Raw genomic sequence first — 71,354 nt, forward strand, 5'->3', positions numbered from 1 at the left:
TCCTATGCCTCCTTAGAATCCTTTTACCAAAGGTATATTTTACTTTTCTTATATACCTTGCACATAAACTTTTTTTTTTTCCCGAAAGTTTTACATTCAGGGGCCCAGTTACTTTTAAATTATACAATATTTTTTGTATAAATTCTTTTTTCATAACATTTTTCTCTTTCATGACTTTCGCAGACAATTCTTCGACTTGCCTCAACTCTTTGACTTATTACGAACATTTCTTTCTTTAAACAACCTGTTGTTTCAGGACAAGAATTTACCATATAAGAACCTTTTTACATAAATTCTGCCTCCCTTTTTTTCCCCCTTTTTTTTTTCCGAAGATGAAAACTATTCTTTTCCAAAGCAAACTTATTTTATGTCTGTGGACTAGACTGTCTACGGCCACAAGATTAAATGTTACTGTAATACATGTTACACTGTTAACTTTTAGTAAACTTTACTTTTGTTGAAAACCTTGGGCCGGGCGCGGTGGCTCAAGCCTGTAATCCCAGCACTTTGGGAGGCCGAGACGGGCGGATCACGAGTTCAGGAGATCGAGACCATCCTGGCTAACACGGTGAAACCCCGTCTCTACTAAAATACAAAAAAAATTAGCCGGGCGAGGTGGCGGGCGCCTGTACTCCCAGCTACTCGGAAGGCTGAGGCAGGAGAATGGCGTGAACCCGGGAGGCGGGGCTTGCAGTGAGCTGAGATCCGGCCACTGCACTCCAGCCTGGGCAACAGAGCCAGACTCCGTCTCAAAAAAAAAAAAAAAAAAAAGAAAACCTTGTAAGTTTGGGATTTTAATTATCCTTTGCTATTAATAAGACCTTGTTTTGTCCAAATTAACTTAGAATTGTTATAGATGGCTTTTATTTTTTTTTCTTACTTCAGTTACCTGGAAGGAACCATCTTGAAGGGAGTTCCTCCTAGGTCTGGTCAGACCTTTGTATGGTAATTAAGATTTAGATCCCCTGTTAGGAAACCTGCTGGGTTAAGGGAATTTTCAGTGGTTAGTGTTAAATCATCCTTTTTTTTTTTTTCCTTAGGATACTTCTGAACTGGTGAGGTGTGCTCACAATGAGGTTTCCTCTAAAAGGTTTTTTTTTTTACTTTTTTCTGTTAGCAAAACGGTTGTCACTACAGATTGAATGCATTTGGGCCATCTGCAGGTTACTGGGTTAAGAATTTTTGATAGGAAGGCCTCAGTGCTTTTGGGACATGCTTGTTTACGCTGACAACAAAGTGGTATTGGAGTGTTATAGGGTTACGGAGAATACCTTCAATTATCAATTATATGTTTTAAATTTACCTTGGCTTGTAAAGGAATAGACTACACTTTTTTTTTTCTTAACTACTTGTATATCTCTTTCTTTTTTTCTTTCTTTTCCTCTTTTATTTTCTGTCTCTTTTTCTCTTTGACTTTCCTTTTGCCTTGTCTCTTTTTCTCTCTCTGTCTCTTTCTCTCTTTCTCTCTGTCTCTCTTTCCTTAACTCCCTCTTTGTCTCTCTGTCTCTTCCTCTTTCTCTCTCTGCTGGTCTTTCCTTGCCTCTGCCAGCTGCTTTTGCTGCTGTTCTCTCAACAACTGTGGGGGGCCGGGGGGGGCATCTAAAACCTGCTGTAAACAAGTGTCTATGTATGGGAACTGGTCTGGGTGCCCTGGCTTACAGGTTACCTTGTGCCATACCTTTGAAACAAGGGACCCATCCACCCTTCCTTCTGATGGCCAACCCACCTCTAATGCTGACCAGTCTATCTTACACAGTTTTAAGTTTTCCTGGTGTCATAGTACTCCATAATCTCCCTTAAATCCTTTCTTGAAATTTTTCAACATAGTTCCTAGTGGGGTGGGCTTACTTTGTGCCTGACCCATGCTTCTTCGAGATGAAACACGACGCTCACACCACATGCACACCACAAAACAAAGAACAGGTGAAAAGGGCACACACACACTTTTACAGTTTACACCAAACGAGAATCAAAACCAAAATCAGAGTATCAAGAAATCCAAGCCAGGTCAAAACCAAAACCAAAGTATCAAATAATCCAAGTCAAGTCAAAAACAAAAACCAAAGTGCCAGTACAGGCATGCCGTGGGTGATCAGGCCATGCTTCTACTCAAATGGAGTAGGCAAGTTCCCAAGACCAGTCCACCAAAGTGCCCATAAAGGCATGCCATGGGTGATCAGGCCACACTTCCACCCAAATGGAGTGGGCAAGTTCCAAAGACTAGTCTTACCAAGTTTCAGATGTCCAGACTCCAAGTGCCAGTTCCTTCCAGGTGTTCAGCCACTATGTTGATCCTCCATGGGGGCCTGCCACGTGCTGCTCTGGCGAGGCGTTCCACTGGGGTGGGGCAATTGCCTACCTGGGCTCACTCTCAGGATCCGCATCACTCAAGCTGGCGGGAGTCCCCCACAGGGATGCTCCACAGGGCAGGCCTAAGCTGCCCTAGGCTGCCTTAACTGTCCATAATCACCTCACACTTTGGCCGAGTAGCGGTGGCTCAAGCCTGTAATCCCAACTTTGGGAGGCGAGGCCAGTGGATCACGAGGTCAGGAGATCCCGAGACCATCCTGGCTAACAGTGAAACCCCGTCTCTACTAAAAATATAAGAAAATTAGCAGGCGGTGGTGGGCGCCTGTAGTCCCAGCTACTTGGGAGGTACAGGAGGCAGGAGAATGGCATGAACCGAGCGGAGCTTGCAGTGAGCGGTTAGCCACTGCACTCCAGCCTGGGGCACAGAGCAAGACTCCGTCTCAAAAAAAAAAAAAAAAAAAAAAAAAAAATCACCTCACTTCTTGGTCAGGGAACCAAGAAATGTAGCAGGACAAGCTGCAGACAAGACCCCTCAGACACCAAGTTAAAGAAGGAAGGGCTTTATTCAGCCAGGAGCTTCGGCAAGACTCATGTCTCCAACAACCAAGCTACCCGAGTGAGCAATTCCTGTCCTTTTTAAGGGCTCACAACTCTAAGGGGGTCTGTGCGAGAGGGTCATGATCGATTGAGCAAGCAAGAGGTACGTGACTGGGGGCTGCATGCACCAGTAATTAGAATGGAACAGAACAGGACAGGGATTTTCACAGTGCTTTTCTATGCAATGTCTGTAATCTATAGATAACATAACTAATTAGTCAGGGGTCAGTCTTTATCTACCAGGCCCAGGGTGTGGTGCTGGGCTGTCTGCTTGTGAATTTCATTTCTGCCTTTTAGTTTTTACTTCTTCTTTCTTTGGAGGCAGAAATTGTGCATAAGACAATATGAAGGGTGGTCTCCTCCCTTATCTCCTTGTTTACTTTTGGCTTTATGGAAATAAAGTCACAAAGGGTGTTAATGAAACATGTACCTACATTCAGTTTGCTTCCCCTTCAGCCTCTCCTGCCTGGCTATTCTAGATACACTCTATAATATAAAGTCAAAAACCAATAAATCCATAGAATAAGCAAAGTTTATTAGATTTTCTTTAAATTACTCAGATTTGTCTGACTTATCATGCCAAATTTGGCTGATTTCTTTCTTTCTTTTTTTTTTTTTTTTTTTTTTTTTTTTGAGACGGAGTCTCGCTCTGTCGCCCAGGCTGGAGTGCAGTGGCCGGATCTCAGCTCACTGCAAGCTCCGCCTCCCAGGTTCACGCCATTCTCCTGCCTCAGCCTCCCGAGTAGCTGGGACTACAGGCACCCGCCACCTCGCCCGGCTAGTTTTTTGTATTTTTTAGTGGAGACAGGGTTTCACCATGTTAGCCCATGTTGGGATGGTTTCGATCTCCTGACCTCGTGATCCGCCCGTCTCGGCCTCCCAAAGTGCTGGGATTACAGGCTTGAGCCACCGCGCCCGGCCTGTTTTATTTACTTTTTAACTGAATTATTTTAATTTCTGGGCAACTTTGTTCTTCAATTTGTGTTCCTACTTGGCTTTACCATAACTTTGTGGATAATTAGGCAGTTATACTCTAGGGGGAAAAGAGTACATCTAATCTACATCTTTGAAGGCCATAGGTTAGAATTTGACTTGGCAAAAAGGGTATGATTTCACACTGGGAAGGGAACATTTTGTAAATTATTTGCCACTTGTCTAAGATGGAAAATAATTTTGATCTAATAGGCAACTGGAATTCACATTAGTTTTTTGGCATAATAATGGCTAATATTTGTTAAGCTCCTTATAAGCTGGCACTGTTTTAAGAGCTTTGTGTGTCTATTAATATACTCCTGACAATCCTATAGAGTAGGTAGAGAATATTGCCTGAATTAGTCATTTTCCACCAGGAAATCTAAAACCATTGTAGGTACTTCAAAAGGGATATATAAGACAAGGACTTGGGCTAGGCATGGTGGTTCACGCCTGTAATCATAGCATTTTGGGAGTTGAGGCCAGGAGTTCAAGACCAGTCTGGGCAACATAGTAAGACCCCATCTCTGCAAAACAACTTTTAAAAATAGCTGGATGTGGTGGTGCATGCCTGTAGTCCCAGTCACTCAGGGGGCTGAGGCAGGAGGATTGCTTGAACTCAGGAGTTCAAGGCTGCAGTGAACTACAATCAAGCCACTGCACTCCAGCCTGGGCAACAGAGCAAGACCCGCTCTCAAAAAAAAAAAAAAAAGAAAGAAAGAAAGAAAAAGAAGACTTGGCTACAGAAGTGTCAAAAGAAATAGAGGAATAAAAAGTGAGAATATATTAGCTGTGTATCAATTACTGCAGAAGGATGCTTTCCTACATTTGGAAGAGAAAAAATGGAAAAGGATGTTACCTAGAATAGGCAAGTATGCACTTGCTTTTAAGGATGGGAGTTCTTGCTGCCACTGAACAAGAATCTAAACTCACAGGGCTGCTGCTGCTGCTGCTGCTGCTAGAACCAGTAATCCTGCTGGAGTCTCCAGTTGCCAGAAGCCACTGCTGCCACATCTGCCTCCTCCATTGCAGAAATCAGGTGCTAAATGATATCCCTTTCTCCCACATTGCTTTTGTTTTAACAATTTTAATGTTTATTCTATTTTATAGTGTTTGTTCTTTTACTTGTGTATTTATTTTTATTTTTATTTGGTTTTTGAGACAGGTTCTCTGTTGCCTGAGTTGGAGTGCAGTGGCACTATTGTAGCTCCCTGCAGCCTCAACCTCCCAGGCTCAAGCCATCCTCCTGCCTCAGCCTCCCAAGTAGCTGGGAGTACAGGTGTGCACCACCATGCCCAGCTGATTTTTGTATTTTTAGTAGAGGGGTTTTTTGCCATATTACCCAGGCTCGTCTTGAACTCCTGGGCTCAGGCAATCTGCCTGCCTTGGTCTCCCAAAGTGCTGGGGTTACAGGCATGAATGACCACTTTCTTTTACTTTTAAAATAGATTCACAATCTCTGTGCACAACCAAGTTACGAAATTAAAGGCAATAGTTCCCCTTTCTCCTTACTTTCCATTGACACATCAACATGTCCTTCTGGAAGATCCCATTCAGAACCCAGCTGGGGAGAAGGTCGAGGAGACATAGTCCATAGTTTCAAATAGAGAGATAATAAGGAAAAAGGGTAGGGACGGCTTGAGTATTGATAGATGACATCTGACACAGTCCCTGTTTTGCAGATAAGAAAACGGGAATATAGAGTTTGAGAAACTTCTTTTCAGTAACACAATTAGTAAGTGGCAGAGTTGAGACTTAAACCCAGGCTTTCTACCTGCCCTCCCTTAGTCCTCAGAATACTCTTTTAACTGCCACCAAAGCAACGTACCTGTGCTATTTATTTGTATTGGGCTCACCTCCCCCTTAATATGTGCTCATGCTTTTCCCTCAAAATGCCCTCTCAGCTTCAATCTCCCTGCTCAAATGAGAGAATTATAGATTGTTAGATGTAAAAGAAACCTGAAAGATCATTTAATCCAACCTTTAATTTTCCACCTAAGAAAACAACAACAACAAATTTCTAGGGCAGGTATCTAGCCCAAGGTCGAGTAGTTATCACAAAAGTGAAAGTCAAATGCCCGTCTCCACATTCCTGGTCTAGTGCTCTATCCACCTCATGAAACGTTTCTTCCATAAAAATTTTCCAGCTAATTCCAGCCACCATCAATCCATCTTTCCCTTTGCTGACCAGCCATTGCATTTGTCTGGTCACCCACAGTTTTTGGCACTTAGTTACATGTAATCTAGAGCATAGGTTACTACAAATTATCTAATAATTGATTTAATCATTTTTATTGAAGTCTTTAAGGACAGTAACTTTATCGTGTATTTAACTTTCTCAGAGAAAACAGGCTAGAGATTCTGTGATTCTAAAATTTTTATTTTGGCCAAACAAGCTTTAATACAGATCTCCATCAATGACAGTGTAGAATTAGTCAGTGACTGGTAAAAGGTTTTAATATGGCTGCCTTTGCAATATATATTCAAATTTTCTTTTCTCCAAAGCATCTGATCTCTGCTTTTAGAAATTTATGTTTAGATATTCAGAACAGAACAAAACAGAAGTGAATCACATAAATTCCTCAGAGCTTTCCACAATACACCACAAAACAACCAGTACTTTATAAGAAGAGAGAGAAGTCATTCAGAAACAGGAGCAATATTCACAACATGTTTTTAGTAATTTCCTTCCTGAAAATCCAAAGAACACAGCTGCGAGCTCTTGAACCAGTTTAAACTGCTGTATAATCTTTTTTTTTTTTTTTTTTTGAGACATAGTTTCACTCTTGTTGCCCAGGCTGCTAGTGCAGTGGTGCAACCTTGGCTCACTGCAACCTCCACCTCCCAGATTCAAGCGATTCTCCTACCTCAACCTCCCGAGTAACGGGGATTGCAGGTGCCCACCACCATGTCCAGCTAAATTTTTGTATTTTTAGTAGAGACGGGGTTTCATCATGTTGGCCAGGCTGGTCTCGAGCCCCTAACCTCAGGTGATCCGCTAGCCTCGGCCTCCCAAAGTGCTGGGATTACAGGCGTGAGCCACCACGCCCAGACACATTGCTGTGTAATCTTTAGAGAGAGAGAAATTAGTAAAATTGAATTCATGCCAGAAACAACTTCAAGGACTCAAGTTAATTCTTTGAATTATATTCAGATGTCAACATCCTTTTCAAACAAACATTCATTCACTTATTGGTGCCACAGACCTGTTATACCAGGCAAGGTAGCAGTCACTGGAGACAGACAAGAAATTCACGGTAGGGGAGAGAGACAGACAAGGTATTAGTTTACAGTACTATTGCCTGACAAATTTCTAGCCATCCTTATGGCCCCAGTGCTTCCTCTTCAGTGCATCATCGTGGGTTTGCTTCCATGAGAATCAGTCTCTTATGGTTTTGTATTCCCAGGGTGTATTTCGTATGCCCTCCTAGCAGCCCCTACTGTATTACAGTTATATACATCTCTCATTCCTCCTCCATCTTCCGCAGCGCAACACACTGCATCAGTAGCAGGAGCAGACTATATGTTTATGGTACTGAACTTAGTGTGACGATTGGTGAAGTCTCTTTAGTGGAAAATTCTGTATCTTTCAAAAATTTAAATGTGTATGCTCTTAGATTTAGCAATTCCAATTCTAAAACTCTTTTCTACAGAAATACGTATAAATACAACAGTGCTCATTGAGTTTTGTTTTAATCATTTAAAATTGGATAAAAACAATATTAAACGAAAAATAATTGATTAAATGAAATAATATGGAGCAATTTTAAAAGTATAATTCGGGGCCGACCACGTAGCTCACGCCTGTAATTCCAGCACTTCCGGAGGCCGAGGCGGGCGGATCACGAGGTCAGGAGACCAGCCTGGCCAACATGGTGAAACCCCGTCTCTACTAAAAATACAAAAAATGAGCCAGGCGTGGTTGCAGGCACCTGTAATCCCAGCTACTTGGGAGACTGAGGCAGAAAAATCGATTGAACCCAGCGGACAGAAGATGCAGTGAGCCAAGATTGCACCATCGCACTCCAGCCTGGGCGAGAAGAGCGAAACTCTGTCTCGGGGGGGGAAAAAAAAAATATGATTTGGGCCAAGATGTCCTGATATAAAAAGATAAGTGGAAAAAACAAAACAAAACAATATGCGTAGTAGAATGTGAGTATTTATAAGAGAGATTACATCTGGAAAGTGGAAAAGGATAGCTAGGTGTTTAGGAAATTTTAGTTTTTACTTTAATCTTCTCATATTTAATTTTTACCACGGGGAATTAACTGCTTTTATAAAGTATATTTTAATTGGATATATATGTACATATATGGTAATCCTATCTTTTATATGCTTTCTGAATACCTAGATTATTCAATATTTTCAAATATTGGAGGAAAGAAAACCTAAAATAATCAATAGAATTATATGTACTAACATAGAAATGGGTTTGATATATCGTTAAGTAAAAAAGCAAGACATAAAATCACACATAAATTACCATCCCATTTGTGTTCAAAACTACCTTTTAAAAAAATAAGTGTTAGGTCAAGCGCAGTAGCTCACGCCAGTAATCACAGCATTTTGGGTGGCTGAGGCAGGTGGATCACCTGAGGTCAGGAGTTCAAGACCAGCCTGCCCAATATGGCGAAACCCCATCTCTACCAAAAAAATACAAAAATTAGCCGGTTGTGGTGGTGTATGCCTGTAGTCCCACGAATGAGGATGAGGTGGGAGAAGTCCTTGAACCTAGGAGGCAGAGGTTGCAGTGAGCCAAGATCATGCCACTGTACTCCAGCCTGGACAACAGAGTGAGGCCCTGTCTCAAACAACAAAATGTGTGCTATATTCAGAAAAAAAAATTCAGGAAGAATGAACACTAACCTATAAAAATAGTTACTTCAGGCAGTGGAATTGAAAAGAAAATATTTCATTTTTTTACCCATTACACTTCTGTATTATTTCAATTTATCTCTTCTAGAACAAAAAATGTTCTATTTTTGTAATTAGATGATGACAATGGAAATAAACTAATAAATACTACTCAACTCTTGGCATTTTTCTTTTGGTCTTTCTGCCTCAAAAATATTCCGTGGTGACTTGACTGCAAACAAGAGGAGAAGCAGATATTATGGTCTGGACAAGTTGATTAATATAGACTGAAGCCTATATCACAGACAACAGTGTTCAAATACAGTTGACCCAAATAAACTTTATTTTATATGCATGTATCTAAAATAATAATATAAGAATTATTTACAGCATAGTATTCATTAAGCAGGAATCATCTTCAGTCTTCTGTACTCCTTCCTGATGAAACACCACCTCGACTCCAGCCTGTTCTCCAGTGACCACTAAGCTCTCCCACCTACCTCCCCACCTACTTTCCCTCTGCCACCTCCCTGCCCTCGGCCACCTCACTGCCCTCTCCCACCTACCTGCCCTCTCCCACCTACCTGACCTTGAATAGGCTCCACTTATGGCCTAAGCAGCTTTACACCTTTTTCTGTCTCTAGAATTCCTACAAGTACTTAAGGACTTGTCCACATCTTATTTCTATCTTAAGACTCTCCTAGATTGCCCTGGGTTATATACACCCTTGCCTAGAGTGTTCTATTATTTTACTTCTATTGTTACTTCTATTATTATAGTGTAGGCTATATTACAGTTTTGTGTGTATATGTATGGGTACAAATTCCCACTTGATTGTGAATCTCTGGAGATTAGAACAGAGCTTCATCCATCCTGATTTTGGCATGGCACCATTTTTCACATATATCAAGCATTTAGGATATGTTATTTGAGATTAATTAAATGAGTTTATTCAGGTCACTCCTCCCCAACCACTCCCCACCCCAACCCTCTCATCTCATAGAGTCATTTTTTTTTGCATTTCTAAACAAAACCTATGAAGTTGAACCCTATGTACAGAAGCACCCTCTCTCTAACCGTTCTCTGTGTGTTGCAGAAAATGTCTCAGGATTACAGCCTCCTACTTCTGTTTTCCTGCTTCGCCTTTCTAAGTCATTTAGAAATGACTCACTTTGAAACCCTTCCTGTGAGGTCAGATAGTGGTCTAGAGCATGAGGCTTAATTTATTGCCAGAAACAGAGAGAGGAAAGAAGAAGAGAAAGCTCAGCAAATTTTCTTGCCACACTTCATGACTCCACTGTGGTTAAGTGTGGGGACCAGACAGACTCGTGGGGACATCCAGGTGCTGAAGCCTTCAGCTACTGTCTTGGTTTTTTGGTAAGAAAATCTAGATCCACCTGATGACTTGTGCTTAGCTTGTTTTGCTCATTATAGGCAATGATTTTGAGGGTCATTATCTTCTATTTCCCCTATTTCTTCTCCGACTTTCAATTCTTTTGTCTTATCTCTATGTCCAACTTCCCTTTTCTAAATATTCCACATTCCATTTGTCTTTGCTTTTAATATTTTCATAGTGGAATTAATAGTGAATTTTTATGTAATTTCTTTCCTCTCTTTGAATTGGTTATGTATTTCACCCTGAACTTTGATTCCAGCTGTCCCCATTAATTTGTTTTTCAAATCATTGATTATACTTTCTTTCCTTTCCATTTCCTCTTTCTCTTTTTTAAATTATTTTGTCCTTATTGCTACTGACTCTGTTATCCTATTACTACAATTTGATTCTGGGGTCCACTTTTCTTTCTCTATCATAGTGGAATTTTAGTTTCAGGATATTAATTACCTTTAAATTACTGCTGGTCAACTTAGTAATAACTTTTTTAATCCTCTACTAATCTTAAACATAAAGGTATGGTACTTTTTAGCCAAATTAACTTGAAGAAATGTAAAAAATAATCTTGTTCTGCAGGACTTTTTTTTTTTTTTTTTTTTTTTTTTTGAGACAGTCTTACTCTGTTGCCCAGGCCTGAGTACAGTAGCACAATCTCAGCTCGCTGCAACCTCTGCCTCCCAGGTTCAAGCAATTCTCCTGTCTCAGCCTCCTGAGTAACTGGGATTATAGGCACGTGCTACCACACCCAGTTTATTTTTTATTTTTTTGTATTTTTAGTAGAGACGGGGTTCCACCGTGTTGGCCAGGTTGGTCTTGAACTCCTGACCTCAGGTGATCTGCCCGCCTGAGCCTCCCAAAGTGCTGGGATTACAGGCGTGAGCCACCGCATCCGGCATTGTTCTGAAGGACTTTTAATCCCTGACTCATACATACTTTCATTTCAAAACAGATAATATGCAATATTTAACATATAGCTCATGACAGATAACTCTATTTATTTTTATTGAAAGTTTGCTCTTTGCAGTCCCTGCTACTTCAATTCATGCATTTCTCGGCAGCTTCCCCTTTATTAGCAATACCATATATCTTTTTTTTTTAATGTGATTTTTTGTGGTATTAAAACCAGCATTGGCCTAACAGTCATTGGATCTGAAATCCAAGAACCTCCCTAGTAATGATTATATAATAGTAATCTAATTTGCTGAGTTTCACTGTCTTGAGAAATAAAAGCAGAGAAAACATAGGCTGGGCACAGTGGCTCACGTCTGTAACCCCAGCGCACTGTGAGGCCAAGGTGGGAGGATTGCTTGAGTCCAGGTGTTTGAGAGCAGCCTGGGCAACATAGCAAGACCCTGTCTCTACAAACAAACAACAACAACAAAATGAGGAGAGAAGAGATGATTACCAAGTTTTCTTTCGGTCCAAGCATCCTATGACTCTATCCTTCTCTCAATATTTTAGGGGGGTACCCTGATAGGATTTAAATATCTGAGTAGACAAGGCCATGGAAAGGGGAATGAGAATAATTTCTTCCTTTTTTGGTCGGGGGAGGGGGCGGGAGGGGGACGGAGTTTCGCTTTTGTTGCCCAGGCTGGAGTGCAATGGCATGATCTCAGCTCACCACAACCTCTGCCTCCCTGGTTCAAGCGATTCTCCTGCTTCAGCCTCCTGAGTAGCTGGGATTACAGGCATGGGCCCCCGTGCTGGCTAATTTTGTATTTTTAGTAGAGACAGGGTTTCTCCATGTTGGACAGGCTGGTCTCAAACTCCTGACCTCAGGTGATCTGCCCGCCTCAGCCTCCCAAAGTGCGGGGATTACAGGCGTGAGCCACTGTGCCCAGCCCATGTCTTCTTTTTTATTGTTTTGTTGACTTGCTATTTTAACTTCTGCTAATCATATGAGGCCCTATAGCAATATTTGGTTGACTCAGCAGAACTACTTCCGAGTCACAAAAATATTTTCAACTTCTATAAAAATAAATGTAAAATGTTATTTTATCCAATAAAAATTAGGAATTTAACAAAAAGAAAGTTAAAAGGGACAGCATGGGAATTAAGGAAGAGGCCTGGGTAAGGATTACATGGATACAAATTAGAATTTTAGATGTAATTGCAAAAGAAAAAAAAAACTCAACCCCCAAAATGGGCATCCATCTATTCAAGTAATTTCTTTTTTCTTTCTTTTTTTTTTTTTTTGAGACAGAGTCGCTTTGTTATGCAGACTGGAGTGCAATGGTGCAATCTCCGTTCACTGCAACCTCTGCCTCTCTAGTTCAAGAGATTCTCGTGCCTCAGCCTCCCAAGTAGCTGGGATTACAAATGTGAGCTACCACACCCAGTTAATTTTTGTATCTTTGCTAGAGATGGGATTTTGCCATGTTGGCCAGGCTGGTCTCAAACTCCTGGCCCCAAGCGATCTGCTCCCCACGGCCCCCCAAAGTGCTGGGACTACAGGCATGAGCCACTGTACCCAGCCTGTCCACATAATCTTTAACCTTGGTGTCTCATAAGGCATTGTGTTAAATTATGTGAAACAAGCATTTATGAATAAGACTCCTTTTTACCATCATAAAGTTTAAATCCAGAATAATAGATTAGACAGTCATTATAATCATTATACAAGATAAAATGTGTCATTGCATATAGAATATGAAAAAAGGTTCAAACATGCACGCACACACACACACACACACACAAATTAAGAAGCTAAAGACTTGGTGAATGGCATAATTCTAGATAGAAGTAAACAGCATTAGCCATGGAATAGAAAATGGCATTAAGTTGGAATAGTGAATTGTTCAGGAAAGCTATAAAACGGTAAATTTACAAGCATGTTCAGAATTAGGGGAAGGTAATATCACAGAGGCCAAGAGAAGAGAGTGTTAAGAAATCACTGTATATAATGACACATATTGTGGAAAGTGGCTGAGAAACAAACTTTCGGATTTGGTTTTTAGAAGTAATTTTAGCAGAATTATGGAAGCAGAAGATACATTACAAAGGATTAAGAAGTTGGTGGCCGGCTGGGCATGGTGGCTCATGTCTGTAATCCCAGCACTTTGGGAGACCGAGGAGGACAGATCACGAGGCCGGGAGTTCGAGACCAGCCTGGCCAACATGGTGAAACCCCGTCTCTACTAAAAATAGAAAAAAAATTAGCCGAGCGTGGTGGTGCATGCCTGTAATCCCAGCTACTCAGGAGGCTGAGGCAGGAGAATTGCTTGAACCTGGAAGGCGGAGCTTACAGTGAGCTGAGATCAATCCACTGCACTCCAGCCTAGGCGACAGAGGAAGACTCTGTCTGAAAAATAATAAATAAATAAATAAATAAAATTGTCTATCAGAGAATGCTTTTGTGTGGTCCAGTGTGAGGTGAAGGAAGGCAAACTAAAACAGCGTGAGGACCTTCTGGTTTCATGATCCCACATCTTTATGTGGGAAGATTAGAATCCTAAGAATATGTATGCATTTTCAAAAAGATACCATTCATTTTAACATTTTTTTCATCTTTTTGCAGAAGTTTAGCAATGGCGCCTTTCTCTGCTGAAACCAATTCAACTGACCTACTCTCACAGCCGTGGAATGAGTCCCCAGTAATTCTCTCCATGGTCATTCTCAGCCTTACTTTTTTACTGGGATTGCCAGGCAATGGGCTGGTGCTGTGGGTGGCTGGCCTGAAGATGCAGCGTACAGTGAACACAGTTTGGTTCCTCCACCTCACCTTGGCGGACCTTCTCTGCTGCCTCTCCTTGCCCTTCTCGCTGGCTCACTTGGCTCTCCAGGGACAGTGGCCCTACGGCAGGTTCCTATGCAAGCTCATCCCCTCCATCATTGTCCTCAACATGTTTGCCAGTGTCTTCCTGCTTACTGCCATTACCCTGGACCGCTGTCTTGTGGTATTCAAGCCAATCTGGTGTCAGAATCATCGCAATGTAGGGACGGCCTGCACTATCTGTGGATGTATCTGGGTGGTGGCTTTTGTGATGTGCATCCCCGTGTTCGTGTACCGGGAAATCTTCACTACAGACAACCATAGTAAATGTGGCTACAAATTTGATCTCTCCGGCTCATTAGATTATCTAGACTTTTATGGAAATCCACTAGAAAACAGGTCTCTTGAAAACATTGTTCAGCTGCCTGGAGAAATGAATGATAGGTTAGATCCTTCCTCTTTCCAAGCAAATGATCATCCTTGGACAGTCACCACTGCCTTCCACCCTCAAACGTTTCAAAGACCTTCTGCGGATTCACTCCCTAAGGACTCTGCTAGTCACAGTCCGTATTCTAATGTATTTAAACCTGCCGGTGTGGCCTCACCTAAAATCCCCAGTGGGTTTCCTATTGAAGGTCACAAAACTAGCCCACTGGATGACTCTGATGCTTTTCTCTCTACTCATTTAAAGCTGTTCCCTAGTGCTGCTAGCAATTCCTTATACAAGTATGAGCTACCACAAGATTTCCAGGATTATTACAGTTTAGGCCAATTCACATATGACAATCAAGTGTCAACACCCCTCGTGGCAATAACGATCACTAGGCTAGTGGTGGGTTTCCTGCTGCCCTCTGTCATCATGATAGCCTGTTACAGCTTCATTGTCCTCCGAATGCAAAGGGGCCGCTTCGCCAAGTCTCAGGGCAAAACCTTTCGAGTGGCGGTGGTGGTGGTGACCGTCTTTCTTGTCTGCTGGGCTCCATACCACATTTCTGGAGTCCTGTTATTGTTTACTGACCCAGAAACTCACTTGGGGAAAACTCTGATGTCCTGGGATCATGTATTCACTGCTCTAGCATCTGCCAATAGTTGCTTTAATCCCTTCCTTTATGCCCTCTTGGGGAAAGATTTTAGGAAGAAAGCAAGGCAGTCCATTCAGAGCATTCTGGAGGCAGCCTTCAGTGAGGAGCTCACACATTCTACCCACTGTTCCTCAAACAATGTCTTTTCAGAGAGAAATAGTATTAGTACAACTGTGTGAAAATGCGGAGCAGCCAACAAGCAGGGGCTCTTAGGTAATCACACAGTGAACGTTTCTAAAAGGATGAAGTGATATGGTGAGCAGGGGACTTCAAAAACTGTCAAAGAATCAATCCTTTGTTCTCAAAGTGTACACAGACTACTGGCATCAGCATCACCTAGAAACTTGTTAGAAATGCAGATTCTCAAGCCCCAGCCCAGACTTACTGAATTGGAATCTCTAGGGGTTAGGACCCAGCAAGTGCATTGAACAAACCCTCTCGTTTCTGATTGATGCAAAATGTAAAAATCATTGTAAAAATTAGTTCTATTTCTATCCTAAAGCAAGCTGGGTGACATAAGAGAATCTACTCTGTTTTTCAATGTTTGATGTTAAATGTTTGTTGATGTTTCCCTCATTAAATTTTTCCTTAGCATTTGTCTAAGTCTTCCAGATTCCATTTAAAACCATTTCTTCTTCTCCTATGTGAGTGAGAGACGATCATATATTCTACTGCTTTGTTGTCATGTGGTGTTGATGGTTTTAAATGAAAAGAAGGTGCAGAAAGAAAATGCCTCTGAAGACAAGAAGCCATGAGACTGAGTCTGGAGCACAGAATTATGCAATGATGCCTGTCACTGGGCACACCCCTGGGTACAGGACATAGAAATTTCCACTATTACATATGGTTTCCACTATTACAACTAAATAAGCATCTATTGCGTGAAAACAGACTACTAACACATCTAAAAACTGACTCATGAAATGTTATGAAAGCTGTGGTTTGGGGAGTTCTGTTTATTCTATCTGCTTACCAGTTGGGTACCTATCTTCCACTCCTCTTCTTAAGCTCCTTAATTTCCTTATTACTCCCCTGCCTCCAAATCTTCCACATCAGATTTGTGCCTCAAACAACCTCTAATTTCACAAGATTCTAGTTACTCCTTTCCTCTTGCTCCAAAATAATACTTTCTAAGAAACCCATTTCAAGTGGAAGGAGAAAGAGGGTGGAGGATGGAGCAGCAATTCTTCTACTCTCTGCAACTGAGTACCCTACCAGGCTTGCCATCACATTTTAAAACATAACAACAGGCAACTTTCATGCCAAAATTACTAAATACGTCTTCTGGGTTTTTTAAAACTTTTTCTTTGCCAAAGTAATATATGCACATAGTTTTAAATGAATTTAATAAGGTATATAATGAAATATGAGGTCTCCTACTTCACCGTACCCAAAAGTTTGCTCCTCCCACTCTCATTTCCCAGAGATAACACTTGCACAATTTTAGATGTTTCGTTTGATAATTATCATGTTGTTTCTAAATCATGTGCTTATGCTGCTCTTTTCTGGAGACATGATAAAATGACTTCTTGCTTTGAAAGACAAAAATGTTTATCCAAGCACCCCATATTTTTGTTTATCCAGCATCCCAATATTCATTAATAACCATATTTTAATTCATTCATGACCGCATATTTGTCTTCTACTTTGTCTATACACTCCAACCATTTATATAGCTTTCCTTCTGTCCCTCTTCCAGTTAAAACAAAATTATCTAACTCCCTACCACCTTCTCATTTTTCTGTGTATGTAAATGTGTTAAACGTCTGAAATTTCAGGCTTGCTTGTATCACAACATTGCTTCATCTAAACCGAATACAATGATGTATTCTCAAAATAGAAAATGAGATATGTTTTAGACTTGCGAGACATTATTTGTTCAATGGTTGAGGTGAAGATTAAATTTTTTTTTATAAAAACGGAAAATTTTATAAAGTATATGCAGAAATATTACAAATCACTAGGAATTCTCTCAGTTGAAGAATGTCTGACATAAAATTTGCGGTGCTACCTTTCCAGCTTATATATTAATTTGCTTGTATATTTTATATGAGTAAGTGCTTTTCTCATGGTTCCTTGCAAGGCTCAGAGATTCATGAATCCTTTTGTTTCACATTCAGAATATATCACAATCTCTAAATATGCAGCAAATAAATCTCCTAGTGAGTGACGATAGACTTGCTATAATAGCAATTAGCCAGGCTTCCAGAAACCCCAGTACATCCCATAAGACCCTGGGAATAAGACCTAAACTCCTGGGGTTACTGCATAGGATTATCAAGGTAAATAATCTTGACACAGTCATAAAGATTTAATGTACAATGAGTAATCAGCATTTCTGGACTCCTTTTCTTTTCCATTTACTCTGGAAATGTATTCTGAAGAAATTCCTACAATTAGAATTCCCTCATTTCTGATGAAAACCTGGTGAGTACCTGTAACTATTTTGTACTGTATCTTCTCTAGGAAGTCCCAGATGCGAACACAACTCCTGTCCGAAGTATGTCTTTTCTTTTTTTTTTTTGAGACGGAGTCTCACTCTGTAGCCCAGGCTAGAGTGCAGTGGCGCGCTTGGCACGATCCTAGCTCACCGCAACCTCCAGCTCTCAGGTTCAAGCGATTCTCCTCCCTCAGCCTCTCGAGTAGCTGGAATTACAGGCGCTTGCTTGTAAAACTAAAATTTTTAGTTTTTATTAAAAACAATTTAGGCGTCTTTATAGTAGAGATGAGGTTTCACCACGTTGGCCAGGGTGGTCTCGAACAGCTGACCTCGTGATCCACCCGCCTCGACCTCCCAAAGTGTTGGGATTACAGACGTGAGCCACTGTGCCCAGCCAATGTCCTTTTTTTGTTGTTTTTGAGAGAGAGTTTCGTTCTTGTTGCCCAGGCTGGAGTGCAATGGCACAGTCTTGGCTTACTGCAACCTCCCCCTTCCAGGTGCAAGCGATTCTCCTGCCTCAGCCTCCCGAGTAGCTGGGATTATAGGCATGCGCCACCATGTCCAGCTAATTTTGTGTTTTTAGAGATGGGATTTTACCATGTTGGTCAGGCTGACCTCGAACTCCCGGCCTCAGGTGATGCCCCTGCCTCAGCCTCCCAAAGTGCTGGAATTACAGGCGTGAGCCACCGTGCCCGGCCCCAAAGTACCGTATCTTAAATCTTTAAACTATCCTAAAATGCAAGCAAGGTGGGCCTACTCCATACACTAACCTACAAAGGGTGACTGACTCTCCCGCAATATTCCATCATACTTGATAGCATTTGAAAAGAGGAATGTTAAGGACATGCCTTTGATGCTTCTTTCCCACCAATGTCACAAAAAATGTCAGGGTCAACTAATTCAACCTGGTGGTGAAAGGTGGAAGAGGAATAAAGACCAACTAAAACTAAATGATTTCACATTTCTCTTTTCCTTCCCTGGCCAAAAGAAATTTGAGACCACTACCAGTAAGATAAAACTGTAAACATTCTTTTTTTTTTTTTATTAAGAAAGCATGCAAAAAAACAATGACGACAACTTGTGAGACCATATACCCCCTTCCCAGGATGCAGCAATGCAAAGCATTATGGGTAGTGGCACAATGGACTCACCAAACCAGAAACATGAGGAGCAGGGACTGAGGAGAGAAAGGTTGGGATGGATGGATCTATACCAAATAATTACTCCTTTTGTCCCTCTCCTCCACTTTCTCTCTTATTCCTCTTATAGGCAGTGAGCTTCTGCAGTTTTGCACACATCACCCAATACAACAATAATGACTACACTTTGTGTCCAGCAATGCTAGACCAACAAGAAAAAGTAGTATTCTTTTCGTTTCATGAAGGGGAGGGGAAACTGAGGCCCAAAGGGAGTCAGGTTTGCCCTGTGCCATGTAGCAAGACTGGGCTTGGTGGAAGGGAGCTGGAATCTCAGGAGGCCAAATGGCCAATCTCCAGTCCCAGAACCAAACTTCACTACCCTGGCTGCACACCAGAATTCTTCATGAGACTAGTTTGCAGAAGACACAGATGAACAAGGGGCATTTGCATGTATGATTCAGTCTACCCTTGCAAATCCTGTATGGATCTGAACAGGAAAAGGGTTTAGAAAAGAGGAGTGATCATTTACAAAGGGGGAACATTGAGGAGAACTAATGGGAAGTTATGTGTAGGACACACCCTGACTGGAAGGAATAAGGAAGGAAAAGATGCCTAAAATAGAGACACTGGGCAAAGGCATTTTGCCACCCTCTAAGAGAAATTCTCCTTTCCCCAACGGGAAATATTATGTCATACTTCAACCCCACTAAGTGCCCTCCAACGTCATGGGAGATTCAAGCCACTTGCACCCCCATTTCTTTCTTACAAAGGCTTCAAAGAAATAAAGTGCTCTTTAGTTAACTGCCCTATCTTGCCCCTTTACTTCAGCCTCACTGGACTTCTTCAATAAACTCTCACATATAACCCCCTTCCAAAAAAAGGAAAGGGGTGGATGAAAGAAAAAAGCAGGAGAGCAGAAAGCCAAATCTCTTGGAAATCATGGGTAAATAAAATAATATGAATGAAAAGCAGAAATCACAAAGAAAGTGGCCTTGTCTATTCCATACATTCTGTCCCACAGCTTTTCAGCAAGTGAAACAAGGACAGAAATAAAATTGTTCTTCCCTCTCATAACTAAAATTCAACAATTAACATTAAATATACACTGAGTACTTTGCAACGGTGAGTCATGGCCACCCCTTGTAAAAGAGATGAGTTCGCTCTATACCTTTTTCTGGGGGTCCCCCTTGGCCCTCACTGAACTCTTGCCTCTGATTATTTACTCACCTCCACCAATCTCCTTCACCTCTCAAAGCCTACTTGCAAAAGCTTCAGCCAGATGATCTAGATTCCAAGAGAAGCATCTGCCTATATATTTAGAGAACTAAAATATCCCCTATCCATTTCTTTGCCAGCTCGCTTTTCCTCTCCCCATCCTCCTACCACCAACACTAAAGGTTTGGTTCTGCTATGAGAGGTGGGAATGAGATTCCCATCATGTCTTAGGACATGATGAAACTCAGAGTGATAATGGGTTACTCTTTCTTGAGAATCCCAGAAAATGGGGGAAGAAAAAAGATGGGTGGAAGATGTGGGCAAACAATTAAAGGAGGACAAACTAATATTTGCTGAATGGGAAAAAGGGATAGGAAGATAATTCGTAAATGCAAATAAGAGCCACAATTAATTTTCAGAGAAAATTGTTTAAAAGGCCAAAATAATTAGGTTGGAATCATCTCCAAGAAGCTAAAACTATGCCGAATAGTTGTCCTCATGCCCTACCACAGAAGCAGAGTTTGGGCTAAAACCAATCCTATCTTCTTACAGAATGCGCTCGAAACAAGCCAGTGGACACCGATGTAACATGGCAATGTACACTCAGTTTCACACTGACTTATATTCCATCCCTTCCAACCCAGGTCTCCAATTCCAATAGGATTTTATTGTCACCCTCCTGCACCACCATCATCACTTTCACCCCGATAGGAAATGCAGACTGGCAGAAGTAAGGATTGAAGGTATAAAGGGACAAGGAAGACCTCAGAGGACAGAATTAGCACCATTTTAAAACCTCCAAATTCTTGGCTGCCAAGTAATGTTTCAGACCGTTTCTACTTGGTAATGTGGCCTCTCCAGTCCTGGCCTGAAACTGATGGGAACAAAAAACAATTTAGGGCCAAAAGGTGGGATCAGCATCGAGTTTCTCCAAGAGAAAGGTAAATTGGAGTCTGAAACTTTTCTCTGTAGCTATCACGGCTTCATCTTCCAGCCTGATGATTTTAAATTAGCAAGAGGTGGACATGATCCATGATGTAGGGACAGGAGACTACAGACAGTATATAACCAATAATAATAATAATAATAATAATATAAGAATAATAATAAAAGAACTAGGAAAAAACAGGAAGGAAGAGAGCAGAACGAGGCAGGAAAGAGGGGGTTATCTTCGGCAGCATCTTGCAGTGGCTTCTCCGACAGAGAAAGAACAAAAAGAGGATATATGTCTATATACAGACGTGGCGGGGAGGGACGGGTTGGGGTTGCTCTTTCTCCACTGCCAGACTTCACCATGCGGCCCTGGGCTGATCTCCACACTCTGTGATGCACTAAGTGATTAAGTCCCAGTCGAAGTCATCAGGGATCTCCTCATTGGCACCAGGAGGTGGCACTGGTGGCCGAGGGACCATATGGTGTGCTGTTAGAAAGAAAGAAAGAGAGTAAAAGGAGAGTGGATGGGAAGCTGTTCCCTCAATTTAGAAGGACTGTGCTCAGCCCCAGATAACACCACGAAGAAGGCCGTGCAAAGTGATTGCCCTTATCAGCTGGAGTTATTTTTGGTTGCAGGTCACCATTTCAGTGAGGTCTCAGGAAATAAACTAGAGCTAATTACATTCCACAGCAATTAAATATTATGCTGCCATTAAAAATTATACTTCTGACGCCAGGCGCAGTGGCTCACGCCTGTAATCCCAGCACTTTGGGAGGCCAAGGCAGGCGGATCACAAGGTCAGGAGTTCGAGAGCAGCCTGGCCAACATGGCGAAATCCCACCTCTACCAAAAAGACAAAAAATTAGCAGGGTGTGGTGGCATGTGCCTGTAGTCCCAGCTACTCAGGAGGCTGAAGCAGGAGAATAGCTTGAACCCGGGAGGCAGAGGTTGCAGTGAGCCAAGACTGTGCCACTGCACTCCAGCCTGGGTAACACAGCGAAATTCCATCTCAAAAAAAATTATACTTCTGAAAACATATAATAATGATAAAACAACATACAGAAGACAATATCATATGGCCGGGCACGGTGGCTCATGCCTATAATGCCAGCACTTTGAGAGGCCAAGATGGGTGGATCACCTGAGGTTAGGAGTTCTAGACCAGACTGGCCAACATGGTGAAACCCTGTCTCTACTAAAAAATAAAAATTAGCCAGGCACAGTGGTGGGCGCCTGTAATCCCAGCTGCTCGGGAGGCTGAGGCTTGAGAATCACTTGAACCTGGGAGGCGGAGGTTGCAGTGAGCCAGGATCACACCATTGCCTACTGCACTCCCGCCTGGGCAACAGAACAAGACTCTGACTCAAACAAACGAACAGAAGATAATACCACATGAAATAGTATAGAAATTTGTATTTATATTATATGGACAAAGAATATAGAGAGTCAGATGTCACCCCAAAACTGAAAACACTTGTGGTTAGGCAGAATAACAGTGATTTTTCTATACGTGTCTAAATGTGAAGGATCTGTTCATTTTGTTCTGTCTATGGCAATTTAGTGTCTCCCTACCCCACCCCCACTGTCAGAGATAGTTCAATCCCAGACCCCCGATTCTGGAGATCAGGTGACAGGAAAGCAGACATGGGCACAAAGCAAGTATGTGTGGATAACAAATTCATTTTATTTGCCTGAGCACGTCTTCCATCTAGATTCCAAGGCCACACATAAATGTTGCACATAGCTATCTTTTGCTCATATGTACGCTTTCACTTCCTTTTACTATTGCAGTTACTAATTTTAAAGTACATCTAGCCGGGGGCAGTGGCTCATGCCTGTAATCCCAGCACTTTGGGAGGCAGAGGCGGGCGGATCACTTGAGGTCAGGAGTTCAAGACAAGCCTAGCCAACATGGTAAAACCCTGCCTCTACTAAAAATACAAAAATTAGCCAGGCATTGTGGTGTGGGCCTGTAGTCCCAGCTACTTGGGAGGCTGAAGCAGGAGAATCATTTGAACCCAGGAGGTGGAGGTTGCAGTGAGCCAAGATCGTACCACTGTACTCCAGCCTGGGCAACAGAGCGAGACTCTGTCGAAAAGAAAAGAAAAGGGGAAGGGAAGGGGAAGGGTAAGAGAAGGAGAAGGGTAGGGGAAGGCTAGGGGAAGGGAAGGGGAAGGGAAGGGACATCTGTCTTCGTTAGTCTCCCCTGACATATACCTCCTTAGCAGGTAGCCCATCCTCCAGCCTTGGGAATTATAAAGGCTCATTCCGTCCTGTGAGATGCAGGCAAAAATGCACAGAATGCCAGCTCAGAGTCAAAGGAAAGCAAAACAACTCATCAGAGTACAACGGTTTTGAAACAAGCTTCCTGGCTCTTACCTGGGCGATTGTATCCTGCTGAGTCCTGGGTGGGGATTGGGTACATTGGTGATGGGCCAGGGTAGAGGTGCGGAGCTTGTGGGTGCCCATAAGAGTTCACTGCCAAAGCAAGACAAGAGTTACTTGAGTTGGGGGGGGGTCACTGTACTCAACAAAGCAGGGACGAAAAAAATATACCCTTGCTCCCATCCTCCTTCTCTCTTCCCTGCCCTGTTCTGTAGCTCCTGCAGGCATGAAGGCTTTCTGCAAAAGCTGTCAGTCCTCACCACTGAGGGTAAAAAGAAATGGATAGTACAATTGTGAAATAGGAAAGATATAAGAATGAAAAATATAGAAACATAGGGCCAGGTATGGTGGCTCATGCCTGTAATCCCAACACTTTGGGCAGCCGAGGTGGGCAGATCCCTTCAGCCCAAGAGTTTGAAGATAGCCTGGGCAGCATGGTAAAATCCCAGCTATATACAAAATACAAAAAAAAATAGCTGGACATGGTGGTACACACCTGTAGTCCTAGCTACTCAGGAGGCTAAAGTGGGAGGATCAACTGAGCTCCAGGAGGTCAAGGTTGCAGTGAGCCGTGATCACACCACTACACTCCAGAGCCTGGGCAACAGAGCAAGACCCCATCTCAAAAAAAAAAAAAAAAAAAAAAAGCAAGAAACAGGAACATAATTATGACATCTCTCTCATTTCACTAGTTTGAAGATCACGTAAGTATAGAACCACCATTTCATCTGGTATCACCCCGGAGGTAGGGATTACTGAGACGCAAATTTAAAATAGGGCCTTTCTCTAACCTCCCTTTTCGTAAGTAATTCTGATCTCCCAAACCGAGGTCTAAAAACGAATCATCCAGTCTATTTCTTTTGCATTTGTCAGTTTACAACTTCGCTGATTCAACAGATACTCAGTCACTGATAAACTATTCAGTCACTGCTCAATTTGGGTCGCTGCCCCAGAAAATCCTTTCCCTCAGTTCTTTTTTGCCTTTCTGCTACGCTTCCTTTTCTACATAGTCTCCACCTCCATGGCAACTGGCTTTGTGCAGTACCTTGGCTCATGGCGGACTCCTGTTTGCCACTGGTGAGGGCACAGGAGTCAGCAATACGGGCAGGGGCTGGTGGGCGGTGGGTACCCCCTTGAGGGGGCACGTGACCAGTCTGAGTAAGGAAGTGGTTGAGGGAGTCACACAGATTGGCAATGTGATGCTGGTCGAGGGTCCAGTTCTTCTGCTCTGCCTGTCGTAGACTCTCCATCAGTTCTACAAAGACGGAAGCAAGCAATGCAAACCTTGCAGAGGTAGGAAGCCCCTATCAGACCCAGCCCTATCTCACCGTTCCAAACACACCATCAATCGCCCCCACTGATAACAGGCACTAACAATAACAATGTACATCTTTCAGAGCTCTGCATTTTCACACTCATTCCACTTGATCCCGTGTACCAAATTCTTATAATCTCCATCTTACTGATGAGTAAGATAACTGTTCAACGTGACTGAGTGACTCAGCCAAGGTCACACTGTCAGTATCAGTAAGTGGTGACAAAACTACAAAATAGTGGTCCAGGGCTTCTAAATTCCTGAGGGCCTTCTCTCTCCCAAAGACAGAATGGACTAGGATAATTCACTGCCATATTGTGAGTTAAGACAAGATTAATGTGAGTTAACTTGAAAATAATGTAAATATTATCCATCTTGTGTCAAAAGAGGCTGGGTGTGGTGGCTCATGCCTGTAATCCTAGCACTTTGGGAGGCCAAGGCGGGTGGATAACCTGAGGTCGGGAGTTCGAGACCAGCTTGACCAACATGGAGAAACCCCATCTCTACTAAAAATACAAAAAAATTAGCCAGTGGTGGCAGGTGACTGTAGTCCCAGCTACTCGGGAGGCTGAGGCAGGAGAATGGCGTGAGCCCGGGAGGTGGAGGTTGCAGTGAGCCGATATCACGCCACTGCACCCCAGCCTGGGCGACAGAGCGAGACTCCGTCTCAAAAAAAAAAAAGAAAGAAAGAAAGAAAGAAAAACGATGAAATCCTAAATTCTGGAACTTCATTTAACACCCCCGTCCAGTTCTAGTTTCTATTGGGTTTTCCCTTACAGTGTATCCCTCTCTTCCTCCATCCTTTGATCACTAACCTGAGAATTGTGACTGCTCAATGCTGGACCAGTTGAGCCGATTCACCATCTTGAAGCTTTCCTTTAAAGAGTCAATATTAGAGCACCAGTCAGAAGGAAAGGCTGTAAAGAGGAGGGGAAAGTGGATAATAAGATAGAGTGAAGTGTAAGACAGCAGTCAACTGATACCAGGCTGACGACATGCAAGATTCTTGCACCTATACAGACTATCAGTTGCATTTCCAAGTTTTGGACTCTCCCTCCCTGGGGGTTTAGGACTGGAAAAGCTATCTATGCTTTAGGTACAGCCAGGCTCATAGTCAGGAGAATACGTAAAACAATCTCAATTGATCCAAGAATTCTATAAGACAGAGTTCTAAGTACTAACATTGCTCAGATTAGCCCACATGAAGGAGCGAAGCCTAAAAGACCCATCGTTAACTTCCTAATGAACTGCACCTCCATGCCGGAGTTAGGACAAGGACATCACCCCACCCTCCTCTAGATCACTCTGCACCCTCCTTACTCACCAAAGCCAGTGTTGTTGATGGCAGCCTGGCCTTGTGCCTGCGGCTGTGGAGGTGGTGGCTGCTGGGCAGGGTGGGAGTGGGGATGGTGCTGATGAGGGTGGTAGCCTCCGTGCTGCAGGGGGGGTGGATGCATGGCCATCACAGGGGGAGGCCCATAGCCTTCCGCCCCAGCTTGCTTTCCCCCTGGTGGGGTACAACCATCCGGGCTTGGGGTGTGCAGTGGAGGAGCACCGCCTACAGCTGAGGGGCCCTGGGCAGATGCCTGCTGCTGTTGTGGCTGGGATTGCTGGGGAGGTGGCTGTGGCGGCTGCTGCTGCTGCTGCTGCTGTTGAGGTGGCGGTGGCTGCTGCTGCTGATACATGTAGTAGTTGTTCGAGGGTGGGATGTCCCCCAAGAGAGAAGAAAAGCCTGCAGGTGGGGAGGAGGCAGGCAAGTGACTTAGGCAATGCATTTTTCACGAAATGGGATTTTCCCTGGCTTGCAATGGTAAGCCTCAGACCGAAAATGTGGAGTTAAAAGGTTAAGAACGGGCCAGGCACGGTGGCTCAAGCCTGTAATCCCAGCACTTTGGGAGGCCGAGACGGCCGGATCACGAGGTCAGGAGATCGAGACCATCCTGGCTAACATGGTGAAACCCCGTCTCTACTAAAAAAATACAAAAAACTAGGCGGGTGCCTGTAGTCCCAACTACTCCGGAGGCTGAGGCAGCGTAAACCGGGAGGCGGAGCTTGCAGTGAGCTGAGATCCGGCCACTGCACTCCAGCCTGGGCGACAGAGCGAGACTCCGTCTCAAAAAAAAAAAAAGGTTAAGAACATTCTAGGGCAGCAAAGATCCCTGTGGCACTCCTGGCAGGTACAAGAGACAGGAAGGCACTTAGGTTAGAGGAGGGCCCCGACAGTGTGAAGACCACTGAAATCTTACTAAAAAGGTCAGCGTGTAGCATTTAATGCTACTGTTTAGGGATTCGGCTGTAGGCCTGAAATCACAGTTTCCCAGCAGGTGAACTTTAAAAAAGAAACCATCCCTGGTCGTCTAGTGTTTAGGGGGGAAAAAAAGTAAATCAGAAACAAAACAAAGCCATTGGTCGTCTATTACCTCCTCTTCCTTATTTTCTCTACACTCTGCTACTGCCAACTAATTCCTGTATCCTCTAGAAACAAATGGAGCTTGGGTACGGAGCAGACAGGATGCAGTTACTTCTCAAGCAGACAGGCCAGGAAGAACAAAAGCCTGAGGCTAGGGGCTTTCACTCACAATAAAACGTGAGTGAACTCTAGGCTGTCCTCACCCAATCTAATGTTTTACTTTATTTTTTATGGTTTCTCGTGTTCCCGCCTCCAAGCAACCAATGGAATCCACCTGAGTTGGAGGCATTTCTCAAGCAAATGCTACAGTCTTGGAAGACAACTCTAGAAATTGATCCCCTGGGACATACAAGAATTATTCATGAAAATTAATATAAGTTTTCCAAAAAGTGACTAAACAGTTTTTATCATTCCATTTAGCCCCTGCTGCTAACATAGGGCCACTGCACAGAATGAGAAGGTCCAATGCCTCACCTGAAATCAACCTCACCACTGTCTCTAAGTTATTTTAAAAACGAGCACACAGATATTGCAGAGGGCTGAACCAGATGTTCTCTCAAGGGGCCTCCCGATAAAAACTTTAAGTCATTCTCACATGATAAATAGGAAAATGTGCATGGACAAGATACCAGCTGATATTAAGGATGTATTATCAATTCTGTTAGGAGTGATAATGTCATGGTAGATAACTAGAAGAAAGTCATCATTTAGGGATGTATATCAAAATTGTATTTATGAGTGCAATGACATGGTATATGTGAATTCCATTAAATTACTCCAATTTTTAGAAGGCTCAGTGGTAAACAGAACAAGGCTAATAAAATACCGATAACTGTTAAAGTTGGGCGATGGAACACAGGGGTTTATTATATTTTTCTCCAAACTTTTGCATCTGCTTGCAATTTTTCACAATAAAAGTAACATAAATATAAATGCACTAAAAAGGAAAAATAAACTGTTCTCACAACGAAACGCGGGGATTCTTAGGGAGAGGGTACTGCTGCTGCCCCCTCGTGGTCATCCTCCAAATGACTCGCCTGCAGCCCCTAAAATCACTGCCCTTGGTTCTGGAAGGGGCAATCCTCCAACTCACTTTCTGAAGCTAATAACCTAGCTTGCCTCCTGAAACAGCTGTATTTGCACAAGGACAGATGAGCTCGCTTGACTCCAAACAGTTTCAGTTCATGAAATATTTCCTCTGAGTAGTGATACCTCTCTTTGTGTTAAAAATAAGAAATACGGGTCAGGCTCATGCCTGTAATCCCAGCACTTTGGGAGGCTGAGGTGAGTGGATCACCTGAGGTCAGGAGTACAAGACCAGCCTGGCCAACATGGTGAAACCCCATCTCTACTAAAAAATACAAAAATTAGCTGGGTGTGGTGGCAGGAGCCTGTAATCCCACCTAACTGGGAGGCTGAGGCAAGAGAATTGCTTGAACCCGGCAGGCCGAGGTTGCAGTAGACCGAGATTGCAACACTGCTCTCCAGCCTGAGCGACAAAAAAGCGAAACTCTGCCTCAGAAAAAAAAAAAAGAAAGAAAGAAAGAAAGAAAGAAAGAAAGAAATATGGCTGAGCACAGTGGCTCACACCTGTAACCCCAGCACTTTGGAAGGCTGAGGGGGGTAGATCACTTACTTGAGCCCAGGAGTTTGAGACCTGCCCAGCCAACATGTTGCAACCCTGTCTCTACTAAAAATACAAAACTCAAGACGGGCACAGTGGCTCACATCTGTAATCCCAGCACTTTGGGAGGCTGAGGCAGGCGGATCACCTGAGGTCAGGAGTTCGAGACCAGCCTGGCCAACACAGCGAAACTCTGTCTCTACTAAAAGTACAAAAATTAGCTGGGCGTAGCAGTGTGCGCCTGTAGTCCGAGCTACTCGGAAGGCTGAGGAAGGAGAATTGCTTGAACCCGGGAGGCGGAGGTTGCAGTGAGCCGAGATCTCGCCACAGCACTCCAGCCTGGGCAACAGAGTGAGACCCTGTCTCAAAAACAAATAAAAATAAAAAAACAAAAATCAGCCAAGCATGGTAGCACATGCCTGTACTCCCAGCTACTTGAGAAGCTGAGGTGAGAGAATCGTTTGAACCCATGAGGCGGAGGTTGCAGTGAGCCAAGATCGTGCCACTGTACTCCAGTTTGGGCGACAGAGTGAGACCCTGTCTCAAAAAAAAAAAAAAAAATTTAAAAAAAGGAAAAAAGAAAATATCACCACTTGTTCAACAAGATAAAAAAGTCTCCATGTACCCATCCCAACTCCAGACTCACCGTGCTGAGAGGAGGAAGAGGACTTCTCCAGCATGGACTTATAGAGGTTGCGGAAGGACCAACTTAGATCCTGAAAGTTGATCTCTGAGTAGGAGAATTTAAAGTCGTGGTTGGTGTTATAGAGGGGAGGGGGACCCTCAGTACTTTCTCGACCTGAAGACCCTGCTGCCACTGCTCCACCATCCACAGATCCTGTGCCCTGCAAAAACAGGTAAGAAATTCCTGATCAGTTTCCCAGCTGAGGGACCAATAAAACGCTTCGATGGTCACCAGGCTCTCCTGCCTGTCCTCTTAATCCTCGCCCATCTCTTCAATGGCCCAGCATCATTTTCTCCTTCTTTGCTCATTGGTTCTTATCTTGAATCTACCCTCTTCAGTCTCCATTTCTTCTTTTTGTTTGTTTGTTTCTGAGGCAGGGTCTTGCTCTGTCGCCCAGGCTGGAGTGTAGCGGCGTGATCTCAGCTTACAGCAACCTCCACCTCCCAGGTTCAAGTGATTCTTGTGCCTCAGCCTCCTGAGTAACAGGAACCATAGACGCATGCCACTGAGCCCAGCTAATTTTGTATTTTTAGTAGAGATGGGGTTTTGGCATGTTGGATAGGCTGGTCTCAAGCTCCTGGACTCAAGTGATCCGCCTGCCTCGACCTCCCAAAGTGCTGAGATTACAGGCATGAGCCACTGTGCCCAGCTTTTTCATCCTGATCTTTCTCAAAGTTCTGCTGTGCCTTTCTATTTCTCTCTCTATATTTCCCTTTTCTGCTTTCCCCTTCTTTCTCAATTTATCTGCCTCATATATCACAGATACTCAGTACATAATTCTGAATAAACAGGGACACGTCTGAATCTATTCAGCACCCATGCCATGACCCCTGCCATATCTGCTTCCTACCTGACTGTAGCTAGCAATAGATGTGGGGCTCTGAAGTGACATCTGCGGATTCCCCTCAGGAGGCAGTGAGGCTTCTCCGCTCCCTGGAACGCCTCCCCGTGGGCTCTTGCTGGCCTCCTGTTCTGGTGAGTCCTGGGACAGCTGAGGGTTGTGAAGAAAAGGCAATCTATCAGCAGAGGCACAACAGCCTCCCAAGACCCATGGTTTCCCCTCTGCTGGTATGCCTTCCACCTTTGCCTCTCAAAGGACTGAACATCCACAAGAGGAGGTGGAAGGAGCAGCTGGCTCAGATATGGTATCTCCCCATGAGCTGGGAACTTACATCATCATCTGGAGGGTGTCTTCTCTTTCGGGAAATGTCAGGGCAGGTGTCAATTGTCCAATAGGAACCCTGGAAGGAGATCCCATCCGCACAGAAAACAAAATCATTACATTCAGAACCTCCCAGGGTTCCGGGTATTAATGAAGAGCAAATTTGTCCTAGAAACTCACTGAGTAGGCCAGAGGTACTCCTGTGGTCCAAACACAGGCCTCGATTGTTTTGGAGGGGCAGAACAATGGCATCTAGCTCAAAGAGCTGAAAATGTCCAGACACAGCCTCTCCCTTCCCTTCTGACCTGAGGCAAAACTTGCTTGGACTTTAGCATCCACATCTGTCAAATGGAGAGAATGATCCATCCCTTCTCTTTTATGGGGGAACCACCAGGGACTTTTCTATAGAGATGTTTGTACAAAGGTTATTAAGTCTACCTTTTACATCTAGGAAAAAAGAGTGCCACACAAAAAAGGGGGAGCATGAAAGTCAACTTCACCCTAAGTATTTCTATTTAAAAAAAAAAAAAAAAAAAGATTTCACAGTCTTTTTTTTTTTATTTTTTGAGATGGAGTTTCACTCTTGTTGCCCAGGCTAAAGTGCAATGGTGTGATCTCAGCTCACTGCAAACTCTGCCTCCCAGGTTCAAGCAATTCTCCTGCCTCAGCCTCCTGAGTAGCTGGGATTACAGGCATACACCACCACGCCCAGCTAATTTTTTGTATTTTTAGTAGAGACGGGGTTTCACCGTGTTAACTAGGCTGGTCTTGAACTCCTGACCTCAGATGATTCACCCGCCTCGGCCTCCCAAAGTGCTGGGATTATAGGCATGAGCCACCGCGCCCAGCCTCACAGTCTTCCTTAGTCACCCATTCTAGTGGGGGCCCACAAGCTTGACAACCAAGCTTCCTCTGAGAAAAAATAAAGATGCTTCTCTAATTAGCATGATTTCCTCTTCTGGGCAATTAAAACAGCCATGGGACTCTGGGCTGTCAACTACTTCACTCTCCTTCCTGCTCCTCCTTTCAATGCTTATAGGAGTCTCTTACCTTCCCAGGGTCATCCCGAGGTCTGGGCACCTTCCGGAAACACTTGTTGAGAGAAAGGTTGTGCCGTATTGAATTCTGGAGATGCAGAGAAGCAAGTTAGGCCTGAGCATTGTGCAGAGCAGAAAATTTTCCAATAGAACACAGAGGGACACACAAAAAAACATAATAAACCATGGAGGTGAAGTATCAGGGCAAGCTTAGTACCTCTTAACTACACTGATGGAGGGAATTATGCATCAAATAGCAATAGCAATGAGATAAGAAAAATGCAGAGATTAAATTGATGGGAGGGAATGGCTACAAATTTGATTACTAATGCTTCTGAAAAACTGATTATATAGTTTTTCAATCTTTCCAGCCAACTGACAAGTATATAAATGCTTCACAATCACATCTGCCCAGTTCCTCAGTCTACCCTACTGATAGCAAAAGAACAATGTTTTACAACTTTTTATATACATTATGAGTGAAACAAAAACACAGATCACCTTCATTTTCTCAATAGCCCATAGAATGTTCACATTCAGAGGAAAGAAATATTGTGTAAGTGTGTTGGGGCCGGGCACGGTGGCTCATGCCTATAATCCCAGCACTTTGGGAGGCCGAGATGGGCTGATCACCTGAGGTCAGGAGTTTGAGACCAGCCTAGCCGACATGTTGAAACCCCGTCTCTACTAAAAATACAAAAAATTAGCCGGGCGTGGTGGCACGTGCCTCTAATCCCAGCCACTCAGGAGGCTGAGACAGGAGAATCGCTTGAACCCAGGAGGCAGAGGTTGCAGTGAGCCTAGATCGCGCCACTGCATTGCAGCCTAGACAACAAGAGCGAAACGCCATCTCAAAAAAAAAAAAATGTGTGTGTTGGGTGGGGTTGGGGGTTATGGTAGCTAGGAGGGACATATTTACAAAGGCAAAGCTCAATGGGCCAGGCATAATGGCTCATGCCTGTAATTCCAGCATCTTCGGAGGCCGAGATGGGAGGATCACTTGAGTCTAGGAGCCTGAGACCAGCCTGGGCAACATAGTGAGACCTCATTTCTACAAAATAAAAAAAATTCCTGTGCATGGTGGTACATGCCTGTAGTCCAAGCTACTCAGGAGGCTGAGGTGGGAGGATTGCTTGAGCCCAGGTTCAAGCTCCAGTGAGCTGTGATTGTACCACTACAATCCAGCCTGGGTGACACAGCAAGACCCTGTCTTTAAAAAAAAAAAAAAAAAAAAAAAAAGAGAGGCCAGGTGCGGTGGCTCACACCTGTAATCCCTGTAATCCCAGCACTTTGGGAGGCCAAGGCAGGAGGTGGATCATTTGAGGTCAGGAGTTCGAGACCAGCCCAGCCAACATGGTGAAACCCCCATCTCTACTAAAAATACAAAAAAATTAGCTGGTTGCAGTGGCAGGCGCCTGTAATTCCAGCTACTTGGGAGGCTAAGGCAGGAGAATCGCTTGAACCTAAGAGGAGGAGGTTGCAGCGAGCCAAGATTGCACTACTACACTCTAGCCTGGGCGACAAAGCAAGACTCAGTCTCAAAAAAAAAAAAACAAAAAAGAGGCCGGGTGCAGTGGCTCACACCTGTAATCCCAGCACTTTAGGAAGTCAGGGCGAGTAGATCACTTGAGGTCAGGAGTTCAAGACCAGCCTGGCCAACATGGTGAAACCCCATCTCTACTAAAAATACAAAAATTAGCCGGGCAGCAGTGGCGCACACCTGTAATCCCAGCTACTCGGGAGGCTGAGGCAGGAGAATCGCTTGAACCCGGGAGGTGGAGGTTACGGTGAGCCGAGATCATGCTACTGCACTCCAGTCTAGGCAACAGAGTGAGACCCTGTCCCCCACCCCTGCAAAAAAAGAAAAAAAAGAAAAGATAGCTGAGTGCTTTCAATAGTCTCCAACTCACTACATGGTTTGTATGTCAAATGGGGATTTACAGAGTGAGGGAACTACATATTAAGTTCCCATTCCTACTCAGCAATTGACAAATGAGCTACTGCTCCAAAAAATTGAGCATATCAGCCTTCCTTCTTTGCTTGGGAGAAGAGCCCCTTCTTTCTTCATCTCCAGCCAAACAACTTAGCTTCTCATTACTTGCTTGGTAGCCAGCTGTTGGTAAAGAACCTAATTATATTATTATTTTTCTTGGAATGCAGCTTTTCAAAAGATGATGACTGTCCAATGGAGCTATGGAAATCTGATGATCTAGATTAGATTCCTACCTTTAGGTAGGAAGGAGTGATGCCATGCCTTGCATAGTGACTGGAACATCGTAGAATGGTAATAAACATTTGTGAAATGAATGAATATCCTCTTTGAGGGATCAGAAGACAAGAGGGTGTGGGCCGGGCACAGTGGCTCATGCCTGTAATCTCAGCACTTTGGGAGGCTGAGGCGGTCAGATCATGAGGTCTGGAGTTCGAGACCAGCCTAGCCAACATAGCGAAACCCTGTCTCTACTAAAAATACAAGAAAATCAGGCAGGCATGGTGGCGGGCACCTGTAATCCCAGCCACTCAAGAAACTGAGGCAGGAGAATCGCTTGAACCTGGGAGGTGGAGGTTGCAGTGAGCCGAGATCATGCCATTGCACTCCAGCCCGGGCGACAGTACGAGACTCTGTCTCAAAAAAAAAAAAAAAAAAAGAAGATAAGAGGGTGTGACAAGCAACAGTATCCCGCCATCCCCATCACTATACTTAATGGCTTGGAGCTTCCCTAATATACCTTATAAAAGTTGTTCAACTCTGAAAAACAGTAGGGGGCAGAACATATGAGATTTTAAGTTTTCACATCTCTGAGACAAGCCAGAGTAAACTGAACAGGTTACAGGAAGAAACAAAAGTAGAGAAAAAGGTTGTTGAAGGCTAAATCTAAGCCAAAATTACAGAAGCATTCCCACCTTCCAACCAATGCCAGCATTCTTGTAATAGGGGAAGTTATCACAGATCCAGCGGTAAATCTCGCTGAGAGTCATCTTCTTGGCTGGAGAGGAGTTGATGGCATAGGTGATGAGAGTGGCATAGCTGTATCGTGGCTTGCCATCCTGGTGAACTGCTGCCTCATCTTTGCTCAGGGTGGCATTAGGATCTGTGGGTGAGCCTGGTGAACACTTGCGGCTGCTCCCGGGAGGCCCAGCCTGGGAGGCACTTCCAAGCTTCTCAATGGTAGCTCGGAGGGTCAGCTGGGGAAGCCAGTCTATGGAGGTGAGGCTACTCTCTAGGTCAGAAGCCATGGTACTTCTGGCTTCTGCAGAGAAGAAGACAAAGAGGAGACGAAAATACTGGGGGCAAGTAATACTCAAATCCTTTTGTTTGAGGGAAGGAGAGTTTCTTCCTGCTCTCATTCCCATAAGACACCCATGGCATGGCCTTCCACCAGGTGTTCCCAGAATCCCCAAGCAGATCTATCTACCAGATGATGGACTGCTAGTTACCCTACAGCTTAACGTGGAGCACGGCCAAAAGGCCTCTCCATATAGGACTAAAAGAGATCAAACTTCACACCAAATTGAGCTATTTCCTCAATTCACCTTACTTATAGCCCTACAACATAGTATTTTTAAACGATGTAGGAATGAGTTTGAAAAAAGAAAAACCCCACTTAGCAGGTGAAATTAAAGTCCATTCTCCAATCATGTGACACCTGTTGTATTTTCATACAACATCCAGACAGATGGCATGAATGTCCACGTAAAGAAAAGGTCTACCTAAATACAAACATACATGGATGAAGCACGCACCAACACTTTTAAAGACGTTTCCTACTAGATATATTACGAGCACTTGCCCTTTTAATCCCACACACATGTGCACCTGAGGCATATTAGATATATCCCAGGCATAAATTATACATGACAACCAGCAGACAGATACATAAACAGTGAAGCACATACACAGAGATCACGATTACATATACAGCATACATTACCACCAGAGCACAAAGTCACACACAGAAGCAACACATCCTGAGTACACAGCTGCCCTCACACTTTTTAAGCTACCCCTTGCATGCTCCCGCCCACAGACACCACCACCAGGAAGAAGTCATCCACAAGGACCTCCCACCTCTCAGCCCGCTGGGCTTCACCCAGCCAGGGAGACACCCAGCTGTGTGCCTACCGGTAACAATCAGATAGCCTGGCTAAAAATAGCCACTCTGGGACTCGGAGCTGGCTCCCCTTCTCCGCCCTCCTCCTCCCTCCTTCCTTCCAGCCAGGCAGGCACGCTCGCTGCACCTCCATGCAAACTCCTGGAGCTGCCAGACCGCCTACGCCTGATGTTTGCACGCCCTGCTGCCACCCACACTGCCTGGGCGCTCTTCCCAGCAAAGAGGTATAGCTACAGCGACGTCTTGCTGAGGGAAAGTGAAGAACGATGGGTGCTATCTGTATTGCAGGGTCTAGAAAGGCTGGCAGGAAGCACTAGGTAGCCATTTGGCACTCCCCTAGAGCTGATGCCAGCAACCCCTAAGCACTTGCTGCCTAACAGGTTTGTGCCTGCACAGCCGCCAGACTCCAGCTAACATTGTCTTCCTCAGTCCATTTCTCCTGAGGAGCCAGGACTAGACGGCCTCAAAGTTCAGAATCCTGAACAGAAACACATGATGTAAGCGATCTCTAAATCCACAGCTAGATATATGCACAAGCGTATCCATAAAATACAACAGATCCACACACTTTGCAGTCTAAAACTCAACAGCAGATCGGACCATGTCCCCCTCTCTCCTGACCCCATCACATCTTTCAGGGTCTCAGCTCCCTCTTCTATCCTAGGTAGTGATTCTTCTGCCCTTGACCCTTAAGCTTTTCTCCTAGGGGTCAGCATTCTCACTTGCTCCCTTCTCCCCAAGGCCCACCCACGCAGATGGCAATCTGCATGTGTGCACATGTACCCAGCCCTGTGCTCCTAACCAACACCACGCCCACTCCACAAGGCTGAAGGAAACACCTTAGTGCCTCAGGGGCTGGGGCAGCAAGAGACCCAACTGTAACCCAAGAATTGTTGGACAGGAGAAAAGGGGCGGAGGGAGAGGGATGGCAGGTTTATAAATAGCGTCATAAAGGGTTTCCCCTTTATCCTTAGCTTCTCTCCCACCATCCTCCTCTGCATCCCACTACCACCTTGCCCTAACCATGGAAACTTGGAAACTAACAGGAACACTTAATCATTCCAGGAACCTCACACCTTCCAATACTACTAAGTCAAAACACCCCAGCCCCTGGGCTATAGCAGGGTACTTGTAGCAGGATCACAGTCCTGTAGCTGGGTCATCCGAACTGAAGAGTGGTATGCCAATGAGCAGGTTTCCAATGACCAGGGTCCTCCTGGGTCCTCCCCAGATGGGGAGGTCCCTAAAGTAGTTCTGCCCTATTCCCTATTATCTCTTTCTAAAGATCCCTAGGAAATTTCATCTTAAGAGCACAAAGGCCTTCTGTTGATATTTCGTTTGAAACAACTTTTCCAACATTGGACAGGGGCATGAGAGTCGATTTAAAGTGTTTAGAGGGCTTACAGAAGAACCCACTTGGCACATGCCCATCACAGTGAATGCCTGAAAGGGAAGCACTCTCAGCCTTGTGCAAGTTGTTCTATGCCCTTCCCTACCCTTACCCCAGCACCAGGTTAGGACACTGAGGTTAAATTTAACCTTTCTCCAGCCCCCTTCCAGTCAGCCCTCCAGATACAGCCCCCAGCACTCAAAATATATTCAGATCTCACCAGCTACAAGCAGTATGTAGCATCTGATCCTTTTGATCTTTCAGCACCATTCTCCTTTGACCCATTCCACTTCCTCACACTCTTCACTTCCCCATTTGCGAAGGGCAGCCCAGTGTGTACAGCCTCAGAGACTGAGGTTCCTTGGTTCTATTCCAAATCCTCCTGGGCTGTCCCTAACCATCCCTTGCCTCTCTGATGAAGTCCTTTTTTTTCTTTTTTTAGAGACAACGCCTTGCTCTGTGGCCCAGGCTGGAGTACAGTGGCGCGATCTCGGCTCACTGCAACCTCCGTCTCCCAGGTTCAAACGATTTTCCTTTCTCAGCCTCCCGAGAGGCTGGGATTATAGGCACGTGCCACCACGCCCAGCTAATTTTTGTATTTTTAGTAGCGATGGGGTTTCACCATGTTGGCCTGACTGTTCTTGAACTCCTGACCTCAGGTGATTTACCTGTCTCGGTCTCCCAAAGTGCTGGGATTACAGGTGTGAGCCACCATGCCAGGCCCCCAGTGAAGTCTTGATGCCTCAGTTTTCCCCTTCAATAAAAGAGATGAACTCATAAACCCTGCCAAAGCATCGTCCCTGGAGGGAAGTGAATGAAACCTAATGAGCTCGTGGCTGCCACACATTCCATGCTCCCCAAAATAATGGCATGAGGCTAATGTTCAGGGCTATTATTAGAAAGGCAAACAAGAGGTACTTCCATTTTTCAGTCCAACCAACCTAGTTACCCAGACCTCTCTCTCCAGGTGGGCCTTGTGCCACGGGGCTTGGGCAGAACCTGAGTCAGGCCACATTCTTCTCTGTGAGCTGGAAGACTGAAAGGAAATACCCATAGAAGCTGGGAAAGGCAGCCAAAGGGCAGGCTCCATCACATCCACAGGACGTCTAATGAAGACTACAGAACTGGGAGAAAGGCAGAGAAAAACAGATAGACATTCTGGGAGTGAAAGACTGATCCTGGATGAAACATAGAAGATCCACAATAATAGGCTCAGTTTTCTTCCCATTTTATCTGAAAGGCCACTAATTGTTCTAATGCCAATGTCAGGTATTCACATGTGATAACGTCCTGCCCCGTACAGAATGCCAGAATAAAGAGGGCAGTGGCTAGGTGTAGCACATGAGGAGTTAGGCTGCCTGAGGTTCTTTCTTTTTTTTTTTTCTGAGAGAGAAGTCTCGCTCTTGTCCCCCAGGTTGAGTGCAATGACTTTATCTCAGCTCACTGCAACCTCAGCCTCCCGGGTTCAAATGATTCTCCTGCCTCTGCCTCCCAAGTAGCTGGGATTAAGGCGCCTGCCACCACGCCCAGCTAATTTTTGTACTTTTCGTAGAGACCGGGTTTCACCATGTTGGCCAGGCTGGTCTCAAACTCCTGACCTCAGATGATCCGCCCGCTTCGGCCTCCCAAAGTGCTGGGATTACAGGCGTGAGCCACCGCGCCTGGTCAAGCTGCCTGAGTTTCAATCCCAGCTCCACTAGTTTGATTGTTGTAAGGATTACCTTGAGTTCATATTTTCAGAGCACTCTGTAAGTGCTAAATAAATGTAGCTATTGTTTTTGAATGGGGAAAAATGAGAATACTAGAAATTAAACATTAGCAAACTGACAGACTCTAGATGGGAGTGGAAGCAGCAAGCCTGCAGCGGTTTGCATTACAAAGCCTGCACTGAGTCTGCAATGGTTTTCAGGATGTCGGAATCTCAAACTTTTCCTTTGGAGATAACCACCCAGTACGAGATAATGCTAGGATCAGGAAGACTCCAGGGATGAAGGAATGAGGGACTATCATCTCTTACCTTCCAGGGAGAACTCAGTGTAGTCATAAGACATGGTCTGGGAAAGTACTCTCTCAACCACAGTTAATCCCACTCAGTAGCCACCTGCTTCTAACTGATTCCAGAGAGGCAAGGAGGGTTAGGGAACTCAGTCCAAACAGGACCAGTTAAACTGTGTGGCGGTGGCGGACTTGGAGGTGTTGTGATATAGTTCACCCTGAGCCATTCAGGCAGGTGGTGAAGTACTTTATAAGAAAAGGCTGCTGTTAACCAGAGTGGCCTCTTTTGTAAAAGGTAGGGGAGGGAGCTCCGGAGTTAGGAGTCAAGGATCCTCATGCTTTTGCGAGCAGCAGTATCAGCAATGAAGCTCTCTTATGAGTCCTAGAAGAAATGATCCCAACCTGAGACTGGGCTGCCCTGCTGCTTAAAGGACTGTCCTGTAGACTGTCATGAGGGCTCCCACTGGCTGGGGGAGGCCAAGCCTTTCCCCTCAGGTGGGTATCCTTACCACCTCTCCATGTTCGTGTACAGGGGCACCTGCTTCTAGAGGCCCACCAGGAACACACAATTCTAGGTAACTGGAGTATAGTCGGAAAAGCACATTGAGTACCTGTCTCCACACACTTACCCACTTGAAACAGAGAGAGCCACACTCACCTGAATTAAGAAGTATATGCATGTTGTCCCACAGCACAGCCACACAAACCTGTGCCCTATCTCATATACCACCAGTAGCTTCCAGGACAAGTGAATGTGCTCAGGAACTTAGGTAGAACTCACCCATGCCCCAGAAAGAGGAGGAAATATGAAAGGCCAAGTCAGATGAAGCCTCCTTCACAACTTGTCCTTGCTGTGAGACAGAAGATAAGGTATCTGCTCATGGCAAGGCAGGAAAGCAGACACCCAGCTAGTGACCTCTCCTAAAAACAGCCCAGGCTTCAGGTACCCTTTTCCTGCCTTTTCTGAAGATTCTGGACTTTGATAATTCCCTGGCTTATGAAGGAAAACTTTAACACAAGGTTCCGGGAACTGAGAACTGAACAAGAAACAGGAAGGGAGAGGATGAGACTATTAGGTACTTTTCTGGAAGGAAACTTTCTATACTCCTCAAAAGTGAAATCTCTCCAGTGGTCAACTTGTTTAGATGGAAATCTGGAGAGAAGTGGAGCAGCAGCCCTCCTCCCTTCGTATCCAGGATCTAATTTTTCCTGAAGAATTGTGAGCAAAAAACAGGAGCTGAGAAGGAGACTGGGGCAGTGGTACAGGGCCAGCATCAAGGAAGCACTTCAACCCAGGAGTTGGCATTCCCCTGCACACTTTCTTCTCGCCTCAGAACATGTGGGATTCCCATTTTCCCTTCGGATTTTATGGGCAGAGGCATACATCCAGCTAGCAATGGAAATGTCAGGAGAGGAGGCCTCTTGGTGTCTGAGATAGGATGAGCAGGAACAGACTGCTTTTCTTGTCAAGGGAGCAGTAATTGCAGTAAGCTGGAGGGAACACCTCTGGTGAACACTAAGCTGACCTCGGCGTGCCCTGGGCAAGGCCAGGACACCAGATGCCACCGTGATTTTCATGAGAACCCGCTCTCCAGGTGCAAAGGCCCAACGTGAAGGGCGGTCTGGGAGTCTTACCACTGGTTGGGTTGTGTACACAGCATGCATGTTCTCAAAACGCAGCCGTTTTCTGATATCCCTTTTCCTCAGCATGAAAACATCCACTTCCCTAAGGGACCTAAAATGAATCCCATCCCTTTAGTCCCCAAACACTAAGAAACCCATTTCTCAGAGCTTCTGCCGCAAGATGTGAGTTCAAATCCAGGAGGCCCTTGGATCACATTTCCCACTGGATTTTCTGAGTCATCACTCTTGTCTTCCCCGTAGTGAAACCCACGATCCACCAGCTCAACCCCGTACACCCACTAGTGCCAGACGATGACAGAGAGAAGATGAAAGAAAGCACTAACCTGTCTCCAAGGTTCCCCTGGCAAAGGGAGGGAACCACTTGGTACTGGAGTTTGGGGCTGGAGGGATTCCCCTCTTCAGAGGCAGGTGACGGCTCTCATCCTCAGTGGCTCTTCCTGTACTTGGCTGAGCCTCCCAAGTTGGTGAGGGGAACTTGGTCCCCTGAGGATGAGGAGCCAAGGGAGGAGGAGGGGGAGGGGGAGGAGAAGGAGGTCCTACTTGGGGAAGGTGGCACACCCCCCACACCCTGCTTGTTACCCTGGGGAGGAGGGGAGGAGCCTCTCCCAACCAGGAGTTGTCTCCTCCCCCTTGGGGGAGTTCCCCTCCCCCCCAAACTGGATCTTTCTGAGTTGGAGGGCTCTTTCTGTCTGCTGGAGATCTGAGCGGAGGGGCTCTACCCCGTTCCACTGTCTAGGCACGAGGAAGTTGAGGGGGAGGCCTCCCCTCTCCAGAAGGCTGAAAGCCGATTCCTCTTCTTTCCCTGGAGTGGCTTCTGAACGTAAGGACTCCTGTCCCCTGTGAATATTGGTGGGCCGAGGGTGCTACTCCATAGGCAGAGCCCTCTCTCTCTTTGCCTCGAAAGTCCTGAACTGTTGAGATTGTGTGTTTGGCGGGGCGGGGGCGCGCTAGGGTGGTCTCACTCTGCTTCTCTGCGGAAAGCTCCCCTCTTTCCACTTCTGGGGGTCTCCTCCCCGGCCAGTACAGGGGTCTTCCTCGCCTCTAGGCAGAAGAGCGGCGTCCCCCCACGGGTCTCTTCTTTCCCTCACCCGAGTGGTAAGGGTCTTTTCTCTCCAACAGGGGGAGAGGTTGCTCGCGTCCCCGCTCCCGCCTCCGCTCCCGGGGTGCCCCAGAGGGTGGGGCTTTCGTACTCCCGGCTCTCCCTCAGCTGGCCTGGGCAGCACGGTCCGGGAGGCCGCGGCTCGAGACTCCGGTCCCTGCTACTGTGGCGGCAGCACCTCCTCTAGGGCCGTCCTGTCCGGTCCGCTCCCTTCGGCGCGTGGGGCTCCCAGCGCTGCCACCGCTCGGGCTCCGGCCAGTCCGGGCTCCCGGGGAGCCAGAAGGCGGACGGACAGTGTTAGGGCTCGGCGCGGGCTCGGGCTCGGCTCGGCTCCGCTGCAGGCCCCGGCTCCTCCCCGGCCTCCGCGCCGCGCTCCGAGCCCCTCCCCCTCCCCCGCCCGCCGGCCGCCGCCGCCACCGCCTCCCGGCGCGGGTTAAGGAGGAGCCGGGCGGCGCCGAGCCGCAAGCCGCGAGCCGCGAGCCGCGAGCCGCGCCGTCCGGTGTGCACTCCGCCTGGAAAGCCACGGCTGCGCTCATGCCGGCGAGGGGTCTCGCCGCCCTCGCCCCGCTGCGGCCGCGTGGCTCCGGGAGCTCGCTGTCTACCCGGGATGACAACTCACTGCTCCCCGTCGGGAGATTCCCTCGTGCGCACCGTACACCATCAATTCCAGCCGACACCCCGACCCCGGCGTTTCATTCTGTTAAACTCCGAATACAGATGAACAGCCCCAGCTTTCTCAGGACTGTCTTTGATGGGCTTCTCTTTCCCTCGAGATAATTTATAAAGGATCATGAGCATTGAGTTGAAGATTGGGGTGAAGTTTATATGTTACCCTTATATCATCCTGGAATTTAGTAAATGCTCCTTGAATGAGTGGATACATGATAAATGAGCGTGTAACGGTGAAATAAACATCAGAAGATCTGGGTCCTGTACCTTGTTCCAGCTTCCTAAACTTGTGCATGGCCCTTGTTCTCTGCAATCTTGCTCAGCGAAGAAGGGAACTTGATATTCGGCCTGCTTACCCTTTACAGCCGTCACATCCTGGAGTCATATTATTCTGCTGCAAATTCTTATATATTTCATACTCTGGCTTTTTTTTTTTTTTTTTTTTTTTTTTTTTGAGACGGAGTTTAACTCTTATTGCCCAGGCTGGAGTGCAATGGCGCGATCCCACGTGCAATGGCGCTATCTCGGCCCACTGCATCCTACGCCTCCTGGGTTCAAGTGATTCTCCTGCCTCAGCCTCTGGAGTAGCTGAGATTACAGGCGCGCGCCACCACGCCCAGCTAATTTTTGTATTTTTAGTAGAGATGGGGTTTCGCCATGTTGGCCTGGCTGGTCTCGAACTCCTGACCTCGTGATCCGTTCGCCTCGGCCTCCCAAAGTGCTGGGATTAGGGGCGTGAGTCACTGCGCCTGGCCCATACCCTGGCTTTTTAAACTTTTGTCAAACTACCCTACTTTCTTTCCTTTCTTTTTTTTTTTTTTTTTTTTTTTTAAATACAGACGGGGTCTCAGTATACTGCCCAGGCTGGTCTTTAATTCCTGGGTTTAAACTATTCTACCGTTTTAGGCCTCCAAAGTGCTGGGATTACAGGCAGGAAACACGGCCCCGGCCTGCTCTGTACTTTACATCACATAGAATAATAGGAGACCCGGCGCGGTGGCTCACGCCTGTAATTCCAACACTTTGGGAGGCCCAGGCCAGGGGATCACTTGAAGTCAAGAACTGGAGACCAGCCTGGCCAACGTGGTGAAACCCCTGTGTCTACTAAAAATACAAAAATTAGCCGAAGGCCGGCGCGGCGGCTCATGACTGTAATCCCAGCACTTTGGGAGGCCAAGGCGGGCGGATTACAAGGTCAGGAGTTCTAGACCAGCCTGGTCAATATGGTGAAACCCTCGTCTCTACCAAAAATACAAAAATTAGCCAAGCATGGTGGCGGACGCCTGTAGTCCCGGCTGAGGCAGGAGAATCGCTTGAACCCGGGAAGCGGAGGTTGCAGTGAGCCGAGACCGCGATACTGCACTCCAGCCTGGGAGACGGAGCCAGATTCCGTCTCAAAAAAAAAAAAAAAGGAATTAGCCGAGCATGGTGGCGCGTGCCTGCAATCCCAGCCACTCGGGAGGCCGAGGCAGGAGAATCACTTGAAACCGGGAAGCAGAGGTTGCAGTGAGCTGAGATCTTGCCACTGCACTCCAGCCTGGGAGACAGAGTGAGACACCGTCTCAAAAAAAAAAAAAAAAAAAGATAATAAGAATACAAAAATATTACTTGCAAAATATTTGAATTGCCCGCCAAAGACCGCATACTTAAGTTATATGTATATATTATATTAATAATGATATTTATAATATGCCAGGCATTGCACTGATCATTCTGCGTGCGTTATCACATTGATGATTCCAGCAATTTCCTAAAACACTATTATTATACTTATTTTACAGATGAGAAAATTGTGACTTCCAGATACTATGTGTGAGTTCACTTAATTAGTAAGTAGCAAAGTCAGTACTTAAATCCAAATGACTCCAATGCCCAGCTCTTAACCTCTATACCATTGTTCGGAGCCATCATAATTTAAAATCATCCCCAAAATTAAAGGCAGTAAACCAAACCAAGCCTTTTCCTCCTCCTCACACTTCCTATATTCAGGTTTAAAGATTTATTTTTTCCCCTCTTTGAGGCATTAAATGATTCTCCCACACGCAGATAATTTGGCGGCAAATCTTTCTTGCTACATGTTGGATGTTTTGTTATGTTTCAACCGTTTTTGACATTTCCTATGCATGCAAATTGCTTGAGTGACAGGCAGAAATACTAAAAATGGAAACATAAGGGAAGGATTAGAATCTTTCTGGCAATTTGGAAAAATAAAAAGCTCAAGAAATTATTTGGTTTTTACAAGACATTTTCTGCAGTATTTTTTGTAACTGGAAAATTAGAAAAGACCTAAATATCCAAAATAGGGTGATTTTAAATATATTATGGCACATCTGTACAACAGAGTACTATTTAGCATTTACGAGAATAATTATATTTATCTCTGAAAGGTAGTGAGTGAAGTTATTTTACTTTTATTATGTTCTTTATCATTTAGATATTTTGCAGTAGGCATACATTATTTTAAAGAACCATTGTTTCATATATCTGACTTATTTGAGTGAGAAAATCATTTTAAAATTTGTATAATGCAATCATATAGTTGCTTTTTAAAATATATATGTTCATGTATATATTTGTGTGCATACCAATACACACATAGAAGATGGATGCACACCAAAGATGTGAGTTTATGGATTATTTTAATTTACTTCATTTTTTACTGTATCTATAATTAGTGTTTGTATAGATTTGCTTATGTAATTTTTCAAATTAAAAGAAACTGATAAGGCTGGTTTGGTCTGGTTTTGCCTGAAGATTGGGGGGAAGCACTTACATTCATTCTCACTTTACTTTCTATTAAGGGGGGTAATATGGAGAAGGATTCAAGTCACTGAAACATGCAAGAAATTAAAATGTAAGGATCCACTCTTCTTTGTAATAAAACATGTTATATAATTATTCATGAGTGTTAATTTACCTTGAGCAAAACTCTTCTTTATAAAATTGGTGACTAATACGCTACAACGCACATTTTGGAAGCATTTATTAGAGACTATGTGTTACATGAAACAAAAATAGTGGTTAAGATTCATGTACAGTATTCAGATCTCAACTTTGAGTCCTAATAATTGTGAGAATTTAGGTAAGTCATTTAACTGCTTTGTGACTCAGTTTCCTCATCAGTAAAATGGCGGTAATAATAGTACCTATTTCATAATGTTGTGAAGACATTATGTGACTTCATACGTGTAATGTATTTAGTTAAATGCCTAAGGGAGGAGGAACCTAGAGACTGAGAGGCTTATCAACCAAATGCAATATATATGGACCAAGAGACATGTCCATAAAATACAATATGTAGACCTTTTGGGGGATCCTGATTAGAACAAAGCAACTGGAAAAAATATTATGAGTATTATGAGACAACTGGTAAAATTCCAATACTGAGGGCAATATCAAACAATTATTATATACTTTAGATGCTAATGGAATTACCATTTTTTATGAATATTTATGAATACTAAAGTACTTAGACATGAAATGCCTGAAATTTGCTTCAAAATAATCAAGTAATGGGGGAGAGGGGTACAGATGTTAGATGAAAGATTGACCAAATGTTGCTTTTTACAACAGTTTCTTTAAAATGCTATTCTCTGGGCCAGACATGGTGGCTCTCGCCTGTAATCCCAGCACTCTGGGAGGCCGAGGCAGGTAGATCACCTGAAGTCAGGAGTTCAAGACCACCCTGACCAACATGGAGAAACCCTGTCTCTACAAAAATATGAAAATTAGTTGGGCATGATAGCGGGTGCCTGTAATCCCAGCTACTCGGGAGGCTGAGGCAGGAGAATTGCTTGAACCCAGGAGGTGGAGGTTGCAGTGAGCCGAGATTGTGCCATTGCACTCCAGCCTGGGTGACAGAGTGAGACTGTCTCAAAAAAAAAAAAAATCCCATTTTCTCTACTTTTGCATGTGTTTGAATTCTTACAAGATAAACAATTTTTTAAAATGTACTGTTGGCCGGGCCCGGTGGCTCAGGCCTGTAATCTCAGCACTTTGGGAGGCCGAAGACGGCGGATCACGAGGTCAGGAGATGGAGACCATCCTGGCTAACGCGGTTGAACCCCATCTCTATAAAAATACAAAAAATTAGCCGGGCTGGTGGTGGGCGCCTGTAGTCCCAACTACTCGAGAGGCTGAGGCAGGAGAATGGCATGAACCCGGGAGGCAGAGCTTGCAGTGAGCCGAGATCGCGCCACTGCACTCCAGCCTGGGGGACAAAGCGAGACTCCGTCTCAAAAAAAATAAAATTAAAAAAAAAAAAGTACTGTTTAGCCCAGCGTGGTGGCTCACGCCTGCAATCCCAACACTTTGGGAGGCCGAGGTGGGCGGATCACGAGGTCAGGAGTTCGAGACCAGCCTGGCCAATATGGCAATACCTCTGTCTTTACTAAAAATACAAAAATTAGCCGGGCGTGGTGGCACGCACCTGTAGCCCCAGTTACTTGGGAGGCTGAGGAAGAAGAATCGCTTGAGCCTGGGAGGCAGAGATTGCAGTAAGCCGAGATCACGCTACTGCACTCCAGCCTGAGCAACAGATTGCAGACTCCATCTCAAAAAATATAAAAATTTAAAAAGATAAATTTAAAGTACTGTTTAAAAATGCTGGAACATAGGACTATGTGTTTACTATTATTATATGCTTTGTACGTATAATATTACCTAATGTCTGTTTACACCTTTCAGATTACAATATTTTCATTTATACTAGGTCTATTGACACTAAACCTAGGAGGTGAGGAAATGTTACTCCCATTTACAATTGAGACAACTGAACCACAGCCAAGACCTCATCTCCACTCTTCCAGATTCCTGGGGACCTGTGATCAACGAAGTAGGGGGTAGTCTGCAGCCACTAAACACAGAGTTCTGACCTCTTTTAATGGCTGTAGTCGGGTCTATTAGAGAAACTAAACCAACATACAAACGATTCATTTAGGAATATTTATCAGACAAAACATGAGCTTACATTTGCACCACCAGAAAAATTCTAACTGCTACTTTAAAAGATAATGGGGTCACCATTGACTCTGGAAACTGAAAAAATAAATAAAAAGTAATGGAGGGGGCAATAGAACGCAAGATATTAAATCATAAAGGTGAAGTTATCTGTATAGTTTGAATTTCCTTTACATAACTGTTTATTATTTACCGTTTTCTACGCTTTCTTTCTTTTCTTTCTTTCTTTTTTTTTTTTTTTTTTTGAGACTGAGTCTCTTTCTGTCGGCCAGGCTGGAGTGCAGTGGCGCGATCTTGGCTCACTGCAAGCTCCGCCTCCCGGGTTCATGCCATTCTCCTGCCTCAGCCTCCCGAGTAGCTGGGACTACAGGCGCCTGCCACAAAGCCCGGCAAATTTTTTGTACTTTTAGTAGAGAGGAGGTTTCACCGTGTTAGCCAGGATGGTCTGGATCTCCTGACCTCGCGATCCGCCCGCCTCGGCCTCCCAAAGTGCTGGGATTACAGGCGTGAGCCACCGCGCCTGGCTTTTCTACGTTAATTTTCTAGTCTCTACCCAACCTGTTTGATTTCCACTCCCCTAAAAATTAAACTGGTTCCCACAAGGGAACCAGAGATGAAAAACTGGGAGGCGAGGTTGGGAAGCAGGGGCCGGCACATCTCAGCGGTAGAGGCCCAGCCGCTCAACATTCCTGTTCCACCTTAAGAAGCTTCGCCTCTGCCCAAGACAAGCAAGCACTTGGCTCCTCCCACCCCCGTGTCAGCTCCGGCCCGGGAACGTGGGCAAGGCAGGAAAGACGCACTGAATGGAAAGATTGGCGCCAGAGGCAGCAGGTCTCTCCTGCCCCCTACTCCACCGGCGCGGGGAGGAGCGTGTGAAGCAATCGCCATTGGGGTTGGGTTCCTTTCTGGAGGACCTCAGGGATGAGGACACGTCCTATTGAAACTGGGGGTCGGGTAGGTGGGCCATGGGGCCCATCTTGGGGTGGGTCTTGGGGAGACAGAACTGGCACAGGAGATACACAGCACGCCGCGATCGTTAGCAAAAGTCGTAAGTTTCCCTAGTTCCGGACGCACCTCTTGAAATCATTTCCAAAAGAGGTGGCAAGTTTTCCATCCTCCGCCCCAATTCCTCATCTTCCTCTTAATTGGCTGGGGTTCGGGTAGGCCCGGCCCAAGATCGCTTGTTGATTGGCTGCGTCGGTAATCTATCACAGGATGACGCACGCGAGGGGTGGTATTTGGGGGAGGAAGTGAAGATTATTTTGGTACCTCCTACCCCAACTACTGATTGGCTGAGATTTGCAGTGATGTAAAACAAGGCATAAAAATGTCCACTAAAGGGAAGGGTCTGTTTGCCATTCTCTCGGGGCAGGGGGAGCTCTGTTAATGTAGAGAAGGACCAAATTGATTGAAACACGGAAATGAGTTTAGAAAGGAATTGAAGGAAAACGAGGGAAATCCGCGGCACCTTCGTTGCCTTCAAGCAAGGTCATTTCCTGCATGGGATCGATGGTTTCCTGTTTACTGCCTCGGAAGTCTGCGTGTACGCTGGCTTTCTGGAATATGCATAATAATTAAATTCTTATGAGTCTTTGGTCCCAGACTTCCCATTTGTTTACGTTACCTAAGAGAATGAATGACACGGAGGAAAGGAAAAGGGTTTCACCCTGCCTTTAGAGAAGGACAGGGAAAACTGAGGTTCTCTAATATTAGAAAGCTGAAGACTGACCCTGGGTCACAGTATTCAAGCAGCTGGGTTACTAAAGAAACCATTCGTGTAATAGTTGGAGAGAGGGGATGCAGGTGAAGAGAACTGTAAAGATTTCTCAGAAGGAAGGGCATTAATCACATACAGAAGTCTTCCTTGATAGAGAACTACATTTTTTTTTTTTTTCCTTTAGACAGGGTCTGGCTCCGTCGCCCAGGCTGAAGCGCGATTTCGGCTCACTGCACCCTCCGGGATTCAAGTGATTCTCCTGTCTCAGCCTCCCGAGTAGCTGGGACTACAGGCGCCCACCACCACGCCCAGCTAATGTTTTTTGTATTTTTAGTAGAGGCGGGGTTTCACCATGTTGGCCAGACTGGTCTCGAACTCCTGACCTCAAATGATTCGCCCACCTCCCAAAATGCTGGGATTACAGGCGTGAGCCATCCCGCCTTGCCGAGAACTACATCTTATCTCTGGTGCCAGGCAGTGTCAGATACATAGTAGGTAGTCAACTGATGATGTGAACCAAACCAGAGGGAGAAGACCTTTATAAAGTACACTGCTGGGCACGGTGGCTCACGCCTGTAATCCTAGCACTTTGGGAGGCCAAGACAGGCGGATCACTTGAGGTCAGGATTTGGAGACCAGCCTATTGTGAAACCCAGTCTCTGCTAAAAATGCAAAAATTAGCCGGAAATCGCTTGAATTAGGGAGGCGAGGTTGCGGTGAGCCGAGATCGTGCCTCTGCATTCCAGCCTGGGCAAACAGAGCGAGACTCCGTCTCATAAATAAATAACGCTGGAAAAAATCCTAAAAATGCCTGATTTGAAGTAGATCTGCTTCAGAAACCTACCTGAGTTGCTACCTCCCTGGGAAAATGCTATTTTCCTCCTAACACCATGAGGCCTTTAAAATTTGAAAGCAGATTTCCCCTCAACCTACCTTCCTGGAGAAATTGAAAAGATAGGTGGGATTAGTGAAAAGATATCCTCTACATTCAGTGAATGGAACATAAAATGTTTAACCTAGAATCTGAGATAAGAGACTAGGAAGAAATTATTTGAGAACTTGAGAGATACCATCTATACTATGTTAGTTATGGAATCATTTGCTTCCTTAGCATGATATACATTTTTTTTTCTAGTCGAGAGTTTTCTTTTTTTAAGACAGAGTCTTGCTCTGTCTGGAGTGCAGTGGTGTGATCTTGGCTCACTGCAATCTCTGCCTCCTGGGTTCAAGCGATTCTCCTGCCTCAGCTTCCCAAGCAGCTGGGACTACAGGCGTGCTCCACCACGCCCAACTAATTTTTTTTGTATTTTTATTAGAGACGGGTTTTCGCCATGTTGGCCAGAATGGTCTCGATCTCTTGACCTGGTGATCCACTCGCCTTGGCCTCCCAAAGTGCTGGGATAACAGGCATGAGCCACCGCGCCCAGCCTAGTCCAGAGTTTTTCTTATAATTAGAGCTCAATGATGCTTTAGCATTGTGTAAAAACTGCTCTAAAGTTGAGGGCAAGAATTTCCCTTTCATGTGATAACTATCCCCCACACACACACACACACAAGACCCTGCAGGGGCTATTGGTCAAGATTCTGCAACAGGTATTTTCTGCTTATCCAAAGACATCCTATCTAACGATTCTCTAGGGTCTTCTAGGTCAGGTGGTTTACAAAAGAGTATACCACACTGGCTTTTTAGTATCATCGTGGCAATAGTTTAGGAACAAGGAAAGGAACAGGAGGCAGCTACATTTGCAATAACAAAAATGCCATGGAAAAATTATTACTGGGCGTAAGTAATTCTGGCATAATAAAGTGTATATTACCTATGCCAAAAGAGAGGGGAGATGTTAATATTTTCAAGAATTTTGTTTGAGGGAAAAGCGCACTTTTATTTTTTAGTAGAGTTCCTAGTAATATTAAATAAATTGTGAAAAACATACAAAAAATTATTTTTAGGCTAATAATTCGTACTTACAGCACTGTCACTTTTCCCTGATGATGGGCAATAAGCAAAAGCAGAAATTTTCTTTAGCAGGGGGAACCTAGAGCCCAACGTGAAGTCTAAAGAAGGAAAGAACTGGTATTGTTCCTAACCATAGATCTAAGCTCTCTAATTTGTAAAGGGGTGGTACCTTGATTGGTAAGAACATAACATACTGAATCACATGGAACCTGAGGCCTTAGAAAAATCCTCAACTCATGATTCCTCCTGAAGCCTGGCTGCCTGCCCTTCTTAAACAATAGTAATCATGACTTTCTTTCATCCCTGGAAGCCCAAGAAATGAACAGGAGGCCTCAAAAGACCAGGGATGAAAGCACCAGGTTGCATTGCCTTTGGCATTTATGGAAAGAAGAAGAAAAGGCCAGTGGGCTACTGCTCAGTCAGGTATTACACCTGTCAGGGCTGGCTGCAGTAATTAGAAACCACTTAAGTAGGAAAGGCTTTAATACTGGAGCTTAATGTGCTTACAAAATTGTTGGAAGTACTGGAGAAAAGGGGGTTTCTGCTGTATATCAGAAATGGCTCCAAGAATGAGGCTGCTAAACTCAGCCACCAGGAAAGCTTCAGAAAGGTGAGAAATCAAGACTGTATTGCTGAAACTGTTGAGTTCAGGAACACATGCCCCTGCACTGACATGTGTATGGAAAGAAAAAAAATTAAAAATAAAGAAAAAAAGGAGAACTTACTGCCCTAGTTGTGATCAAGGAACTGGGCAGCTACTGTTGCTAACACAGCCTCAGCACCTCTCAACAGCCATAAAACGCCGGGCATGGTGGCTCATGCCTCTAATCCCAGCACTTTGGGAGGCTGAGGCAGGCGAATCACCTGAGGTCAGGAGTTCAAGACCAGCCTGGCCAACATGGTGAAACCCCGTCTCCACTAAAAATACAAAAATTAGCCAGGTGTGGTGGCGGGCACCTGTAATCACAGCTACTTGGGAGGCTGAGGCAGAAGAATCACTTGAACCTGGGAGGCAGAGGTTGCACTGAGCCGAGATCTTGGGACTGCACTCCACACTCCAGCCTGGGTGACAAAGTGAGACTCCCTCCCCCCCCCCAAAAAAAGGCCGTAGAACTAGTGAATAGACATTGGAACACTGCTGCAGAAAAACCCAACATCCCATGACTCTACTGACCAGCAGCAACAGCCAAAGTGGCCAGCAGCTGGCCCCATCCTGGCTTCCACTTTTCAAGTTTCTTATGTGTGCAAATTATGGATAGGTCCACAATTTACAACTAGAATGCTAGTTGCGAAAAAATCTGGAAAATATACTTTTTGGTTTTCCAGTCTCTGCAGAGGAAGGTATATAAAGGAAATAGAACATGGGTCACCCATATCCTCTACAAGAATATATAGATCCACATTTAAAAGATTTCCCTCCAGGGCGTGGTGGCTCATGCCAGTATTCCTAGCTACTCAGAAAACTGAAGTGGGAGGATTGCTTGATCCTGGGAGGTCGAGGCTGCAGCGGAGCCATGTATGTTCCACTGCACTCCACCCTGGGTGACAAAGTGGTCCCTGTCTCAATAAATAAATAAGCCGGGCTGGGTGACTCACAGCGGTGTGGTCCCAGCTACACAGGAGGCTGAGGTGGGAGGATCATTACTGCACTCCAGCCTGGGCAACAGAGCAAAGTCTTGTCTCAAAAAGAAGAAAAGAAAGAAAGAAAGAAAAAAACCACAGATTTTCTTCGTAACAAATAGAACGTAGAATGAAACAAAAGGATCTTGAACCAGAAGCAGCATAAGAATGAAGCAAAAGTCTGTTCTAAACTTTTTCATTTTATGAACCAGTGGGGAAATATGAGAGAACACAGAACTTTTTATATTTTCAAGTAAAGACATTAATTACTAACTACAGTCTACTATGCCCATCATTTTATAAAAGAATCAACGTTTTAATATTAATTAAAACCTTCCACCAGAAAGATAGGAAGGTGATAGTCTCAGGGCTGGGTGCAGCGGCTCATGCCCATAATCCCAGCACTTTGGGAGGGGGAGGATTGCTTAAGCTCAGGAATTCGAGACCAGTCTAAGAAACATGGCGAGACTTGTCTTTACAAAAAAATACAGTTTAACAAAAAATTAGCTAGGTGTGGTGCTGATGCCTGTCCTTCCGGCTACTTGGCCAACTGGGTTAGGAGGATCGCTTCAGCCCGGAAGTTCACACCACTGCACTCCAGCCTGGGCGACACAGCAATACCGTCCCCCAAAAAAATTAAAATTAAAAAAGGAAAGTTTCAGTCTCAGAATTTAATAACTAAATACATTTAACATCAAGAAAAATACTACTTGATCCTGTCATTTCTGAGTGAACACTGGCCAGTATGGCAGGGCTCTGACGCCACTAAGGTAATGTGAGATCTCTGCCATAGTAAGGTGAAAGATTAGCTTCTTGCCCAGCCTGCTTCAGACTTACTGAGCAATTTTGAACAATTCACTTGACCACTGGGCCTTCATTTATAACTAATTAAAATTAGTACTACAAATAAATATTAATATTTAAGAAGAGGGAAGGGGCTGGGCGCAGTGGCTCATGCCTGTAATCCCAGCACTTTGGGAGGCCAAGGTGGGTGGATCACCTGAGGTCAGGAGTTCAAGTCCAACCTGATCAAGATGGTGAAACCCCGTCTTTACCAAAAATACAAAAATTAGCCGGGCTTGGTGGCAGCGCCTGTAATCCCAGCTATTGTGAGGCTGAGGCTGGAGAATTGCTTGAACCTGGGAGGTGGAGATTGCAGTGAGCCAAGGCCATGCCATTGTACTCCATCCTGGGTGACAGAGCGAGACTCCGTCTCAAAACAAACAAACAAACAAACAAAAAAAGAAATTATGGGCCGGGCGCAGTGGCTTATGCCTGTAATCCCAGCACTTTGGGAGGCTGAAGCGGGCAGATCACAAGGTCAGGAGTTCAAGACTAGCCTGGCAAACATGGTGAAACCCCCATCTCTACTAAAAAATACAAAAATTAGCTGGGCATGGTGGCGCACGTCTGTAATCCCAGCTACTCGGGAGGCTAAGGCAGGAGAATCTCTTAAATCTGGCAGGCAGAGGTTGCAGTGAGCTGAGATTGAACCACTGCTCTCCAGCCTGGGCAACACAGCAAGACTCCGTCTCAAAAAAAAAAAATAATAATGCCAGATGTATTCCTTTTTTCCACAAGTTTCTCCCAAGATAAGTTTTTGGGCTTCCCTAATAATTAGCGTAGGATCAAAGACTATTCCCAATTGACGGCTTTTATGTTTGTGCCACCTTCTCCTAGAAGGCAGAGACATCTCTCCAGGTCTCCACAGCGCCTACCTCCTATAGTGATTATAAAATGAATGTATGTTGAATTGAATTGAGGGGAAACTGGCACAAATTAACACGTCAGTCTTTTTTCTTAATTAAAAAACTTTACATGCCAAAAAATGTTCAATTGAATGATTGTTTTTACAAAGTGAACGAGCATCCAAACTGAGTTACACAACAGATCCCATAAGCCCTTGCATCCCTTCCATCACAACCTCCCAAAAGGTGATCGCAATCTAGATTTATGACACCATAGGTTGGTTGTGCCCGTTTTTGACCTTTCTATAAATTAAATAATTCAATATGTTCTCTTTGCAACTGGTTTCTTTCAACTTTGTGAGATTTATTCACATGGTTACATGTGGCTGTAGTATATTCACTATTTTATTATTTTATTTTATTTTATTATTATTATTTTTTGAGACGGAGTCTCGCTCTGATGCCCAGGCTGGAGTGCAATGGTGTAATCTCAGCTCGCTGCAACCTCCGCCTCCTGGTTCAAGCGATTCTCATGCCTCAGTTTCCCAAGTAACTGGGATTACAGATGCCCACCACCACACCTGGCTAATTTTTGTAATTTTAGTAGAGACGGGGTTTCACTGTATTGGCCAGGCTGGTCTCGAACTCCTGACTTTGTGATCCGCCCACCTCTGCCCCGCAAAGTGCTGGGATTACAGACGTGAGCCACCGCACTCAGCCTATTTTATTTTGTAAAGACCGGGTCTCACTTTGTTGCCCGGACTGGAGTGTAGTGGCATGATCATAGCTCACTGTAGCCTCAATTTCCCGGGCTGAAGCGATTCTCCTACCTCAGCCTTTCAGGTAGCTGGGACTACAATTGCGTCTTCACTCATTTTTACATAATAAATAGTCCATTGTATGAATATACCACAAAATATTTCTCCTTTCTCCTGTTAATGGATATTTGGATTATTTCCAGTTTGGAGCTGTTATGAATACTGCTGAGATTAACATTTTAGCACCTACTTTCTGGTAAACATATGTATGCATTTCTGTTAAGTGTAAACCTAGGAGTGGAATTGTTGGATCATGGAGTAGGCATATGTTCTAATAAATATTGACAAACATTTTATGAATTTATACCCCATTAACAAACGTGTGAGAGTTCTAAACATTCCATATTCCCCAGGTTAGGCATTCACTTCCTTTTTTCTCCACATACCCCGCCCCCCCACACACACACACCTTTGTTTTAGCCATTGTAGTGGGCAAGAACTGGTATCTCATGTAGGTTTAATTTGAAGTTCCCTGATGACCAATTCAGTTGCATGCTTTTTGACATGTTCATTGTTGACTGGAATATCCTCATTTGAGAAGTGCAGTACCCTTTCAATAGCCCTTGTTTGCTATTGACTTATCAACCCTTTACTGAAGGCCAAACTGTCATGGTGAGGCTCCAGGTAATTCCAAGGTAAGCCTTACCCTTGGGCTGCGGGAGAACAATCTCTCCAAAACACCTTCTGCTGTCTGCAGGGGCCTTACCCTGGATGGCACCAATGGGGCAGCAGAGGATGATCTTTATTACTCCTAACCCCAAAACTCTAGAGAGTCTTTTCCAGGAGGTGGAGAGAACAACTGCGGGGCTTTTCATCCAAGAAGAGTTCGTGAGTCCGAAAGAACTGGTAACCGGATATCGCCCTGAGCCTTCTTCCCAGCCTAGCCGGTCTGCTCGCGGCGGTAGATAGCCGCGGTAGATAGGGGCTCGGGTATCTCTTAAAGCATAAATGTTCACACCCTCCTAACGGCGGCGCCAAGAGTGGTGGGGCCCAAAACTGTTTCCCCTTAAAGAGTTCCCTCGCCCGGGTCTCAGGAAGACGCCCGAGGGGGCGCTCGGAGGGATCCCCAGCTGCCGCCAGGGCTGGACCGTTTGGTGCGCAGGTGAGAAGCCGGGAGGGGCCGGACAACCCCGACCGCGAGCGGGACTGCTCGGACCGCAGGTGGGTGCTTGTCTTGCTTACGGAGGGCGCCCGATGAACCGAGTCACGTTTTGCGACCACATTAACGGACCATTCAAAGTCGAATGCTCTGCTGTTCGAGGCAGTTAGTGCGTCCCAACGGCTGCGGGCGGGGCCGGCGGGAGCGCAGCTGTCACTGCCTGGCGCGGCGGCGGCCTGGGTCCAGCGCAGAGGCGCAGCTGCCCGGGAGGTGCGCTGCTGAGCGCAGCCGCGGGGCCCAACCGCAGTCGCGGGGTCTGGGGAGGTGGATGCGCCGCGCAGTCCCTGCGGCCAAGGGGTGCGAGAATGAGGACCCAAGCTGGGGGTCGAGTAGAGGTGGGCGGCTACTCGGAGGTGGGTCGGGCTAAGAGAGAAGTGTCCTGAGGCTCTGGGAAACTAGCCTTGGACCCTTGGAGAAGCGATTTGTGATTTACTGAGCACTTACTATGTCCTGGGCTCCGCTGTTGGTGCTGGGATCCCACAGCAAAGGAAGCCGCCCCAGCCCTTCCCCTCCTGGACTGTATATTCTAGGGAAAAGATAGACAAGAAAACGCATAGATATGTAACAGTGCCATAAATCTTCATGAAGAAAAATGCAGTAGGGCTAGGAAGTGGGGAGGAGACTGTTAATTTGTAAGTGGAGAAGGGATCGGTCTGAGAGGCCTTTGTGAGGAAATCTTTTGGCAGGAGACCTGAAATGAAGTGAGGGAGCCTTCGGATCCTGAACCAGGAGGAGGGAACTGGATTCCCGAGGGGAACTACCTTGGCCTTGAAAGACACTACCAGGAGTTTAAGTGCTGTGCGGGTGGATCCGTTTTGTAGATTTGTGCAAGATGAAAATTGGAACTGTTTTAGGAAATTATGGATCATTCATTTATTCAGTGCTGGATTCATTCAGTGATTTATATCTGAAGTGTGAGAGAATGGGAGTAAGGCCAAGTGCCCTTGGCAAAATACTGTTATTAGTTTTGTCCCAGTTTAATACACATACCGAATTTAGAATTTCCATTGTTTTTTGTTTGTTTGTTTTTTCTGAGACGGAGCCTCACTCTGTCGCCCTAGCTGGAGTGCAGTGGTGCGATCTCCGCTCACCACAACCTCTGCCTCCCGGGTTGAAGCAATTCTCTGCCTCAGCCTCCCGAGAAGCTAGGATTACAGGCGCCCGCCACCACGCCCGGCTAATTTTTGTATTTTTAGTACAGGTGGGAGTTCACCATCTTGGCCAGGCTGGTCTTGAACTGCTGACCTCATGATCCACCTCCCTTGGCCTCCCAAAGTGCTGGGATTACAGGCGTGAGCCACCGGGCGGGCCCGCCCTTCATTGATTTTTTTAAAAAGAGTTAATCTGAGCCGGGCGCAGTGGCTCACCTGTAATCAATGCCAGAACTTTGGGAGGCCGAGATGGGCGGATCATAAGGTCAGGAGTTTGAGACCAGCCTGACCAACATGGAGAAACCCCATCTCTACTAAAAATACAGAAATTAGCCGGGCGTGGTGGCGCGCACCAGTAATCCCAGCTACTTGGTAGGCTGAGGCGGGAGAATCGCTTGAACCCGGGAGGCAGAGGTTGCGGTGAGCCGAGATCACACCATTGCTCTCCATCCTGGGCAACAAGAGCAAAACTCCTGAAAACTTCTGAAAACTCCACCGCGCCCAGCCGATGCCATGCTCTTAAAAGGAAAAGGTGACAAGGCTCAAATTGAAAAATGTATTCGAGAAGTCAATGAGCAGTTAGATGTCACAACTAGTGAATATGAAAAGGAAAAACTGAACGGCTGGCAACACTTTCAGATGGAGTAGCTGTGCTGAAGGTTGTTGGGACAAGTGATGTTGAAATGAATGAAAAGAAAGAGTTACAGATGCCCTTAATGCTACAGCTTTGCTGTTGAAGAAGGCATTGTTTTGGGAGGGGGTTGTGCCCTGCTTTGGTGCATTCCGGCCGTGGACTCATGGACTCCAACTAATGAAGATCAAAAAATTGGTATGGAAATTATGAAAAGAACACTCAAAATTCCAGCAATGACCATTGCTAAGAATGCAGGTGTTGAAGGATCTTTGATAGCTGAGAAAATTATGCGAATTTCCTTAGAAGTTGGTTATGATGCTGTGGTTGGAGGTTTTGTGAATATGGTGGAAAAAGGAATTATTGACCCAATAAAGTTTGTGAGAACTGCTTTATCGGATGCTGGACAGCAGTCTCATCTGGGGAAAGACTGTGGGTAACGGACGAAGGATTTCTGCCAGGTGGCGGCAGGGCGTGTGCGCATCCAGGCAGGTCGTCGTCGGCGAGTGAGGGTGTTTTACATTTTATATGGCAAGGTAAACCACATTAAATCATAATTTTATGACAGCAAGATCACCTAATCCAATCCCTGCTCATTTTGCAGATGGGGAAACTGCTAGTTGGTGTCAGAGGAACAACTCAAAATATACGAGAGACGTTTTTACCTTACCTTCAGCTGTCTCTCCCTTATTTGATAAAATGCTTCTCACAGCCTACTGAATGAGTGGAGTGAGCTTTGTTGGAGATCCCAGAATTGAGTCAATCTAAAACATCATTAGAATTATATGAAGTTTCACTTTATTCCACAAGTATTTTTTTAGAGTACCCATTGGCCAGGGGTCTAAATCACAGCCTTTTCCATCAAGGAGCTTAAGTAGATGGAGGGAATGAATAACTAGCCAATTACAATTTACCGGAAGCAGTACTTTGAAGAGAAATTGGAGAGGGAGTCAATTCCTAGGATAGCAAAGAGATGGACAACAGACAGCATGTGAGTATTAAAACTGATGTCAGATATCAAATTGGTTGGTCAGGGTTATGTTGATAATCCCAATACCTCCCATCTGCCTAAACTTTTCTTGTCCTGATGTGTAATATATGTAAGTGGTGGTGGGAGAGACTATTTCAGCGAGTAGACTTGGTACATTCCCAAAATCTTTTTATTCGTAAGTAATTACTATTTGCCATTTGTGGCCTTTTGTGCTTTAATATTATCAAAAACAGTAAGGATGATAAAATATTTATGATCAGCATTGTAATTGCAAACAGGCCTTGGTAATAATCATACGCAACTGGTTTCAAGGGAATTTCCTTGAAAAGAACCATGGCTATATAGGTGTGAAGAGTAACATAGAGTAATATATGAATGTACACAATAATAACTATTCTTTTTTGTTTTTTTTTTTGTTTTTTTTTTTGAGACGGAGTCTCGCCCAGGCTGGAGTGCAGTGGCCGGATCTCGGCTCACTGCAACCTCTGCCTCCCAGGTTCAAGCGATTCTCCTGCCTCAGCCTCCCAAGTGGCTGGGACTACAGGTGCATGCCACCACATTGCCTAATTATTTTTTTGGAATTTCAGTGGAGATGGGACTTCACCATGTTAGCCAGGATGGTCTCAATCTCCTGACCTCGTGATCCTCCCGTCTCGGCCTCCCAAAGTGCTGGTATTACAGGCATGAGCCACTGCGCCTGGCCAATTTTGGTATTTTTAATAGAGACAGGGTTTCACTGTGTTGGCCAGGCTGGTCTGGAACTCCTGACCTCAGGTGATCCACCCTCCTCTGCCTCCCAAAGTGCTGAGATTATAGCCGTGAGCCACCACATCTGGCTAATAATAACTATTCTTATAGAGCAGACTATAGAGTGTAACTGTCATTGTACTTGCATACTCTTTTATAAATTTTTTTTTTATTCTTTTATGTTTTATTTTATTTATTTATTTATTTTGAGACAGTTTCTTTTTGCACAGGCTGGAGTGCAACGGGGCAATCTTGGCTCGCTGCAGCTTGCACCTCCTGGGTTCAGGCAATTCTTCTGCCCTAGCCTTCCAAGTAGCTTGGATTACAGTCATGCACCACCACGCCCAGGTATTTTTGTATTTTTAGTAGAGGCCGGGTTTCACCATGTTGGCCTGGCTGGTCTCGAGCTCCTAACCTCAGGTGATCTGCCTGCCTTGACCTCCCAAAGTGCTGGAATTACAGGTGTGAGCCACCACGCCTGTGCTATACTTGCATACTCTGAAAAGACTCACAAAAGGTATTAAGCAACATATGAGCCTTTGGAATGGATTGGAAGGTAGGATAGACAGCATCTGGTGGTTAAATTACATAATGCCTAAAGTGAAGGATTTGCCACATGTGATCACCTCTGGGAAGACTTTCGCTAAGCTTGTTTTCTGGGAGCTCACTGGCAACTTAAATGCCTTGCATCTCAAACTCTCAGATTTTTTCCTGAACATTTTAATAGACATACTTAGAGAAGCAGAGCATACTTAGTGAAGGGAAGCAGTTCCTCTTCCTTTGCACGTTTTCCAAAATATGTATCTTTTGGAAACCCCATATCTTTTGGAAAATCTAAGAAGCCAACACATTTTTAAAGATGATAGGTTTATATGACAATTGTTATTATGTTTTATATATAATATATTATGTTCTATATTATGTTATTTTATATATTATTATTATATATATTTAATATTATTTATTATATATAAATAATGTTTATTATTTATATATTACATATTTACATTTATATATAATATTAATACATGAGCTGGGCACGGTGGCTCACGCCTGTAATCCCAGCACTTTGGGAGGCCGAGATGGGAGGATCACGAGGTCAGGAGATCAAGACCATCCTGGCTAACACGGTGAAACCGCGTCTCTACTAAAAAAATACAAAAAAACTAGCCGGGCGAGGTGGTGGGCGCCTGTAGTCCCAGCTACTCAAGAGGCTGAGGCAGGAGAATGGCTTGAACCCGGGAGGCGGAGCTTGCAGTGAGCTGAGATCCGGCCACTGCACTCCAGCCTGGGCGACAGAGCCAGACTCCATCTCAAAAAAAAAAAAAAATTAATACATAACATTATATAATTATTAATATATTGTTATATATTATGATATATTCTGTATTATGTTATATATATTATGTTATATATGACAATATGACTATTTTGGAAGGACTTGAGAGGAAGCGCTGTAAAAGCAAGATATGAGACACAGAAATTAGTCAAAGAACGATCCCCTTTTTTGGGTGTTTATTCCCGTACCAACCAAGAAGGAAGCTACTGTGCCCCCCACCCCCAATCCCAGCTCCCCACCCAATTCCCCCTACTGCAGAGTCTGGCTATGCCTCCCGTACTTAGTTAACAATTAGATTTTACTACTTAAGACTAGAAGTTACTTGGTTTTTTTTTGTTTGTGTGTTTTCTTTTGAGATGGAGTCTCACTCTGTCACCCAGGCTGGAGTGCAGTGGTGCAAAATCTCAACTCACTGCAACCTCCACCTCCGGGATTCAAGAGATTCTCCTGCCTCAGCCTCCTGAGTAACTGGGACTACAAATGCATGCCACCATCCGCCTCCTAGGCTCAAGCAATTCTCTTGCCTCAGCCTCCAGAGGAGCTGAGATTACTGATGTGTGCCACCACAGCCCTGCTAATTTTTGTATTTTTAATAGAGACTGGATTTTGCCATGTTGGCCAGGCTGGTCTCAAACTCCTGACCTCAGATGATCCACCCACCTCTGCCTCCCAAAGTGCTGGGATTACAGGCGTGAACCAGAACGCCCGTTTGTACAACTGGAAACGCACCAATTCCCAACCCAAATACTATTACATAAAGTTAACAGTACTTAAATGCTGATATGAAGTCAATAAATCTTATGTCACATGATAAAAGAAAGGAAATAAAATGAAGGTATTTTCTTTTTTTTTTTTTGGACACAGTTTCGCAGTTATTGCCCAGGCTGGAGTGCAATGGCACAATCTCGGCTCACTGCAACCTCCGCCTCCCGGGTTCAAGCGACTCTCCTGCCTCAGCCTCCCAAGTAGCTGGGATTACAGGCATGCGCCACCACACCCGGCTAATTTTGTATTTTTAGTAGAGATGGAGTTTCTCCATGTTGGTCAGGCTGGTCTTGACCTCCCGACCTCAGGTGATCCGCCCGTCTTGGCCTCCCACAGTGCTGGGATTACAGGGATGAGCCACCACACCCAGCCTCAATGGAGATATTTTCTTAGTACAAGTGTATACATGCACAAACATGTTTTTAACAAAAAAAAAGGAGGAAATACTCATGACAATTACAGTCTTCATTTCTGCAGCTGGTCACGTGATCGTAGCTGGTATTGATGACTACCTTCTCTTTTTCCCTCCACCCCTCACCCCCCACCCCGAGACAGGGTCTTGCTGTGTCGCTGAGGCTGGAGTGCAGTGGCACGACCTCGGCTCACTGCACACTCTACCTCCTGGGTTCAAGCAATTCTCCTGCCTCAGCCTCCCGAGTAGCTGGGATTACAGGTGCCCACCACCACACCTGGCTAATTTTTGTATCTTTAGTAGACATGGGGTTTCATCGTGTTGGCCAGGCTGGTCTCAAACTCCTGACCTTGTGATCCACCCACACTGTCCTCCCAAAGTGCTGGGATTACAGGCGTAAGTCACCGCACCCAGCTGACTACCTTCTACTACCCATTCTGTATTCCCTGTGACTTCAGCAAGCACCTCAGCAGGTCATCGTTTTCTTCCAGTGGACTGACTCAAACCTTCATTCTTGAAGGGTCTAGGTCATTTGTAGTTCTCCCTGGATTGGGCTGTTGTAGTTTCCCATTGACCTTAATCACAGGGCATGATAATACTAAGGGACGCCCTAATGGATCTCCTGTATTCCATGCGTACTCTTCCTTACCTCCATTGTGGTGGAGTAGTAGACTAATTTCATCTTAATAGTCCAGGTGAATCATCCCAGCCAATACTGTAACTCCCTTCTTAGCCTGTTGACTTAAAGGTAGAAGGAGTCCAAAGTGTCCAGGTGGCAATCTTCCAGTTTAATGGAATCGTTGTTGTGTCTCCTGGCAGCAGCGTTCCTCCCTCTGGAACTAAGACTTCTAGGCCAGCAGAAGGCCTAGAAGACAGGCCTATTGCGGGCACAGGAAGCAAAAATTTTGCTAGTGGATCACTAGGGGCGACAGTGAGTGGTGCCACTTCCACTTCCACACCTTGATTCCTGGACCCGTGAATCCTGGCTATGGGAGAAACAGTACCATACACTGGACCTGATTCAGAACATACATGGCCTTCTGGTGAACTTTGTCCTAGCCCTGCAAAGTATTGTCACTTAGTTGGCATTGTAATTCTGACTTCAAAAGACCATTCCACTGTCCTATCAATCCAGCTGCTTCAGGATGATGGGGAACCTGGTAAGACCAGTGAATTTCATGAGCATAAGCCCACTGCTACACTTTTTTTTTTTTTTTGAGATGGAGTCTTGCTCTGTCGCCCAGGCTGGAGTGCAACGGTGCTATCTCAGCTCATGGCAACCTCTGCCTCCCGGGTTCAAGTGATTCTCCTGCCTCAGCCTCCTGAGTAGATGGGGTTACAGGTTCTGGCCACCTCGCCTGGCTAATTTTTTTTTTTTTTTTTTTTTTTTGAGATGGAGTTTCACTCTATCACCTGGGCTGGAGTTCAGTGGCATAATCTCAGCTCACTGCAACCTCCAACTCCCGGGTTCAAGTGATTCTCCTGCCTCAGTCTCCTAAGTAGCTGGGATTGCAGGCACCTGCCACCATGCCCAGCTAATTTTTGTATTTTTAGTAGGGATGGGGTTTCACCATGTTGGACCAGACTGGTCTTGAGCTCCTAGTCTCAGGTGATCCCCCCGCCTTGGCGTCCCAAAGTGCTGAGATTACAGGCATTAGCCACCATGCCTGGCCCCGACTAATTTTTGTGTTTTTAGTAGAGACAGGGTTTCACCATCTTGGCCAGGCTGCTCTCGAACTCCTGACCTCATGATCCACCTGCCTTGGCCTGCCAAAGTGCTGGAATTACAGGCGTGAGCCACCGTGCCTGGCCTGCCGCACTTCTTTAGCCATGAAGTGAGTGCCTTGGTCAGAGGCAGTGCTGTGTGGAATACCATGATGGTGGTTAAGGCATTCTGTGAGTCCACAGTTGGTAGTCTTGGCAGAAGCATTGCGTGCAGGATAGCAAACCCATATCTAGAGTAAGTGTCTATTCCAGTGAGGACAAACCTTTGTCTTTTCCATGATGGAACAGGTCCAGTATAATCAACCTGCCACCAGGTAGCTGGCTGATTACCCCAAGGAATGGTGCCATATCGAGGGCTCAGTGTTGGTCTCTGCTGCTGGCAAATTGGGCACTCAGCAGTGGCCGTAGCCAGGTCATCCTTGGTGAGTGGAAGTCCATGTTGCTGAGCCCATGCATAATCTCCATCCCTGCCACCGTGGCCATTTTGTTCATCGGCCCATTGGGTAATGACATGGGTGGCTGAGGAAAGAGGCTGAGTGGTGTCCACAGAACAAGTCATCCTATACACTGAGTCATCCTATCCACTGAGTCATCCTATCCACTGAGGTAACACATGGTGAGCACTCACATGGGATACAAATATCTTCACAGTTCTTGACCACTCAGAGAGGTCCATCTGCATGTCTTCCTCAAATGTCTTTGTCACCAATTTTCCAATCATGCTTCTTCCAAGTCCCTGACTATCCAGCCATCCCATTGGCTACAGCCCATGAGTCAGTACATAATCGCATATCTGACCATTTCTCCTTCCATGCAAAATACACAGCCAGGTGCACTGCTCGAAGTTCTGCCCATTGGAAAGATGTCCACTGTATTTGAAGGATGTCCTAGAAAGGGGCTGTAGTGCTGCAGCTGTCCACTTTCAGGTGGTGCCTGCATATCATGTAGAACCATCTGTAAACCAGGCCCTAGTCTCCTCTTCCTTTGTCGACTGATCATAGGGAACTCCTCAAGAGGCCATTGGTGCAGGCTCGGGGAGAGAAGGCAGGATGGAAGGAGTGGAGACCATGGGCATCTGAGCCACTTCCTCATGTAACTTACTTGTGCCTTCAGGACCTGCTGAAGCCCAATCACATATATACCACTTCCATTTGATGATGGAATGCCACTGTGCATGACCCACTTCATGGCTAGATTGGTCAGAAAGCACCCAGTTCATGATAGGCAGTTCAGGTTGCATGGTGACTTGTCCCATAGTCAAACGTTCAGTTTCCACCAAAGCTCAGTAATAGACCAGGAGCTGTCTCTCAAAAGGAGAGTAGTTATCTGCAGAAGATGACAGGGCCCCTTGCTCTAAAATCCTAAAGGTCTCTGCTGTGATTCACCTATGGGAGTCTGCCAAAGGCTCCAAACAGCATCCCTCTGCCACTGACACCTGAAGCATCATTGGATCTTCTGGGTCATATGGCCCAAGTGGCAGAAGCAGCTTGGACCTGTTGCAGAGCCTTCTGTTCTGGACCCCACTCAAAACTGGCAGTCTTTTGGGTCACTTGATAAATGGACCAAACTAACACACCCAAATGAGGGATGTGTTGCCTCCAAAATCCAAATAGGCCCAGTAGGCATTGTACCTCTTTCTTGGTCATAGGAGCAGCCAAATGCAGCAACTTATCCTTTACCTTAGAAGGAGTATCTCGGCCAGGCACAGTGACTCATGCCTGTAATCCCCAGCACTTTTGGAGGTCAAGGCAGACGGATCACTTGATGTCAGGAGTTCGAGACCAGCCTGGTCAACATGGTGAAACCCTGACTCTACTAATAATACAAAAATTAGGCCGGGCACCGTGGCTTACCCCTGTAATCCTAGCACTTTGGGAGGCCGAGGCGGGCAGATCACGAGGTCAGGAGTTCGAGACCAGCCTGGCCAACTATGGCAAAACCCCGTTTTTACTAAAAAATAAAAAAGTTAGCCAGGCATAAGGGGCCAGGTGCGGTGGCTCACTCCTGTAATCACAGCACTTTGGGAGGCTGAGGCGGGTGGAACACCTGAGGTCAGAAGTTTGAAACCAGCCTGACCAACATGGAGAAACCCCATCTCTACTAAAAATACAAAATTAGCCGAGTGTGGTGGCACATCCTGTAATCCCAGCAACTCAGGAGGCAGAGGCAGGAGAATCACTTGAACCCGGGAGGTGGAGGTTGCAGTGAGCCGAGATTACACCATTGCACTCCAGCCTGGTCAACAAGAGTGAAACTCCATCTCAAAAAAAAAAAAAAAGAATATCTCAATAGACCCCACACCACTGGACCCCTGGAAATTTTACTGAGGTAGAAGGTCCCTGAATTTTAGTCGAATTTATTTCCCATCCTCTGGCACACAAATGTCTCACCAATAAGTCCAGAGTGTTTGCTACTTCTTGTTCACTGGATTCAATTGGCATAATGTCATCAATGTAATGTCCTAGTGTGATATCTGGTGGAAGCAAAAAGTGATCAAGGTGTCTCTGAATAAGATTATGACACAAAGCCGGAGAGTTGTCCTACCTCTGAGGTAGGACAGTAAAAGTGTATTAATGGCCTTGCCAGGTGAAGGCAACTTGCTTCTGGTGGGCCTTATGAACAGGAATGGAGGAAAAGGCATTTGTCAAGTCAATGGCTGCACACCAGGTACCAGGAGATGAGTTAATTTACTCAAGCAATGAAATCACATCTGGTGCAGCAGCTGCAATTGGAGTCACCGCTTGGTTAAACATATGATAATCCACTGTCATTCTCCAAGATCCATCTGTCTACTGCACAGGCCAAATGGGAGAGTTGAATGAGGATGTGCTAAGAATCACCACCTCTGCGTCTTTCAAGTCCTTCATGGTAGCACTAATCTCTGCAGTCCCTCCAGGGATGCGATATTGTTTTTCATTTACTATTTATCTAGGTAGAGTCAGCTCTATTGGCTTCCGTTTGGCCCTTCCCACCATAATAGGTCCTCACCCTACCAGTCAGGGAGCCACTGTGAGGGTTCTGCCAGCTGCTAAGTATGTCTATGCCAATTATGCATTTTGGCACTGAGGAGATGACCACAGGATGAGTCTGGAGACCCACTGGACTCACTGTAAGTCAGACCTGAGCTAAAACTCCATTAATTACCTGATCTCCATAAGCCCTGAGTTTAACTGGAGGACCACAGTGATGTTTTGGGTCCCCTGGAATCAACATCAGCTCACAGCGTGTCCAGTAGTCTTCAAAATGTCTGTTCATTTCTCTTTCCCCAGTGCACAATTACCCTGGTAAAAGGATGGAGGTTGGCGAGATGCAGTGGCTCACACCTGTAATCCCAACACTTTGGGAGGCCAAGGCAGGTGGATCACAAGGTCAGGAGTTCAAGACCAGCCTGACCAACATGGTGAAATTGCATCTCTACTAAAAATACAAAAAATTAATGGGGCATGGTGGCACATGCCTGTAATCCCAGCTACTCAGGAGGCTGAGGCAGGAGAATCGCTTGAACTCGGGAGGTGGAGGTTGCAGTGAGCCGAGATCGCACCACTGCACTCTAGCCTGGGCAACAGAGTGAGACTCCATCTCAGAAAAAAAAAAAAAAAAGGACAGAGGTCTCCTTGGGGAGGGATGGGAGAAAGATTCACTACATAAATGATCGGTAATGTAGTGGGGTCCTTCCTCAAGGGGACCTGATCTCCCCTTCATTCAAGGGGCTCTGGGTCTGTAAATTGGCTCAGATCTGGAAATCAATTGAGTGGCCGTGATTCTCTGATTTTATAATTCAAATTTATCTTTTGTCCACTCAATCTAGAAGTTTTCTGCTTGTATAAATTAAGTAAGAATGCAGTAGGCTTCCTATCAGTTTCACTTATAGGAACACCGTGATTAATTAGCCAATGCCAGAACTCTACAAGAGTCAGACTATTCTGATTGCCACTTTGCCTCTGCTGTCCATTACGGTAGCTGCACTACCTTGCCTTTGATGGTCGAGTGCCGCCACTTGGCTCCTGCTACCTTGGCATCCAATTATTCCCATTGTATTTAATTTGTGTAGTTGAGTGACTGCAGTTCCCACTGTTAGATTACAGGCGCGGGGGCTCACGCCTGTAATCCCAGCACTTTGGGAGGCTGAGGTGGGTGAACCATGGGGTCAGGAGTTCGAGACCAGCCTGGCCAACATGGTGAAACCCTGTATCTACTGAAAATACAAAAAAAAAAAAAAAAAATTAGCTGGGCATAGTAGGGGGTACCTGTAATCCCAGCTACTCTGGTGGCTGAAGCAGGAGAATCACTTGAACCCGGGAGGCTGAGGTTGCAGTGAGCCGAGATTGCACCACTGCACTCTTAGCCTGGGTGACAGAGTGAGACTCTGTCTCAAAAAAAAAAAAAAAGATCTGACATACAGAGAAAAGCAATTACAGGGCTCCTCAAAGATGCAGGTACTGGCCTCACAAATCTATTTCACAAGGCATTGGTCGAGGGTATATCTTCTGGACCTTCCCAGCTGGGATGAGTAGGTCTAAAGTGACTAACCCACTCCACCATCCCAATCTCCCTAACCCTTTGGATCCCTTCCTCTACATTAAACCAAGGGAGATGAGGCATTTCCAACTCCTCACAGTGGGCCATCTTTTAATCTATATTTCAGCTAACCAAGCAAATAAACTATTAGAAGGTTTTGTAAATTTCCGAGCTGCAACATTAAAAGCAGAGTCCCTACTTAGTGGGCCCAAATCAATAAATTCAGCCTGATCCAACTCTATGTTGCTTCCACCATTATCCCATACCCTTAATATCGTTTCCATGCCTGTTCTCCAGATGACTGTTTATATAAATTAGAGAACTCAAACAGTTCTTTTCAAGTGTAGCACACCTTGAGATAGAGTCTCTGTCACCCAGGCTGGAGTCCAGTGGCATGATCTCTACTCACTGCAACCTCTGCCTCCTGGGTTCAAGCAATTTTCATGCCATTTCTTTTCTTTTTTTAGTAGAGGTGAGGTTTTACCATGTTGACCAGGATGGTCTCGATCTCCTGGCCTCAAGCGATCTGCCTGCCTTGGCCTCCCAAAGTGCTGGGACTTCATGTGTGAGCCACTGCACCTGGCCAAAAGTTGAGTTCTTACCAGAGATTGTGACGGGGGAAAGGAGTACCCAGGAGTTGCTCGTTTATGCAAAGAAGTGTTTAGTGTGGTGAATCAAGGAATTTAAGTTGGGTGACGTGGAAAGCAAAAACAGAAGAGTGATGGGCAGTGAAAAATTGATAAGGTTGATAGTTTAGAGATTCTGCTTCTATCAATAAATGGTTACAGAGGAAGTGATGGTCAGGATGAGATGCAAAATAATACAGGTTATGCAAGCAGCCCTTTTTTTTTTTTTTTTTTTTGAGATGGACTCTTGCTCTGTTGCCCAGGCTGGAGTGCACTGGTGTGATCTTGGCTCACTGCAACCTCACCTCCGGGACCTGCTGTCCTCTGCTCAGCCTCCCAAGTAGCTGGGATTACAGCCACTCCCACCACACCAGCTAATTTTTGTATTTTAGTAGAGGGCGAGGGTTTCACCATTCACCATCTAGCCAGGCTGGTCTTGAACTCCTAACCTCGTGATCCACCCGCCTCAGCCTCCCGAGGTGCTGGGATTACAGGCATGAGCCACCGCGCCCAGCCAAGCCCATTTATTATAAATAACCAGGGCTAGAGTATTAACCATGGGAATAAGTGACTGAGGTGGACTGGAAAACAAGATGATTGGAAATGAGTGGACAAGAAACTGAGGGCCAGCCTATTCGATGAATTGTCTCCATGCATCATGGAATAGCCCAGACTGATGACAGTAGGAATGGTGTAAACCCAGAGAATGAATCAGGCTTCTAAATTTTCAGGGAATGTGGGAAAGTGACCCAGGAGATCAGCAGATTATTACAATATCCTGATGGCATGCACTTAAAAGGAGCTGAGTTTTTAGGGGATGAGCAACAGTTTGAAGTAGGCAAAGAGCAACATTACTCTGAATGCTGAGTTACAAGTGAAATGCTGAACCTACCCTTTAGTACTTTCAGAGAAGTGAGATCCACTAACTTGAAGGATCAGGAAGGGGATCATGGTAAAAGTGGCATTTATATGGACTTTGAAAGATGAAAAGAATTTTGTGAGAAATAGATTTGGAAAGATAATTTCAGGCAGAGAGAATGCTATTACCAAAGAAGGAGCTGACACTGCTCCGCCCACGCCTGGTGCTTCTGCAAATCCTCCTCCAGAGCCCGTTGCTATGGTGCTAATAGCATCCTTGGTATTACCAGAGCTGGTTAGCAGTTGGCCACCAGGTGGCAGTGCATATCTTTGCGCCATCCCTCCCAGTACTGCCCCTGGAGAAAAACTGGAAGTGAGAATTAGCATAGGTACAGCTGAGGTGGCTTGTGGACTGTGTATTTAGTTAGGCCTGAAGAAACAAAGCCCTTGGAGAAGAGGATAAATGTGGGAACATTTAGGGAGAAGATCAGGGAGAAGATAAAAGGAAAGGAAATTGCCTCAGGGCGAGAGTATAATGAGGTCTAAAAGGTAGTAGAGGGCTCTTGGAGGGAGAGCCATGTCCTCCTGGCCATTCCTTGAGGAACTAGTTGGTCAGGATAGCCACGCTGCCCTAGGCTTTACAAAACTCCGGAAATACACTCTTGGATCCAGAGGTGACAATTCACTGAATGAGGATTACCCCAACCAGCCACAGCGTGAAATCCTTGGAGAAGGTGTGTGCTGACTTGATCAGAGGCACAAAGGGAAAGAATCCCAGCTTGAAGGACCAGTTTGAATGTCAAGACTCCAAGAATCACTGCAAGAAAAACGCCTTGTGGTGAAGATTCTAGGATTTAGGATCATTTCCAGATGAGAATCCACAAATGACTCACACAGTCTTTCTGAGGTTGTTAAACAGATTGCTTCCATCAGTACTGAGTCAGGATTTCAGGCTGCTCACCACTGCACTCACTTGTCAACTATTTTCATAAACCGTAGTTGTTTAAAGAAAGAAGCAGCCAAAAGGAACAACCAAAGAGAGAGGGGAGATGTGCAGATTGGCAGTGCAAGGTGAGGAATAGGCACCAGACCAACATTGAAAAGAGTTTGGAGCAATGGTCTTCTTCTTCTTCTTTTGGTTTGTTTACTCACATAATAATTTAAAAAAAAAAAAAAAAGCAAAAAAAAAAAAAAAAACCAGAAAAGAAAACTAAACTATGTATTTCCTCTACAGTGGTTTTTTTTTTGTTTTTTTTTTTTGGATGAAATCTCACTCTGTCTCCCAAGCTAGAGTGCACTGGCGCAATCGCGGCTCACTGCAACCTCTGCCTTCTGGGTTCAAGCGATTCCCTCTACATGTTTTTAAGTGAAATCTAAGAAAATGTTTTATGTTGAAGTAGCTTCCAGGGATTAATTTCTGCTGTCTAGTATTTGGTATACCTGCTTTCAGGACCATTGCTAGTTTTTCCAGTGCCTTTATGCAAATTAGGCAAAGGTG

The 71,354-nt window shown here is 45.2% G+C and overlaps 2 protein-coding genes and 1 pseudogene across 3 annotated transcripts; 2 read left to right on the forward strand and 1 right to left on the reverse strand.

Moving 5' to 3' along the window:
• Positions 1-9,920: 9,920 nt before the first annotated feature.
• Positions 9,921-15,523, forward strand: C3AR1 (complement C3a receptor 1). Its single transcript, XM_003905931.5, has 2 exons — positions 9,921-10,110; positions 13,644-15,523. The coding sequence occupies exon 2, from the start codon at positions 13,654-13,656 to the stop codon at positions 15,097-15,099; it is 1,446 nt and encodes a 481-aa protein (XP_003905980.2). The 5' UTR covers positions 9,921-10,110; positions 13,644-13,653; the 3' UTR covers positions 15,100-15,523.
• A 2,850-nt stretch (positions 15,524-18,373) lies between these two features.
• Positions 18,374-41,845, reverse strand: FOXJ2 (forkhead box J2). Of its 2 annotated transcripts, XM_003905930.5 has the most exons (11): positions 40,731-41,845; positions 34,171-34,517; positions 31,280-31,354; positions 30,240-30,308; positions 29,918-30,058; positions 29,029-29,227; positions 25,673-26,080; positions 25,164-25,265; positions 24,079-24,288; positions 23,028-23,126; positions 18,374-21,134 (listed from the first exon to the last, which is right to left on the reverse strand). In XM_003905930.5, exons 2-11 carry the CDS (start codon positions 34,501-34,503, stop codon positions 21,046-21,048), a joined length of 1,725 nt encoding a protein of 574 aa, XP_003905979.2. In that variant the 5' UTR covers positions 34,504-34,517; positions 40,731-41,845; the 3' UTR covers positions 18,374-21,045. The 2 variants fall into 2 exon arrangements, with proteins under 2 accessions (XP_003905979.2, XP_017801115.2); XM_017945626.3 differs by lacking the exon at positions 40,731-41,845 and having other exon boundaries at positions 34,171-37,274.
• Positions 41,846-57,721: 15,876 nt separating this feature from the next.
• LOC116268835 lies at positions 57,722-59,319 on the forward strand (annotated as a pseudogene).
• Positions 59,320-71,354: the final 12,035 nt, after the last annotated feature.

This window comes from Papio anubis, chromosome 9 (assembly GCF_008728515.1).
Source record: "Papio anubis isolate 15944 chromosome 9, Panubis1.0, whole genome shotgun sequence".
Taxonomy (NCBI): domain Eukaryota; kingdom Metazoa; phylum Chordata; class Mammalia; order Primates; family Cercopithecidae; genus Papio; species Papio anubis.

Excerpts from the sequence above, each read along its gene's own strand:
- C3AR1 (XM_003905931.5), top strand. The coding sequence starts at position 13,654 with ATGGCGCCTTTCTCTGCTGAAACCAATTCAACTGACCTACTCTCACAG.
- FOXJ2 (XM_017945626.3), bottom strand. The coding sequence starts at position 34,620 with ATGGGAATGAGAGCAGGAAGAAACTCTCCTTCCCTCAAACAAAAGGAT. Across the intron at positions 29,228-29,917 it reads CTATTGCTAGCTACAGTCAG|GGCACAGGATCTGTGGATGG; the intron begins GTAGGAAGCAGA and ends CTGTTTTTGCAG. Across the intron at positions 25,266-25,672 it reads CATCAACAACACTGGCTTTG|CCTTTCCTTCTGACTGGTGC; the intron begins GTGAGTAAGGAG and ends TCCTCTTTACAG.